At 51.2% G+C, this 58,327-nt stretch overlaps 2 protein-coding genes across 2 annotated transcripts; one reads left to right on the top strand and one right to left on the bottom strand.

Annotated features, from left to right (window-relative positions):
• The first annotated feature begins 28,409 nt into the window (after window positions 1-28,409).
• Window positions 28,410-32,272, top strand: PDX1 (pancreatic and duodenal homeobox 1). The gene is made up of 2 exons (XM_075050410.1): window positions 28,410-28,800; window positions 31,884-32,272. The coding sequence occupies exons 1-2, from the start codon at window positions 28,410-28,412 to the stop codon at window positions 32,270-32,272; spliced, it is 780 nt and encodes a 259-aa protein (XP_074906511.1).
• A 21,337-nt stretch (window positions 32,273-53,609) lies between these two features.
• Window positions 53,610-57,315, bottom strand: CDX2 (caudal type homeobox 2). Its single transcript, XM_075050408.1, has 3 exons — window positions 56,799-57,315; window positions 54,682-54,827; window positions 53,610-53,777 (listed from the first exon to the last, which is right to left on the bottom strand). The coding sequence occupies exons 1-3, from the start codon at window positions 57,313-57,315 to the stop codon at window positions 53,610-53,612; spliced, it is 831 nt and encodes a 276-aa protein (XP_074906509.1).
• Between the last annotated feature and the right edge of the window lie 1,012 nt (window positions 57,316-58,327).

Raw genomic sequence — 58,327 nt, 5'->3', positions numbered from 1 at the left:
TTTCTTTTTCCCCCCGTCCTCTCACTGAAAGATGCAGAATAGAAAGAGGAGAAGGCATGAAGCAGGGCTGCCTTGAAAGGGCTGCGAGAGGCGCGTTGGCGAGCCCCGGCTCGGACAGGCATGGGTCAGCGGCTCGGGAGGCGATTGTGAAGAGGCATCCACTCACGAAATGCATCTCGACAGTGTGCGGTGATCGATCGTGACCTTGTACCCGCAACATTTATCAGCCCCGGAGCCGTGAACTTCAGTTTGCTCTTTTTTTTTTTTTTTTTTTTTTTTTTCCTTGAACGTGGTACCCCTTTCTCCAGCACGGAGGTGCCGAGCCCCCCCCCCGGGGCTGCCCCGGCCGTCGGGGCGGTGCGTCCCGTCGGGCTCCGCCGCTTCTCCGGGTGCGGACGCCTTCGTATCTCTCCCAAACACCCACCCACTCGCTCCTCTCCGGTAATATCGGAGAGAAAAGTTCATTTGGCTAATTTAACCCCCCCCCTCCTCTTTTTTTCTTTTTTTTCCCCCCTTTTTTCCATCATTAAATCTGCACCTGCAATGTCAGGGGGTCAGCAGATAATAAAATGTGGCACCTTTGAAACTGCTCAGCCACGTGAAAACCGCTGTAATTGATCAGATTAATTCCATGAAGCACAAATTATAGGCACAACTGGGTGGGGGCCGAGGGGGGGGACCGAGGCAGGCCGGGGGGCGAGGGCAGAGGAAGGCTCTGCTCTGGGAAGCTGCAACCGATCTGAGGGCTTTATTTATTTATTTGTGGGCCTGATTTTTTTGGCTGGGGGGGGGGGTGTGTACTCCTGGCCCAGCCCTAAGCAAGCGTTTATATCAGACACCCGCGCACACACACGGAGCCTCCAGCCATTGTGAGCTTTTTTTTGACCTGATAAATGCGCTTGGCTGGCATCAAATAGTCCAGCTTTGACCGTTCCCATTTAAATATGTGAATTAGTCATGAAGCATGACACAGCTTGGTGAACTTGCTAAATTGCTGGACTCTATAGGAGCAAGGGCGGAGGAGGGAAGGGGGGGGGGGGACGGGACGGCAGAGAAAACCATTCAGCCTCCTGCCTTAGGGCATGGCCGGGGCTGGAGACCGGCTCCCACCCTGACCCCCGGAGCCCTTCCCCAACCCCAGGGCTGTCCCCGGCCCCTGTGTGTGTCGTCCCCCCCCGTGCCTCGACGGCAGCGTGGCCCGAGAACTGGTGGGTCTGTGCCCCCGGGAGCGCCCGGGCTTGGGCACGGTCCGCCCTGCCCGTCTCAGGGGCTGTCCCGTCGGGGAAGGTTTCGGATGTGTTCCCCCCTCCTTTGGGGGTCCTTAGGCAGGGCTAAGGGTGCTGTGACCCCCCTCCCCGGGCAGGACAGAGACGTGACACCCAGCTCCGAAAGGAAAATGAGCACAGAAGTGGAGAAGGCGGAGGAAAGAGACCCAGCGCGGCGATGGTGGGGCTGCCGGGATCGGGCCCTTTCCCCACCAGCCTCGCCACTGCCTCCCCAGCAGATGTGTGTCGTTCTCCCCCAGCCCCTCAAAGGCTGTGGAACACCACAAACCCCCCCACCGGACCGCGGTCCCCCCCCACCCCAAGCCCGGTCCGCCCCGTCGGGCGGCGGCCCCGCACCGCGCCGCCAACCGTGGGGCCGCAGCTCCCTCTGGCGGCGGCGAAAGGGGGATGCGGGGGTCGGGGGGGGGTGTCTGTGTTTGTGGGGGGGTGTCTCTGTCCCCCAGCCGAGCCGCAGTTGGCAGGTGACAAGAAATTGTAAAAATATCCCACCGTTCTCCTTCCGGAGGCTCCTCCGAAGTGAAGTGCCGTGATTTGAAACGCGATGCTTTTCCTTCTGAAAGGTTCCCCGCAACGTCGCTCAAAATTTGTCCCTGGGGTTTAGGTATGAAGAGGCTGGTGCCGGTAATAACGCTTTTTACGCAAGATGGTTCAGAACTGCCCCCTTTCCCTCAGGTCCAGGTGCTTTTTCACCAGAAGGATGCGTTAAACCTGTGAGCTTGGACTAATGCAGAAGGCAAACTTCTTGTGGCAGGGCAGAAATGGCTAGGGGAGGGTTAAGGGCTAGCTGTCAGGCAGGCAGCTCAGTAGGGCTGGAAGAGACAGGATCATCCCTCCAGGGCTCATGAAGGTCTCGGTGACAATGGCCGGTCAGAGAGGGCTGCTCTGTTCTGTTTTCTCTCGAATTTTGACCCTGCATGAACCTAGAACAGTCTCTGGGAAGACCAAAAGCTCCCTGGGCCAGCTGGCAGCCTGGAAGGAGCAGTTACTCCTCCTTTCTTCTGTGTGCACAGGAAAGGTCTCTGGAGCACTTAAGCTTTACTACTTAAATCCCGCTGAAATCGGGGTTAAACATGACCATGAAGACAGCCCTAAATAATGGTACCCTAAGGCAAGGCATGATGTTGCAGCTGGGTGCTGCTAACTGCTGCTGAACCACCATCCCTCTTATCCTTAAAACCAGTAACACTCCAGGGCCGGGTACCTGATCTCATATAAGAAGACACATTAAAGAGCTATCTAGAGCTCTGTTAAAGACTTGTAAACTACTGACAAAACTTGGAAGGATGTTAAGGGACAATGGGAGCTGGGGTGATTAATCCTGGAGTAAGAAAGGTGTGAACATGAGCACACATAATGACTCTGGATAAGGAAACCACACACCTGTATGCCCATAAAGGGATGGTGATTCAAGAGAGCTAGACTATCAATATCAATCTGACATTAAGTTTTCAAAGATAAAACAACTTCAGGATGGTGCGCATGACTTTCAGACATGCTCAGCGCTGGCCTCACTTGACTTTCAGCAGAATGAACAAGAAGTGCGCTGCTTTCTATAGTAGCTGGTTGAAAATAAGGCTGGAAAAGGTGGGACAACACTTTTTTAATGGTAGAGCTTAAATCAAAACCAAACTAATATGCTGCAAACTCATTGCTTTTGTTGTTCCAAAGTTGTTTAGCCTGTTTAAACTCAGCTAAAAAAAATGGGCCAATATCCAGACAAACATACTTGGAAATGAAATGTCTGTAAAAAGTTCAAATTTAGGTTGGGGAAAGGGGACATATTAAATTATTTTCTGAACATGACTGGATTTTGACAACTAGAAGGGTGTTTGGGGCACACTTAGGACCAAGGTTATTTTTCCCTTCTTCTACTGCTGCAGACTTTCGAAAACCCCCAAAATGAGCTAAAAAGTGACCCAGCTGAAGGCTCGCTATGACGGATTCACAAAAGCTTTGGCTGATCCCAGTGGAAGTTTCCCCTCCGGACTCCAGCTAACCTAGTGGGAGCAACAGGAAGGTTTCCCTTATTCCAAGTGCTTGCTTATTTCAGAAAACAGCACATCCTAATTTCCCATGCCTTGTTTTGTACTGTTGCCACATGCTCTGGGCTGTGTCCCTGTGTGGGATGACCTTTGCCAACTGGCAGATGGCACGTAACCCCTTTTGGGCACGCAGCGTGCAGAAGAAGGGATGATCTGCCCCTCCTTGCCTTGCAGAGTCTGCGCCATGCCGAGACGAGGGTTTCCGAGGCTCCGTGCTCACAGCACCCCATGACTGTACAGGCACTGCAGGAGGTTCCCCAGTCTGCTCCGGAGCTTTGCCCTCTTTCTTCACAAAGCAGCCCTCAGGAACTGTCCCAGCGGTTGAGCACATCTTGGACTTGCTGCATCTCTTGCCTCTGCCACAACCAAAGCCATCTCTGGTGCAGTGTGGGAAGAGCTGACTAGAGCTGTGGTTCTTGGAGCTGGGATCTCTCTGGAGGTACCGGAGAAGACCACTACCTTCTCTCAAGCTGCTACTTCATGTGTTCAGAATTTCCTCCTCGGAAACTTGGGCATTCCTTTAAAAACAAACAAAAAAAAGGAACTCCCTCTCCCTGAAATTCCAGTGAGATGACCTGAATTGGAGTCACAGGTCACAGCACGGACCGGGCTGTGACCCTGTAGCCCTTGTCAAAGCCCCAGGGTTAACATGTCCCCTGTGCAGCACCATCTTTTAGCCCAGTGGTCTCCAAACCTTTTCGATTCCACAGCCTTACCAATAAAAAATTTTTGAGCCTGTACTCCCAATCTATGTATATTTAGTTAGAAATTATGTACATGTGCTGCTGTACTAATATACTATGAACATTATAAAACATAAAAAATAGAAATTAAAAAGGATGAAATAAAGATGAAATTAACACTATTCTTCAAAAAATATGTTTTAATTATTTTATTTTATTTATTAATGGTACAAAAAATATCTTCTTCCCACATCCCAACGGCTTGTCTTGCACACACCTCACTTTGGGGACACTGCTTTAGCCTGTTGTAAGTCACTTACAGCAACACCAGTGACCTTGGCGGTCATAGCAGAATGTAGGTTTGGTGTTTATGTGGCAGGAAGAGCCATCAGTCCCGTGTCCCTTTAGGTATGTTTTCCTGAGAGAACTTGCAGCCAGTCAACTCAATTCAGATTCAGTGGATCATAGCACAAAGCATGATCCCTGTTTATGGCAGTGGGAATTTATGTATACGTCAGTGAGGGGACAGATTCCCAGTCTCTCTTCCTCCAGTATCAGATGTCCTAGCATACGTCTGCAAAACCACAGATGATCACAGAGTTATCTTGAGGTGACTAACTCTGCCTGTGTCAAGAACCGAAAAATCAGGTGCCCAATCCATCAGTAAGACCTCTGCTGCCAGGGATGGCCACCTAAGCTCAGGAAATGGCAGTGTTTGTAATTTGGACAGCTAATTCTCTCTCTGAGCCCATCTAGTCTCTATTATTTCCCATCCGGTGACTCACAGAAAATGACATCAAAGTAATGAAGCACCAGTTGGCTCCAGAGGTGGGCAATACTATGTATTTAGCCCATTTAAATTAGGAAATGGCAACACTGGCACAGGAGTTGTCATTTCTCATTGTGTTACTGAAGAGGATACAAAACCAAGAATGCTTCTCTGTTGTGAGGACAGATGGAAATTTACAGAGATATCAAGGCATTGCAAAGACCAAGCAAAAATAAACCAGCGCAACTTGCTATTGGGATGGAGGAGGTTGCTCTGGTGGTGGGAGGGTGATGGAGGGCACATCTCTGATGCATGAACAGTGAAACAGGGTACCAGACCTCTACAGGGTCCTGCCACCCTGTAACGCTGTTTCCAGCTGAAAAGGAGGGAAGAAGGAAAAGAAAGTAAATGAATTCTCTGATTTTTTTTTCCACAGGAAAAGAAAAAAGTAAGGGAATAGCAGTCTTAGCCATGAGCCCTTCTGGCCAGCACAGGTAGGAGGTTCCAGCCTCTCCCGTTCTGTTTCTTTGGGGCAAAAATCTCTGTTACATGCTTCTGTGTTCAGCCAGCAGTGCCACCCACAACCCCTCCTCCTTACTTACCTTACACTTGGCTCCAGTAGCCTTTTCCTCACTCAGAAATGTCCTTATTGAAAATGTAGCTATGACGTCTGGTCTCTTCTTCACTGATGCAGCTGTTGCAAGCTGATTTTCAGACTGTGCCGTGAAGCAAAAGCTTCTACCCTTTCTCTGGGTCTTTTGAGCTTTCACAAAACCATTCTTGTGCTGTAGCCACGTTGGCATGGATATACTGTACAGCCCTTGAGTTCACTCCCGTCTCTAGAAAACTGTAAACCCTGTGTACAGCAATTAGCTCATCCCATAGCGTACGTGAATATGTTGCTTCAGGCTGAGTTCTGCATCATGCACATAAACTTCATCCTTACCTCTTATTCTTCACCGTATTCATAACTCCTGTTCTTGGTTCATTCTTCACCTCCACGATTTTTGTGCTGCAGTCTCAGAGATGGGTGGGAATGGCTCTGACATTGGAGTGCATGCTTTGCCAGCAAACGTGCTGGGAAGTTTCTGAGAGCAGTGGTCTCCTTGTGTTGTCACCTCCCAATGGATTTGCATGTCACCATAATAAGAATGAACGATAAGCTGCTGCTTGTTATTAAAAATGTCCTGGGCTCATCCCTGGAGGGAAGATTTGGAAGCAGACAACCTTGGCATTTTTAACTTCTGCTTTGAACAGGACAGTAAGACAGTTGTCAAAAGACATAGAACTGGTACAATCCAAAGATTTATAATTAAATAAGCAGTGAATCTCTCATACAGATAGGCGTTGGAAAAGCTTGACATAAAAGATCTGTTACAAAACTGTGTTGAGGGAAGGGAACCATAAGGAAGTTGCAAGAGATGTGTGTATTTAAAAAATAGAAGTTGTATACTTTACTCTGTACTCTGGCCGTGGCTCTGTTTATGTTGCAGTTAACCTAGGTTTCTGTGCTCAGATTAGTCCCACCTGATGCAAGAGTGTTTATTCGCTGCACATCCCACAACATTACTATGTCTTCTTTTTGCATATGCCAGCTGGTGTCCCTGCAAGGGCATAGCTCACCATTCTCTGCATTGGGACACTCTGAGACTGGCAAAATCAACCAAACCATCTGAGAAATATTAATCTGCTTCTGGGATGAACTGTAGCAAGAGCGTGGAATGTCTCCCAGCTCTTGAGTGAACCAGCCTGCACTCGTGCTGTGGAGCAGGTGGCTCCGGGCACATTAGCACAAGGGTTTTCATCACTGCAGTCAAGTAAAAAGACTGATACTGTCATGGCAAAGAGCTCTGAGGGGCTGATCCATAGCTTCTTGTAAATCTTGACTCAGCAGCATGATATAAATTGCCAAATGCAGGCTAGGGAGAGCCTGGGCACTGGACCCCTGCTTGGGCACGTTGTTTAGGTGTTCCCTCCCTCCCTGTTGCTGTTATGGATAGACCTCTCCACCCAGCTCCCTGCAAAGGGAAAGGTTAACGCACGGCAGGGTCAGCAATGAGTCATGTTTTTACCTGGCATCATTCCTTGGCCCTTTTTTATTAAGCACTACAAATAGGGTCTTAATGACCCTCACTGATGGCTACTGCCCTACAGCCCTCACTGTGCGTCCTCCCTCGGCTGGAGGACGCACTGACGTGGTGGATGAGAGTTTGCTCCTGAACCTCAGATGTTCCAGTTCCCCCCTTCATATACAAGTGTAAACACTCTCTGAGGTTGGGTTTCCATTTGCATTACGGTCTGTGGAAGCAATGATGAAGTCAAAACGATGCCCCAGAGGACTGCCCATGCTGCCATACAGTGTATCGGCCTCATCTTCCAGGCTGTGTTAAACCACTCACTGCAAAACATGCCCCCTCTTCCATCTTGCCCAAGGCAAGGGCAGTGATGCGTGACCTAAATTATCCCCAAATGCAGACCCCTGTCCTGCAGTCACCTGCGCCGTTTAAGGGTGCAGCATACTCCCTGGCAGAGTTTTATCCCATGCCAGCTAGCCTGGACATGGTTCAGGAGTAGCACAGAGCTGTTCCCAGTAGGTGCTATAGATGAACCACCCGCTCTGGGATGGAAAAGCGTTTAGTTGTATGGATGTGAGCAGCAGCCTGGTACTTACCCCCAGTATCTGTTCTCTGACCCGTTTGATTTACTGGTATAGATGTCATCTACAGGTCCTGATTAACCATGAAAGATTCAGAGGACTTCTGTTGAGACTGTGGTAAAACATGATTACAAATGAATAGAGCAATTCTTTATGTTTAAGCCATCTAAGAATGGAGGCTTGTCCCACCTCAGTGTGTTTCTCCTCCCAGCTCTGTTCTCCATCCCCTATAAGTAAGGAAACTTATTAATAATGCTATGGATACTGAGCTAACGCACTCCAACAGAAGTCAGCAGAAATGTTCACATATTACTGAGCAGGAGTGAAGGCTGCAGAAGCCAGCTCAGTAGAAGAAAATAAATGGGACCACCCAGCACACATCTCACCAAAGATTTCAGATGTGGGTTGTGCACCAAAAAAGACATCCGAGACTATATTCAATACAGATCAAATAACAAAACCTTAAATGCCTTTTGTTGGTTGAATCCACCTGGCCTGGTAAATATGCTCTCTGATGTATGCAGTATCACCTGGGCACCAAATGATTTATTGTCCCTTGGTTTTCGTTTATAAAACTGACAAAGTCTGAGCTGATAAATGCTGATATATGTTAAATTCAGCCAGCTTATGATAAAAGTTGCTTGCCAAGTGGCGACAGCTGGCCGCCTCAGTAAACACGCCATGTAGCTAACTTCACCCCTGAGGAATGTTAATTGCTATTTGATATAATAAAGCATGTTTAAGGTCCAAAGGAAAGAGGCAAGAAGGTTAAACGCAACAGATACATAATGCTACCAGCCATAATGCCTATCACTTAAAATTTACTACCGAGTAGGAAAACAGCTAATACCAGCTTCAGCCAAGCTTGCCAGGGCAGTGATAACGGTTGTGAATAGATGCGAGACAATTACAATCATGGTGCTTCCAGATTTACTGTACAACATTGCTGAAGTGTCATCCAGATGGCTATGGAAGGAAAAAATATCTCACGGGGTGGTGAGGTCAGTACTGCATTGTACCATTAAGTTTGTCTGGATGTGTCTACACTGGCAGGCAGAGCGGTGGCCAAAGCAAAGCCTGGAGCCTGGTTTGAACTGTGGTTCACAGGCAGTGCATCCCCATCCCTGGTCCTCGGCATGCTCACCCAATCCAGGCACTGAATGACTCCATCAGCCCTCGGTGCTCTTGAGGTTGGACCATGTTGCAGGCACAAGTACTCTTAGGTCCGTGCCGAGAGGTGGCATGAATTTGAGCTTTCTCCTTGTCTTACTCTACATCTCACCCCAAATTTGTGCCTGACACAGGCTTTACTCCAAACAGGTTGAGCTTGGGGCAAGCTGGAGCTTGTGAGCGGACTTGGGTCCGTACTCAAGTGCCAAAGGAGCAATGGCAAGCATTGTGACTGGGAAAATGCAAAGAGCTTGGGGGCACCAAAAGCCATTTCAAACCTGGTACAGAAGTGTGAAGAAGGGCTCGTGTTCAGGAAAGCCTGTCCACTTCTTCCCAAGGTTTCCACTGGGCTAATGAAAGATATTGCTTCTCCCACAAAATTTGCCCCATGTACAATATTGAACCTTTGGGCTTATCCAGCACTAAGAGCAACAAGACACTGGAAATCTTCACTGTAATATAAATTATAAAATAGTAACATATAAAAACCTAATGTTGGCATTTCCAGCTCTGGAAAAGGTTCATAGTATGATTTACGATCCTTCCTTCCATGGAATCACAGCTATTTTATGAATCAGTAGTTCTGTCAGAGCTCTAATACGAGGGCTGTCATTGATTTAAAACAAGCCTTTGCATTACCACCCCATGGCAATCTGGTTGCTGTGAGCAACCTGGATGTTTTCATGGGACTCATGCTTCACTTGAATGCTTTTTACTGGGCTGCAGGAAGGACAAAGAACTGTAGACTGGACTAATGTATAAACATCTTTATAAGAACAGGACAAAACAACCAAAGTATTTCAGAGGCAGTAGGGAAGACACTTAGCTGCCTACATCTTAATTCTCAGGGCCATCTTAGATGTCTAAGATATCCAAGACATCCACACATGGCTCACGCAGATAACATAGGTCCTGTCAGAGACTGCTCCATCGCAAAGCAGCAACTGGAGACCAAACACTATGTCCCAGAGTAGCTCACACAGCACCTACATTTGAGCATCTGAATCTCAGACAGCTTATTTTGTGTTCGCAAGTGTTGCCTTGTTCTTGTCCATGCAGCCACAGGCAGGTCCCCCCTCCAAAGAGCTGCTCCCATCCCCTTGCGAGGATGCAGTTGAAGCTGGAGTCCTGGCAGCCTGGAGAGATTCAGCAGGGGCTGGGTGTGGGAAGGGCTGTTCAGCCAGGAGACAGATTGTGTCACTGAAAAAGTCTTCCAGAGCACAGTAGCCTGGCTCAAGAGTGCTCATTTGCCCTCTGGAGCGGTCCTGTCCACCATTTGTTTAATAAAAGATTCTTGCGTGGTTTTCTTCTAGTGATGCTATGTGGAGGGTAAATGTGTTCCACACATGCAGAAAAGGACAAACCTGTGTTAGACCCTCCTGGGCTTTACTGGAGAAATGATATTGAATCCTGGGAACAGATATCATATCCCTTCTCCATAGCCAAACTTCAGGACCAAGAAATTCTGCTTAATGTTTGCTGTTGTTTCCCTGGCAGGGTCACCATGTTACGATGCTTCAAACCTGTAGTACTTTAGAGGAGAAGCAGCTGCAAACTTTTTGGGACCGCTGGTGTTGTTCTGGGTATCTGGCATAGCAGGAGTAACCAACAGTCTAATGGTTTCACTACCCTGAACCCTCTTCCCTCAAAATCACTCTGAACACGAGACAGCTCTGAACACGAGACACTCTGCTGTGCCCCTTTGCACAGCACAAAAGAGCCGTGGGGAGCCAAGCAGAGCAGTGTCCCCGTTCAGTCTCTGAAAGTTCATGTACATAAAGCTCCTGGGATGCTCAGCTAGAAGCAGTCACTATACAAGAACAGCAGGGAGAACTGGGAGCTCATATCTTTATTAATTTTCCATAGACATAGATGAGTTGGCAACCACATAAATTCAGGGATGACTTGGAGTTTGGAATAGGCAGTGTCAAACGTGACCTATTGGTATTGGAGAATTCTGTGATTAATATGCCATCATCTAATCAAACCATGAACTTGAGTCATGTGAACGAGGATCAGAGTGACGGCAAAACCCAGCATCCAGGCAATCTTGAAGAGCTAACGGTTATCTCGTCAGTTCTCTTAGGAGAGCACCTGATATCTTTTGGTGGGGACATTTCTTCTGGAGCAAAATAAAACAGAAAGCGCTCACTTCATAATGTGGTATTTGCGTTGGAAAGATGCAAATACTCAGTCATCCCACAGCAGGACCTATTTAACGTGAATGCTGGGAGATGGGTGACCATTATGGCTTGAGCTGTGCTTCACGACAGGCCAAACTTTCAAATCACAGCGGATGTTTTGAGACCTTGCCCTGTTTGCTGGGAGCCCTTGGCCTGCTGCTGCAGAGCCCTGCAACCCTCCAGCTGAGGTCATGCCCTGGCGTCGTGCCCCCTTATGTCATTGCTGCCTTTTCTTCTGCCCTGGAAACGCTCGTTGACGTCACGGGGCTGCGCCGTACAATGCTACGTAACGAGTCAGCCTGGGGAGGAGATCCCCATGGAGAGAGGTCCGGCAGAAATGTGTCTTCATTAAACATCTAGCCACAACCCTGTGCAGCTACACGTTAGGTGGCTTTTGCACGGATGAAGGCCTCTACCTTTTCAGTAGGAGCCACCACCTTGTCAGCGCTTTCGACCTAATGTGTTACGAAGCGACCTCATGCAGAGAAGAGGTCTGAGCTGGCAGGAGCACCGAGGCACCCATACACACCACTCCCAGTGCCAAAGCCACCCAGCACCCTGGTGGTTTTTTGCTACAGGATGAGAAAAGCACCACGTGCCTCCAATATAGACAGTTAAGGGGCTGATGAACGGCCACCACCCCACATGTATTCATCTGGAAATGTAGGTCCAGGATCTTCATCTCGGGAAATCATTTTGAGCCCCTGGCCTGCTTCTCTTTGCACAGCTGTCAGAAATAGTTCTCAGCTTTATCAGAAAAAACAACAAAGATAAATCAAACAAATCCCACAGTAGGAAACAGTGGGGGGTTCATATCATGTTACTGCAGGTGTCTACAGGATCTGAGCTAGGTGCCCCAGGCTCTTGGGACAACGGCATTCATCTGAAAATGTTGGGAACTGCATCTCTTGTGGCTATTTCTCTCTGTTGACTTCGAAGAAAGCGTGGGAAGACTGGACTGTGGACAACTTCTGGCCAGATAAATCTCAAAAGATTTATCTAGGTAGCATGTATCATACCTACTTTCTGGGACCTACAGCAGCAGATGGATGGGCTGTTAGGTGGATAGGTAGACAGATAAGTGCTTCAAAATGCTATTTACCTGTGCTACTGTTTATTTTCAAAATGTATACATATACACATACACACAAATATATACATACCAGTGACGTGATTATCTGTTAAACAAATACATGTTGCTAGTATAATTCATTCCTATTTTTCATCAGTTGTGTCATGGAATAAGTGAACTGGTTGGTAGAACTAGTGCCTTAATTTTTTCCATAGATGTCATTTCCTATAAGAGGGAATTCTTTAGATTTCATACTAGCAAAATGCATGGACTGAGCTTTGAATGGCAAATTCCACAAATTTCTAGAGTGCAGAATAATGCCCAGAGGCCTCTCAGATGACTTCTGGCAAATCTGTCTGGGGAGACTGACACCCTCTGCTCTGTCCTTCTGGCAAAAATGCTGGAGAAACACGTCCATAAAATACTCCCATCAGTCAGTGAACAGCTGATGACAGCGGAGTTGTAGTAACGGTGGCCACCGAGGTCACACTCCCTTCTTGCCACAATTGCTGAAGATGAGAGGCCAAGAGGACTTGTGGAGACAGCTGACAAGGGGTGCTAGCTCAGCAACTCACGGCTGCTCTGAACATCTGAGTGAAAGCCCTCAACACACCCAACACCAACCTGAAGGGTTTTTTTGCTACAGCTGACCCAGGCATGCGGCTCACTCCCTGGGAATGCTGCAGAAGACAGCTCAAGGTGTCTGGGAGGAAGGAAAGCTCATTCCCACTTGTTTCTGGCTTGTGGTTTGGCACTCACCTGCAAGTAAGGACATAGGAGTTGGTTCCCTTTCCTGTAGTCCAAGTCTCCAGCACCCTTGGGAAGTGCTGCAACCAGCCACCCCTCTTCAAAGACTGCATGGTGTACTGAATTCCACTTCAAACACCGAGAACGTGACCGCGCCAACATATCTCCCTGCTATTCCTTCATGGCATGGCCCAAGCAGCTTCTCACTCCATGGATGTGAGCAGTTGCCTGTTCCTCTGAGCTAGCAAGACTCCCTGACGTTTCTGAACAGACCCAGGCAGCTCATTAAGAATCATCCTTGAGCATCTTTCTCCCTCCCTCCATTGACTGTATAGGAAGCTTATGCACTCAGAATGACTATTCTGGGGCCAAAACATCTTCTGAAGCGGTACTGAAGACATAAAAGGCCTGCAGTGACCTATGTCCACCGGAGAGTTTCTTCTCTTCCACTGTTGCCTAAATGCACAGCACAGATCAGAATCCTGCCCACTAGAGATGCAGAGATTCAAATGATTGAGAAACCACTAAGTCCCAATGCTTTCTCTGATGAGTTTGAACTCAAACACTGCAGGTTTTTGCCTAGATTTCACTACCTCTTTTGCTGTTTCAAAGCTTCCCTACATGACATTTCCAAAGCACAAAGAACACCTCCATCTTCAGAGCCGTAGGTGTTGTCTTTTGGGGAGAAACATAATGATATTTTTTAGGAGGAAACATTTTCAAAGTGATAGGAGAACAGAAGCAACCCAACATATACAGCCCAACACACCTCAGCGAAGACAGAGAGGGAAACCAACCTGTCAGCGTCTCTCACTGCCTTGCAAATCCACCACTGGCAAAACCCAGGACCTAGCAGCACAGTTAGTCCTGCCCAAAATGGAAAGAAAGAATGCAGTTTTAATAGACTTGACATGTCAGAAGCAACAGTCAAAGGGAAAAAATCAAACGTGTGTGTCCTTCTGTGTTACAATAGTATCTGCAGGTAACTGGGACGCAGGTTACAGAAGATGTCATTTTGTCATGACTAGAGAAAGAAGTTTTCTGGCATCTAAATTTTCAGCTTAGTTTTCTTTTCCCTCCAAAGTTTCAAAGGAAAATTACTGCTGTGCACTAATATATATGTTACTGATACTATTGTTCAGAATGGTGCCAGTGGGGTCGAAGCACAGTGTAAGGCAACTCATGGTAAATACTCAAGGATGGGGTTGATTACCGTGATCAGCTCACAAAGGCTTGCACAAAATGCTCTGGCAAAATAGGTTTTCAATTGAAAATGGGGCTCTAGTTAAATATTTTTTTTGAGAATGTGTTTGCCTCTCTATTTTGGGGAAAGCAATTCCTCTTCCAATAGATGTTTTCGGGTTTTGCTATAAAAATGAGAAACCTGAAGCCAACGGTTCTCGATTGAAGACCTGAGAGTTTGAAGGTTACTTTTTAATGAAAAGAAATAAACATTTTTTAAAAGAATAACCACCTTCAAATTCTGTGTTCAGGGCTATGGTCTGATCTGATCATCTCATCAGGCTGTTATGAGTTAAAAATCCTGATCTACAGCTTTATGAAGTCTGTGGGATTTGCAAAAGTGTACCATTTAGCATGTAACAGCACCTAGAAAGATTCTTGCACCTGAAATGAGGTGATCCAGGACTTCAGCTTTATTGGAGATGTTTCCATTGTAACGAGCTCTGTATTGTCACCTGTTGAAATGGCTCTCCTCAAATGTCTTTAACTGAAAAATCACAGACAGTACATCATTTGCTTGCCTGTCAGCATCTGGCAGTATAAACATTGCTAATAAGCCAACAAGCATTTTTATTCTTCACTGTTCTTTTGGTTAGTAATAAGCCAGTCCGGATCATGATTGTGTAGAGAAGGCCTCAAGGCTCCAAATCCCTAAACTGAAATGATGGTCACAGAGTTTGCAAGACTGACAGATGAGAGAGAAAGGTATAAAAGAAATAAAAGGATAATATTTGCTTTCTGCTTGGAATATTTATAATTGTCATTCACCTAATTTCAAGAAGCTGCCCTAATTCTTGTCTAGTCCAGGTCTATCCCCTTGCCGTCTTCCCATCTCATGTCACCTAACCATAAACCTGAGCTTCTGTACATGAAGAAGAGGTGTTGCCCATACCTGAGGAAGGGCTAGCAAGCGCACTTCTCGGGGCTTTGTATGTGGGAAGATGCTTACATGACCTACTGCCTGCATCCCTTTCTGGAGGAAAGCTGCATCCTGCACGAGGACACGTAACCGTCTGCACCTCCCGGTGTGGACCAGCCCTGGGCACCTAAACGAGGTGTTCTGCTGTTAGGGTGAGACCCACCTCTTTTGCTTCTCGCTGGCAATAAGGCAGATGTCTCTGGCTGTGCTGGTCACTCTCAGCTCTCCTCGCTCTCAGTGGGAGACACCACCTCCTACCACGCGTCTGTTTGTCCTGTTTGGGACATTGGCTTCACCAGGAGACAACTGAAACCTAATGTCCCTGTCTACCCTTTATAAAGTGGGTTAGGACAACTAGCTCAGATGGGGAAGTGCATACTGGAAATGTTGGGGAACATGAGGACATAGAAACAACTATTCTATTCATAGAAACAATCTTCAGCACAAATGAGGCTGAAGATCCCTCCTGTTGGGTATCCACTACCCAGCCATGGCCAGGGAATGCCTAGGGAAAAGGAGATGGGCAGGATAACCACCTAGGGATACCCCAGGACACTTTCCCTGGTGTGGGGAATTCCTCAGCTGCACTGAGATGCTTCTTCACTAGACTGTTTGTCCTGGGGAGACCCACAGTCAGGTAAGAGAAATGCCACCCTAAATTACTTCTGTTTCTGAAAACATTTGTGCAACAGGCAAAGCACCAGCTGCGGACCTGGGCCAGCCCCTTCTCAGGCAGTGGGGGTTTTGAGTCAGCAATCCCACTTATCCAGAGAGAATTTTATCTCCAGCCCTGCTCCGGTGGCAGGTGGGTTTTGTGTTCCAAAACAGGCTTTGGGTCAGCTGTTATTTTTGTACAAACAATACCTCCTTTTTCAGCCTTGTTCTTCATTTAGAGTTAAAATAAAAAATCTCTAGCCCTTCTTTGAGATTTTTATCTCCCTACTGTCACTGAATGCTTTACAGACTATTTGCCTATAACACCTCCAGGGTGACCTTTCTGTCACCTTCAAACAGGTTCCCACTCAGTCACACCTTCTGTCCCCACCAGTGACAGCTTCAGCTCAGGCAGCCCTGGTGTGCTCAGCCTAATGGCCTGAACTGAGATTTCTGACCCACTTATCAGCCGCAGCCCTGACCCCCACCATGTCTAACATCAGAAACTTCTTTAAAAGGTGTCGCTGAATTCACACATCCAGGTACAGGCGTTGCTCTTTTGTACTCACTGACCACTTTGCAAAGCATATCTGTAATCACTGATCACGCTTGTACGCAATTTGCAAAACTTGTTTTTATATGTGGAGAAAGAAAAAAGCCTGCAAAAAAAAAGAAAAAAAGTCTGCAAAATTAAATTTGCCAAGCCTTATAGCAAACACCTTTACTTTGCCCATCGATGTGAGGTTAATCTTGCTGTCCCAGCCAAGGAAAGCTCTAGGGCGGCAGGGTGAATTTGAGCACGGAGATGTGCATCCAAGTAATTCCCAGCATCGCTGCTGATTCAGGCAACCAGGGACCACCGTCCTAGTGCTCACTAACCCCAGCCCTGCTAGAAGCCCTAAGGATATGGCTCTGGTAGTCCCTGTCAAACAGGACCCTACTCACTGGTGATTTTAAAGGGCTGCCTTCCTACCTGTGACGGTGGAGAGTTGCTCGCTGATGCACTAAGTTAGCAAGGGGACTGCTAAAAATCAGCCGCCTACTTACACATGATACCTGCCCCTCCGAGGGGGCTGCCATAACAGGGCTTCTTCCCAGCACACCGTGCCAAATCTCCACTAGGAAAGCAGGTGGAGAAGAGAGGAGGATCTGGCTGGCTCCGGGAGCATCTTGGACACACCACTCTCTGCTGGGAGCAGCCTGGATATTTCATCCAGCTCTGACATCCATCCCAGGCTGAGGCAGCCCCTGCCCTGGGCAGCGCTGAGGCTGGGGGGCTGCACACCACTACGAGGGGCAGAGGCTGCCAGCAGCGCGGTCCCACCGTGCACTGGGGAATCAGACCGTGCTACGCCTGAGCGAGAGCACGAGAGCGTTCTGCTTTCTGCCTACTGTGTGGGTGCAAGGAAACACCTGTAGGTGAGAAGTAAAGGCTCAGACCGCTCTTCAGCCCAAGGCCTTGGGTTGATAGTGCGTCCCAGAGGCAACAAGTACAGGACCTGACCTGGCTGATCACAGCAGGTTCCTGGCCCGGGCTCTTTTTCTCCTTAGGAAAAAACCCACCCAACCACCACCACTACCAAAAAAAAACCCTCTTCAGAGAAGTCCAGGAGCAAAGGGTGATGGATCAACTTTCTCCAAGGACATCTTCCCACTGCAGAATGGACTTGTGCCTGGTCCTTGTGCATGCCAGCCAGTGTTTCTCATGCCCAAGCAGAGGAGCTGCAGGGAAGTCTGTGGAAGGAGACCTGCTCCTCTGTGCCTAGCCACACAGATACTGCAGGTGCCAGGGTTGGAAAAATGGTCTTTGGGAGAAGCCCAGGTTCCTTGGTGACCTGACTGACTCTAGACAACCTGTGAACTTCTGTGTTGTTTCCTGAGGCAGGAAACAGCTCTGTCTTCCCCAGCCCTGTAGACAGAAATGCTCTTTGCCTTCCTCTGTAGCTGAGACACCCGTAAGGCTGCATGTCGATCACATCCACCCTTTTCTGCCAGGGCCACAGGAGTGAGCCGGTGCTTTGAGACGTGCAGTGGCTGGTGGCTGCCTGGCTGTTGCAGAAGGACGTAGGCGAGGTCTAGGAGGAGGCACAAGGCATGTCATCCCTGATTTCTGTCATCCCGTAAGGCAGCAGCACTCCCAGAGGGAGTTCACTCCTGGCACAATGGGGACACCCATTGCACATGGTAGTTCCTGTGCATTGCCCAGCTGCGGACAGATGTTTGGGTGCCAGATGGGTAGTGCAGACAGGGGATTGCGTTATTCGGAAGCATCCTGGAGCATGGGAAGAGCTCTCCACACAGCTGGTGACAGAAATCAAAGTAGCTGAGAAGTTGCTATCAGCTGAGCGCTGGCTGTCCCAGGTTGCCCCGGATCAATAGCTACCCAGTGCGATATTAGCTGTGAGCTCTGAGGACAGGCATGTTTGCCATGTAACAAATAGAGTGGTTTACTCAGGGGCAGTGACCTAAGTGAGGGTCTAAAAGAGCAGCTGGTTTTCAGGCTGCGCAGGCATCTCCTGTAGCACGCAAACACATCCCCTGCAAAGGGGATCCTTCTCCAAGCCTCAGTGGGTCACGAACGGAAGGTTGTGGCAAAGTTTTGGGACAGCCACGTGTTGCAGGGAACTTGTCTGACCTTATGCCAAGCACATAAATGTTCTCAAAGGATAGCTGAGCTCAGCCTCCGTAGGCTGGATGCATGAGAGTGATACCCCGACCACAGAGCAGCTGACAAAGTGACCTTTGGTGGGGGTTGAATATATACTAATGGCAAGATGGTAGGACCTTAGGCCAGTGGGTGCGAGGAGGACGCTGTGCTTTGATGGCAGAGAGGCTAGCGCTGGCTGGCTGGGCACGGCGTGACCTCTGTAAGAAGCAGGCAGGAGTTTTGCTCCGTTCCCCCAAGAACATGCCAACCAGCCGGCATGGCTCAGGCACCAGGCACGGTCCTGAGTGTCTGTGGGCTGGAAAGCAGGCGAGCGAGGGACGTGAGAGCAGCCTGATAGACCTACGTACGCACCTCACGCAGGTGTGCAGAGCAGGAAAAGGGAGAACACGCACCGTGCACGTCACGCTCGTATCAGGCTATTGCTGCGATAATGGCAGTGTTTAGAAATGGATTAAGGGCTTTGGGCACAACTTCCCCTCTCTTCCATCTCTCCAAGCACCGAAGCACAAGCGTGCTGTCCGTGCCTCTTTATGAGCAGATAATACAACGTTAAAACAACAAGACACGTAGGCAGGATCTGGCTCGCATAACTACAGATGTCCAAGCCAGTGTAAGCTGGTCCGTTCGTGATGGGTGAAGACTCGTGCGCTGAACACATTGCGTCCATCTGCCTGCTGCCCACGTTGAGCCAGCGTTTAGCAGAGGCCCTTTGCCTTTCCTGAGCACGGCTCGGATGTTGTCTCCAAAGGGCTTTGCTGGCTGCCTGGTCCTGCCCAACAGGGAAAAACTTGCGGAAAAAACAAGCGGCTTTGCAGCCAGCACCCCCCAGACCCCAGCCTTGCTGCTCCCACCAAGGAGGGATTAAAACCTTTGCAGCTGTACGCGGGGTGCTGGCCCCGCACATCGCGGCTCCAGAGGGGAAGGAAATCCTTGGAGCTGTTTCCACATCCACCCAGAGCTAATGCTTTGTCTTGGGAAAAGTATTAAATCCATCTAGGCTTTGAAAACACAGCGGTATCAAATCTGAATTTAAAACAATTTATGCATAGACCATCACAACATTTTAATGGGGAAAAAAATACACAGTCGTTTCAAGCTTGAAGAGTCTAAGTAGTATGGTTTTGTATAAATGGCTGATACATTATTTGTTTATTGGGCAATCTACTTTTTTATATTGTTTGCCAGGCTGTATAGTTTTAGGTGAAAGCTTTTTAGTATGCTGCGCCTGCCAGAAGAACTTCCTTTATATACAGGTTTCTGCTCCAATGTGCATAGAAAATAGACCACTAATTGCCTTCTTACTCCCTCTTGCACTGTTAACCAGAACCTGGCTACTCCATAAATTAGACAACCGTATTAACGGTGCTGCTGCACAAATGAGTTGACCACTGAAATAGTTGATTTCATTTGAGGTTCACAAGAGGATCATTTATTTTAAGAGGCTGACTTTGGCAACTGCAGCACGCATTTATTTGATTGGAGGTTTCCTAACCACAGTGGCGGGGGAGGCAGCGATCTCTTCATAGGACACCAGCCAAGGGTGGGAGACCTGGAGTCTTTCGCTGGGGTTATTTCTTGGGGCAGGGGCCTTCCTTGCCCTGAGCCTCTGTCTGCCTTGGACTGCTCTGGGTCTTTGGACTGTGTGTTACTCCAAGAGGAGGTCATCTCCTAGGTTGAGCTGATGTTGAGACCACATGGCTGCGTGACTTCTGAAAGCTTCTTTACTAAAACATGATGTCTCACTTCCTTCAGTTGCTCTGATGAAATTACTCTCACCAAGGTTTCTGCAACCCATGTGGATTTTACAGACTGTGAAAACCCTTGTAGATGCAATATAGGGGACCAGCCTTAAATCAAAAGATCGAGTGGTCATGCCTGGGTAGAAACCCGGTGGCTAGGTGTTGCTCTTTTGAAGCCCACCAAGAGGCATTTTAAAGTTTAAAACCCAGCAGAGCCTCTCACCGCTGGCTGAAGCGTTAATCTGTTCCTTGGCAGTGCAGAGACCACCAGTGTCAAGAGTCAGCACGGGACAGCCCAGGGCTTTTACAAATCCAAATGAACTGAGAGTAACCAGACTGGAATTTCTTCTTCCCTCTGTCTTTCCATATTAACTCCAGCTCGACTGTCTTACAATCCCCCCGCAAGCCCTTCTGCGTTCACTGGGCACCCTTGGGCTCCATATTCCCTTGCTGAGTCCAGAGGTGCCCTTCCAAGGACCAAATGCCCGATGCATTCCTTACCGGCCGGGAGAGACTCTTCCCATTCGACTCTCCATCAATGGACAAAACCAATCAGTCTCCTAAATAACACCAAGTGTTTTCTGACTGCTGCTTTTTAAAGCCTCTTATTCTTAGGGCTTGGACCAAATGCTGAGTTAATGATTACTGGGTGGAGTTTCCCTGGTTATTTTGAGGAGACAGCCTTTTCCAGCCTTCTGGACACCTGAGGCAGGACATTTAATCAATGTCTTTGTCCTTGTCAGCTGATGCATTAAATCAGGTGCTGTTTAGGTACATAAAATCATTTCAAGCTCTGACAATGTGCTTTCCAGTCTGCAGGTAAGGAGCAATAAAACCTACATGCACCGTTAAGAGAATGAAAATCTAGTCGAGCTTTCAGTTAAATGTGGAAATTTATACCCGTTATGTGTGTACAGTTCATCACCGCTCCATGAAGGTACTGATTTTTTTTTCTGGTGTGCTATGTAATTATGGGTTTAAATCACAACTTTTCAAACTTGAGCTAGACTTGACTTGCAAGTGTTATACAGATATAAATACTGAACAGAAATAGGATACAAAAACAAGGAAATAAATATATAAATAAGGGACAGCAAAATACTAGATGGAAATATAATTAAGAAGATAATGATGGAGAAAGAGAAAGTGAAAGAGAAAGCAAGTGAAAGAGAAAGTGAGGGAAGGGAAAGCAAGTGCAAGGCAAGGAGCAAGAAAGGCAAGCAGAGGAGTGTTGCAGATAAGTGGAGATATTTGAGGCTACATGGATCCTTAGCATGACTAAATAGCACTTGAAACATTATATTATGAAGAAATAAGCAAGCTAATAGATGTTACACTGCACAATAGCTGTTTGGATTATTTTCTATACACAAGGAAAACAGTGGTCACTGCAGCTGAGCAAATGAGCAATCCATATTATTTAATTAGTTGTGCTTACTTTCGTGTTTTTGAATTATCTGTGAGAAAATGCTGTTTTCTTTTCCTTCATTTTTTAAAACCCGAGAGGTCCTAAAAAGTTTTCAGACGGCAGTTGCCTCTTAATTAAAAAAATAGATATTTATTTAAATATTTAGAATTCAATCGGTGTTAATAAGTGATTGGACATGTAAAGTGTAGATAAATTTCTCCTCCCTTGTTGAATGAACATAAGAATTAGGCTCATTGCAGCGTGTTACACAGGCAAGGAAATCTGAGCAAGGAAGTAGACTGAACAGCTTCAACTGATGCTGCCGTCTATACGCTCTGTGAGATGGCATTTTGCCTCCTGCCCTCCTCCTATTCCTACTGAGGACTCTTCTCTTACAACATGTTATAGACAAAGCCCAGTTAAATCAATTCTGCATTTGTTCTACTTTCCCTCCTGAGGTCCTTGAGTCCAAGATGTACTCACTGCGGGTTTTATTACACCCATGCTCGGAGGACAGGGAGGTGGGTTTCCTCCTGGGCTCCTTCCTCCCTCTGTGGGCTCTGAGAGGTTGATGGAGGGGAAAATGAAATCCGGTGCCCTGATTTTTCAGATGGATGTCAATCATTGCATAACCATGTAAATACCTTCTGAAATCCACCTTAGATCAAGTGGGATTAAGTTAAAAAGTCTCCACTAATTCTTAGTGCCTAGTCGAAGTGCTCAGAAGTGCTACTGGACCCACCAGCTCAGAAGAAGCCCACGTGGACAGCACTGGAGGGGGTCAAGACACTTCCAGAGCCCAGTTCTCACGGCATTGGGTGTTCACAACCAGACTCCCCAAAACCTTCCCATTCTCCTGGGTGTACCTCAAGCTGCTGCAGACCAGTCACCCAGAAAAACAAGGCGTTTGCAGCTGAAAACCCTTTCTGGGAAGTTCAACCCAAGAGATTCATTAAGGTTAACACTATCTCCCCTTTGGTCAGAACTGGTGGAGCACCCAGCAGCGCAGCCCAGGTCCTGCTTCCCACCGGGGCCGAGAGCTGGTGAGAGCAAACCCTCCTTCTCTCCTGGCTCCTACACCCGTATTTATCCCTGTGGGCAGGGGAGGGGAAAAAGGTCAGGCTGGTGTATTCCTGGATCTCACCCAGCGCTGAGCTGGGAGCACACCCAAACCTAGACCTTCAAACCCTTTCTTCTGAAGGGTGAGCGTCTCATGTGTCCTCTGCATAAATCACCTTCCTCCTCCACGCTGCCCAGGGCTGGAGGACGGAATGTTGGGAACATCTCCCAGCTTTTTAGTTCCTGGGATCGATACCACGAGTGCAACACAGTGAGCTCTCATTCAGTCCTGAGGCCCAGGGCAGGGATCTGCTCACTGTAGAAAGAAGTTGTAAAGGGTTTAACTGCTAAGTTTTAAGACATATCTGTGGAGCCTGCATGATGTGCAGCAGTCCAGAGTTTGACTAAATGTAGGCAGCTTTGCACAGAGACATTGGTCTGGAGGGACATTACTGTGGGATGACATCCCAGCAGGACTTCTAACATACTTAAATCTGGCGAACAAGCACAGCAGCAAAGAAAAGAGGGCAGGAAAATTCTGTGCGGGGTTGCTGTCTCCAGATGTCAGCTATTCCAGTCCTCTACTCCAGTTTGGGATCAGCCATACATCCGTTGCTTTTGTTTTCAGAGACTTGCAAAGCCAGCGGCTCCGCACCCTCCCCACGCAGCCAGCTCCAGTGCGTCGCCATTTCCCAGCTTCGCTTCCATATCGCCCAAACAATTTTAAGGAAAGTTTCCCCACGTGTTTGGTGAGAGACAGAGATACAGAATGGAAAATTTCAGCCCAAATGGTTCAAGTCCGGCAAAGTTAAAAGGGACAAACAAAAGGGGAGGGCTATGGTGAGAACTGCCAGGTGCTACCTGCGCAGCCAGGCTCCGGCTGAGCCGAAACCTGCCCTGTCCCAAAGAGCCGGGGCTCTAGGGGAAAGATCAAGCAGGCAAGGGATGTGAGGAAGAGTTCTGTCTGGGTTATAGTTCTGCCCTGAATTCGTCTATCTGTAACTATCTAAATATATATATTTTTTTCTACTCTTGTCTGGTATAATAAACATGAAGTAGAAAATAGAAAGTTGTGTGGGGCAGACACAACATGAAATCGCTTTGTTTTCAGTGGAAAGGTTCACAGGATTTTAAAGTAATTCCTCAAGTCTTCTTACAAGGCAATGAAATTGTGCTTGCCTGGTGATAGGCAATATTCCTACCAGGAGATGAAATTATGAATGTCAGGGGGGTAGGAAGAAAATTAAAAGGTGTAAAAGAGAAAGTGTAAAAAGAGACTACGCATATAAAGTCCTCTTCTACTCTCAGCCTTTCCCAAGGCAACTTTCCTACATATTTCCTGGACGAGGTCTTACTCAAAACAGCTTATGTAAACGTGTCTTCCTACAGCTCAAGATGTGGCTCACGCCTACGGTGTGAAGAAGCTGACGCGTGGTGGGAAGAGCAAACTGAAGCTGCCGTGTGCGAAGGCAGAATCGCTCAGAGACCAGAAAAAATCTTCTTGCCAAAAAAAAAGCTGATGAACCAGTGTTACTTTAAGGCAGGTGGAATAGTTCGTGCTCTCGTTTTTATCGTTAGTGCTAAAAGGGAAAGACAGCTTTGTTTTCCCATGGTTATTGATTATTAACCAGCTTTGTGAAAGGTTACCTTTCTGCTAGATACAGCCATGGGGGGGGGGGGTTAAAAATCAATCCCTGGGAAAGCTCTGTTTCCCAGTCAACTTCTCCTTCTCCCACTGCCAGCCCTTGCCATGGATACAGTTTCCCTGTTGGTTTGAGAACAGATGGGAGAGAAAAAGAGATTGTTTTGAATATGTTCCACTCACCTTCAGTACCTCTTTTCTGTCTAAATCTGGATTGCAGGAAAGCAGTTCACCACTCAGAAGTCCTTAAATACTATGCAGATATAGAAAATCAAACCAGATTACTATAAGGAATTGTGACTGAACTGTACTCCTTACTATTTTATAGTCTAGTTCGACAGCCAGGGAGGTGGGAGGAATGATGAAACTACCATCGGTCATAGCGGGAAAGGGAACTAATTGAGTAGGGGTTCACAAATTATTTGCATTGAAAGGCAAACAAAATGTTCCTGCCACCTATCCTAGGGAAAAAAAAAAAAATACTGTGTCCAGATGGTTTTACATTTCACTGATCTCAGCAGCCTGCAGTGATGTCTGTCAGACACTACTGGGGAAGAAGTGGACAAGACTGTCAAAGTACAGTGACTCACGTTAAGCTCCTAAATTAACCATTTAAAGGTAAGATAATTGAAAATGCCATTGAATTTCAGGAGGCATGTTGTATATGTTGGCATACATTTTAAAACTGCATAGATATGACATTAGGTATGTGGCTTGGCTTTCCAAACCCGTGGGCACTCAGACATATTCGGATTATATTGTAAAGTTTTAGGCTTCATAGAATATGGAATAAGGGTTAACTGTGCAGACAACTTCTTCTCTGTCAGGCAGACACCAAGCTAAAGGAATACGATCAGGTCTTAACAAGTCCTTAAAACACACTTGAATCTAATATGGTAATTCAAGTACTGCAGGGTGGTTATTGTGTGATCTTACCGTAGGACGGCAACAGCTGAGTACTTGAAACATTTGTTACTGGTGCTCGAATATTTGAATTCCTCCGCTTGTGGTGAGGATAATTACAACCCGCCTGTTCTACTTAACACTGCTTCTATCACCATCATCCTTCAGTTACTGATACAGACTTAAGGACGCATTTTTGTTTAATCTCTTGGAATAACAAATTTACTATAAGGATTTACCTTCTAAGTAGATTCTCACTGCAACTTTAATGAGACCATTGAGTTGTCCAGAAAAATAATCTCAAAGGAGCAAAGTGCTGTTAGAGGAAACAACCTGGACCTACTGGGGTTGTTCCCAGCATGGGCTATGACTGGATTAATGGTTGTGGGACCATGCTCACGAATCAGACGCAATGCAGAGCTGGAAGTGTGAGCTTTCCAGCTCCGTGGACGAAACTGGGTGATCTAAATGTGGCAGCCATAAATATCCCCGAGATCTTTGGGGGCTTCCGTAAAAACTTCCTACCGCAGGTAAAGTACAGTACCTCCACCTGAACTGCAGCATATACCCAGCCAGGCTGTAAGGTGAGGGAGAGTCTGCTCGACCCGTTGTTAATTTGTTCTAGTGTGCAACATGTCCCTTACTTTTCTTTTCTCTTTTTTCATTGGTTAAAACTCTGTTGTATGTTTATCAGTGGGAATAAACATGTTTGTCTCAGCCGCCTCTTCTTTGCACAGTTACCTATGGACTGAGTGTGGCCAAGTTTCTTGTCACTCTACACGTGCCAAAACCACAGACTTGAGGAGTCAGGGCAGGGTAAGTTCGTCACCAGGAGATGACAGTTTGTGTGCAGCAGTCCCTGGGCTCGCTCTTCAAAGTGTTCAGGTGCTGCTGGCCTCACAGGATCCATGTACGAGCTAAAGAGGCAACGCCACACCTTTTAATTTCTTACACGGAGCCATCTCAAGGGTTTTCTAGTTGGCGAATTAGGACTGATTAAAGGCAGGCAGGGGCAAGGTCAGCAAAGGGTGGCAGAGCCTCACGCAGCGGCAGTTCATCTGGGGAACACTTTGCCACAGGGTGGTGGGAGGCAAAAGTTTAAGTAAGGTTTCAGTCATCTCCCGACTTAAGATGTGGAAGAATCAACTGAGGACTATAACATCCACGTGGCTTAGGAAATCCCCGGAGCAGAAAACTCTGGGAGTTTGGTGAAGATCTGGCTGTGGTATCTCACGCGCACACCTGAGGCGATGTGTATGGACGTCATTTAGGGAGAGGGTATGGGGTGACTGGACTTCTGAGTCAGCACAGCGGTGTCTGCAGAGCCCGGTGCTGGGGCGAGCGGGGCCGTTCCCATCGCTCCCACCTGCCTCCTCCAGCACCCATTTCCCACAGCAAGTGGGCACTGGGGTGGGACCCACTCAGAGCTCAGAGGCTTTACCTGGGAAGATCTTCAGCCAGATCTCAGTGACCGCATCCCAGGAGGAGGACACAGGCAGCAGTGATCCTTGGGCTCAGCTCCCCACCCTGTGGACCTCTGGCCGGGGTCCCCAGTGCCAGGACACCCAGCGGGGCCCTTTTCCTGCACTGCAGCTCACCGTCTTGTTGTTAGCACGGCAAAGCATGCCCTTATCACCTGCTCACGCAGGCAGAATGAAAGAGAATTAGCTGTAAATTATACGAAATTCATTTACTTTGGAGGGGGGAAGTGTTTGCTCTATTTAGAAATGTTCGTTATAGAGAGAGGACCGCATTAAGACACCGAGTAATGGTCCTCCCTGGAGATGAATCAATTTGCTCTGGGTTTTATGGCCTCGCATTTGTTTGTCCGTGCCTGTTCCCCGTGGAAAACCCAGGGCTGTAAATGTTCCGGGGCGCAGCTCGCTGGGGAAGGGGCTGGGGGTGCTGGCCTGGGGTCGGTGCACAAAAAGTCACCGGACCAAAGGACACCCGCGCCTGCAAAAGACCTCAGGGGAGACGTCGTGGGTGCTAGGCTGGGGTGGACACCCCACCTCTAAGGGAGCTGGCCTGGCCTAGCGCATCCCCCCCAGCCGCACACCGGCTGCGAGCCCCGGGGAAGGGCTCGTACCTCACCCGGCATGCCAGGGGATGGAGAGGGAGGGCACCGGGAGGGGGGCGAGCCTGAGCAGCAGCCATGTCTATCGGTAATTCCCGCTAATAAAATACTTTTTCACTATCCGTGCTATAATTGGTTTACAGCCTTTTTTGTTTATTTATCCATAAGAGCTGCTGTTAAATGGCTTGGGAAAGCAATCGCTTAATGGCTCAATATTGAATCAAAGGCTCGGTGTGCTTTCTCAGAGACGAGGGACCCGCGTGGGTTCGGAGCGGAAACTCATTTTAAGAGTAATGGACTGGGCGGGTTTATCCTCCCACGGAACCAGGGGCAGGAGCCAGGTACCGGCAGCCTCCTGCCCCGCCAGCTCAGGGGATGTATCGCCATCGGATGAGCCAAGCCGGGCTTAGCCGAGCCGAACCAAGCCAGGCTGGGCTTACCCGAGCTGAGCCGAGCCACGCGGGCCCGTCGAGCTGCTCCCCACGGAGCGTTGGGTGCGCACCCCGACGGGCGGGCCGAAAGCAGGGAAATGATCTTTGTCCCTTTCGGTAGCTCTCCGCCTCCTCATAACCTCGTCACCAAGTCAACCGGCACCAGCTCGGAGCAGATTATCTCCGAGGGTCAACACATTGCAGCCCAAGCCGTGGGGAAGGCTCCCAAATTTACCCCTTGGGCAAACAATCCGCTGCCTATCGCTCGCTCCGGTGATAGCATTGTGGTCCCCACCGGCCTCATCCCCCCCCCCCCCGAGGAAGAGGAGGGAGAGGGGGTCAGCAGGCAGCGAAACTGTCTTTGCCTACTCCCAGGGCTCCAGCACACGGGTCCCCACGAGGGAATGACACCCCCTCGCCCCGGGAGCACCCACACACCCGCATCCCTGACCAAGATGCCCCCGCAGCCAAAAGCGCCCTGCTGCCAACCCCCTCCAGGAGCCGTGTCTCCCCCCCATCACCACCCCCAAGGGTTTTCCAGAGCCTGGGGGTCCGGGGGGGGTGGGCTGGGGGATGACCAACCCTTGGGCAAGCGAAGCGGGGAAGAAAAAGGTGGGTTTAGGGGCAATCCCCTGACCCCCTCCCCATTCCCGCAAGCCCCCACCGTGGGATTCCTGGCCCCAAAGCAAGGAGCGGCACCCCGCGGCTGGGTCGGAGCGGGGTTTTTTTTTGGGGGGGGGGTGGGATGTCCCTGGTCCTGCCCTTGTTAAAGGGAAGGGGGTTGCGGGACAGGACCCACCCCGGGTGGCCTCTTATGGGTCGCGCCCCGCCCCGGAGAGCTGCGGGAAAACTCACGTGGGGGGGAGCGGCGCCTATGGGGAGGCGGGCAGGGGCGGTGGGACCCGGCGGGGAGGCGAGCTGTCAAAGAGGCATCCCGGGCACCGGGAGCCGGAGCAGCCCCTATGTGTCCCTAAGCTGCGAGAAAACACCCCCCCCACCCACCCACCCACACCCACCCACACCCCCCGCCGCCGCCCCACGCCGCGGCCCCGGCTCGCCATGAACGCGGAGGAGCAGTATTACGCCTCGGCTCAGCTCTACAAGGAGTCGTGCGCGTTTCAGAGAGCCCAAACGCAGGATTTTACCCCCAGCCCCCCCGCCTGCCTGTACGTGGGCAGGCAGCAGGCTCCTTACCCCAGCGCCTTAGGGGCTCTCGAACAAGGCAGCCCGCCGGACGTTTCGCCTTACGAGGTGCCCCCCATCGCAGAAGATGCCGGGGTCTCCCACCTCCATCACCATCACCACCACCTTCATCTTCCTCCTCCCCACCAGGACGCGCTGCCTTTCGCAGACGGGGCGGACGCGGGGCCGGTGGAGGAGCCCCGGGGGCAGGTGCCTTTCGCCTGGATGAAATCCACCAAATCGCACTCCTGGAGGGGACAGTGGACCGGTAAGCTCCGTCGCCTCCTTCTACCTCGATCCCTCTCGGTGGGCTGGAAACCCTCCCCCAGCACCTCTCCTGTTCCCACCGCTCCGAGGGTCGTTTTCCCGGGATGTTCCTTCCCCCCCCCGCCCCAGCCCCTCAAGCCGCACCGCTGGGGGGGCTGCTACCGTCGGGTAGGACCCCCGGGGTGGGAGCCGGTTCTCCGCTCTGCCCAAGCCCTGAGCAATAATTAATTCTTTTTCACCGAGGAACCCATCGGGGAGGAAGGGGGGGGTGGTCGGGGGTGCGGCCGCTCCGCGGGCGCGGTGGGTTCCGCGGGGGGACGGAGGGTCGGGGGGCGCGGAGACACCCCCGAGGTGGAACGGGAGGGGAAGGGGCAGGCAGGGCTCCAACTAACCCCCCCCGAAACCCCCGGGGCAGCCGCCTTGCTCTTCTCCGCTGCCTCTCGGGTCTCCCCGGTGCCCGGGGGGGGGCAGAGCCCGTCTCCCCTCCCGACCCCCCCCCCCCCTCCTGCTTGTCGGTGGGTTTTAGCCATAATCGCACTTTTCCAGGTGAAAAACCCCAGGGCAGGGGAAACAATACACAAACGAACCCGAGCTGCCAGCGAGGGGAAGAAACTCTATCTAGGCAGAAAGTTCCGCTGCCCAACAATATTTCTGTCTCTGCCTGCACAATGTTATCGTGTCCCGCGCCTTTGTCACGCCTCTACGGCAAATATTATATTAATGGCTTATGTTCAAATAGACAGTTGGAAAAAAAAAAAAGGACTGGAGTATTAAAATCGCCACGAAATAGTTTGGGAATTGCGTGGGGCGGACCGAGGGGGGGAGAGGCGGTTCCGCTGGGAAGGGGAGAGGAACTCGGCGGCAGATATTGTGCCGGGGCTGGGGGGGGGGGGATGTGAAGACAAAATCAGATCGTTTTCCTTGGGTTGAATGAAGTTCGGGAATAAAAAAAAAAAAAAAAAGGAAAAAAAATATAAAACCAAACTCTCGAACTACCCCTTTTTTTTCTCTGTCTGCTGTCCCCGAGGAATGCCAAAACGAGCAGCAAAACGAAACTTTGCCGGTAAAAGCGGAAAACTCTTCCCTCTCCTTCCCACTTTTCCCGGGAGGTCCAGGCAAGGGCTGTGCTGCACCGTTCCACGTTGCACGCGGGGTGTGTGCACGCACACGCAGGAACCGGGACACGGGGCACGGGGCACGCCCGGACAGCAAAAAGGGCACAGGGCTATGCCACCCTCGTAGCCAATCCCCGGGATGTTTTATAGGGTATATTTTACAAACTGTATAGCCTAAGGATTTATTTTTTTTTAATGCAAACCCGTGGGGTTTGGGCGTCCGCGGATTCTGCGGGGCTTTGTCTTTTTAGTGCCAGGGAAAGGCACCGAGAGAAGCCGCCGAGATCCCCCGTGTTCACCTTCCCGGTAGCACCAGTTTAATTTACCGTAACAGAACAAGGGTTTTTTTTCAGCTCCATACACACGCATCGTGTGTGTCCAGAGGTTTGTATTTACAAACACTTTTATGCTTAAACGTTTATTTTAATACATATTTTAATGTATATACACGTAGGTGTATATACATAGGTTTGTATTTACAAACATTTTTATGTATATACATGTCTTTTTAATACATATATTTAAATATATATAGACGCACATAAGTTTGCATACGTAGGTTTATATTTCTAACCATTATATGTATAAAATCGTGGGAGCAGGAAGGTGAGAGGCGGGGGAGCCGGCGTAGCTCTTTTGCAACGGCTATTTCCATCTGCCGGTTTAAACCACCGTTCCCTGCAGGTGATATCCCCACCGAAAACCGTACCCAGCCCTCGGCAGCAGCGGCCGGGAGTTTCTGTGCCCACCCGCGGCCCCTCTCGCTGCCGCCGCCGGCCCAGAGCCCACGCAGGACGGCGGCGGCAGCGTGGGGAATGGCGATCCCGCTCCTGTCGCTCTTTCCGGGAAGGAGAAATCCAAGGGTTCACTAACCGGGTGAAAAGGAGGGGTTGCGGTCCCGCTCCCCACCCGGGTCCCGCTCCCCACCCGGCAGCCCACCCCCGTTGCCTCCCGCGGGGGGGCCCGGCGGCCGGGAAGGAGCGAAACCTCCGCGGGCCCAGGGCTGCTCCGTGGCGATATCCTCGGAGAACGCTGCCCCCCGCCCAAAATTCCCGTTCCCTGAGATTTCCCCCCCCTCCCTTTTTGCGGCCTGTGCCGCCGGGTGCCCGCAGCGAGACCCCGCCGGGTTCCCCGCCGCCTCCCCGGGACCCCGCCGCCACCGGCCGGCGCCTTCTCCGCCCGGTCGTTTGCTGGAGAGGTGACATTTATCCTTTTTTTTTTTTAATTATGTTTCGTTCGGTTGCTTGTGCGTGTGTGGTACACAGGAAAGTATTATTATCATTATTATTATTATTATCATCATCATTATCATTATCATTATTACTGCTTTGGTTGGGGGTATTGGTTGGCTTTGTTTGTTTGGGGTTTTTTCCGTTTTGTTTTGGTTTTGGGGGGGAACAACTTATTTTTCTTTTTCTTTTCCTTTTTCTTTTCCTTTTTCTTTTCCTTTATTTTTTTCATTTTCTTTTTTCTTTTCTTTTTTTCTTTTTCTTTTTCTTTTTCTTTTTCTTTTTCTTTTTTCTTTTTCTTTTTCTTTTCCTTTTCTTTTTCCTTTCCCTTTCCCTTTCCTTTCCCCTTTCCCTTTCCCTTTTCCTTTTTCTTTTCCCTTTCCCTTTTCCTTTCCCTTTTCTTTTCCCTTTCCCTTTCCCGCGAGTCTGAGCAATTGCCAGGCCCTGGATCCAGGAGCCCTTCGCAGCTTTCAGGGACACACCAACAGTGACGGTTGAGCCCTCCCGGCTTGAGGAACAGCACTTCCCTGAAAACTTCAACCAAATTCTTATAAGGACAAAAAAATTAAATTAGGATAAACTAAACCACCAGCACTCGCACCTGCCGCCACCACCCCCCGCCTCGCTGCGCCCCGCGTATCCTCCGCGCCGCGTAGGGCTGCGGGGACGTGTCCCCCCCTCCAGCCCCAACCCGAGGGGGCGGCCGGGGGGGCCGGGGCTGACTCTGCCCTTCTCTCCAGGGGGATCCTACGTGGTGGAGCCGGAGGAGAACAAGCGGACGAGGACGGCGTACACCCGGGCGCAGCTGCTGGAGCTGGAGAAGGAGTTTCTCTTCAACAAGTACATCTCCAGGCCGCGGCGGGTGGAGCTGGCTGTCATGTTGAACTTGACCGAGAGGCACATCAAGATCTGGTTCCAGAACCGACGGATGAAGTGGAAGAAAGAAGAGGACAAAAAACGAGGCGCGGGCAACAGCAACGACCTCGAGCAGGACTGTGCGGTGTCCCCCGGGGAGCTCCGAGGTAAGGAGGATCTGCAGCCCTGCCCACCCGCGAACCTGCCCTCGGGGGGCTCCAGGGACCTGCTGCCCCCCAGCCTCACCCCCAGAAGGCAGCAGGACTCTCGGTGAGCCGCGGGGAACCCCACGGCCCGGGCCGAGGAAGAGGATGGCCGTGCCGTAACCTTGGCCGACCACTCGCCCTCCTTCCCCCGGGAAAAAAACCTCCGCGCCTCCACTCCGAAACTCCAAAAATGAAACGAAAGGTGTCGGGCTGTAGCAAAAGAGAAGCCGGAGGAGGTCGCAGCCCGGCCAGCCCCGCTTTCCCCGGGTACCCCCCGCCGCAGCGGACCCTCCGGGGCAGCTTCCCCGGGGGAAGGTGGGTCTCGGGCGGCGGATGCGGAGCCCAGCAGCCCGGACCTTCCCGGGACTGGCACCCCACCGCCCCCGTCCCCTTCCAGAGGCCCCGGGCCATCGGTTCGACCGAGGAGACCCCCCAGGACTATTATTGGCTTCTTTGGAAACTGGTACCCGGTTTGTTTCGTTTTCTTTTGCCTTTGGGAAAAAAAGAAAAAAAAAAGAAAGAAAGAAAAAAAAAAGAAATAAAGAAAAACAAAAGCCCGAGTGTCCTGCGGGCAGGATTTCTCTCCCCCGATGACCGGCACAGGTAGCCAGACCCTCCTCCGGGCTCCACCGGCGGCTGCGGGAGACGCTGCGGCTCCCCGGCCGTCGGGGCTCCGCGGTGGGAGATGGGGAGCTCCGCGGTGGGAGATGGTGAGCTCCCCGGGGGGCGTGGGGGTGCTCCACGGCTCCCAGGGCTGAGTTCACCTCCCCGAGAGGTGGGTGCAAGCCCAGAGATGCGGCAGAAAATCCCCGGGTGATCTCCGGGCAGCGAGCAGAGGCAGATGGAGCTGCCAGATGAGAGCGGGACTTGGCTGGGCCGGGGGGTAGGGTTGGCCCCAGGGATTTTTTTCCTTTTGGGGAAAAGCTCCTGCCTCTCTTCCACCTCTCCTGGAGGTGGGGAGGAGCGGGGAAGGAGGGCGGCAGAGCGCTTCCCTGCGGGGATCCCCCCCGGGCAGCGATGCTCCGCAGCCGGGCACCCCCGGCCCGACCTGCCTGCTCTTCGGCTGCTGCCCCGTTGTCACTAGAAACATCTTTTTGGTCGGGACAGCGGCGGGAAAAAGCATTTTGTACAAGCGAAACGAGCTATTCCAGCCACCACCTCAAAGACCCTCGGAAATTCAATCAAACGGGGGGGGGGGAAATCCCACCCAAACTAGAAACAGAAAAAATCGGCTGGAAGGAAGCGGGAGCTGCCCGGGTTTGCCGTGGGTCAGGCGGATCTTCATCCTCTCCTCGACGGGGAGGCTTCAGACATGTCCCCCCCCGGCAGCAGGAACCCCTGGAGCATCCCTCGGGGACCGCCACGGTCCCTCCCTGCGGGTCCGGGAGTGCCACGGGACGAGGAGGAGGAGGAGGAGGAGGAGGAGGAAGGCCTGTCTCACCCTGGCCAGAGGATGTTCTCAATCCTTCGGCCGAAAGCGAGGGGGAGAGGACGTAGTTTGCCACAGGTCTTCGGGTTTTTTTCCGTCTTTCATGAGACTTTTAGTAATAAGGTGGAGACTTGAGCTGAAGGTGTAATTCGTCTGTTGCTTTTCTTTCCTTTGGGGGCATTAAGATGTGTGTGCAAACAGGGACGTTTCTGGTCATTTTTCCTGCAAGTTGCCTGAGAAATTTGTCATCTGAGCCTGTGTATCCTTATTCATCAAAACGCAGTCAATGAGTGAGAACTTTACTAATGATTATATGAGCAAAATTCAAATAAAGCTGTTCTGCTTAAAAAGCAAGGCACTGTACTAATTAAACTAACATTTCCCAAACTGTTGGGGGTCATAAAGCCATTTTTAAACCTCAGTACCTCTCATCACTTTTTATTGGCATCATCCTGTCACTAGTAACACACAGTGGAACAATTTCCACGTACCTTTTACAATGTCTGGCACTGAAATTGCAATTTGGGAACCACTATAAAAATAGATCTAGCTGCGCAAAGGATGCCTCTCTCACAAAATACCACGATTTTCTGCTCGGATTCGTACAGCGCATTGCCCTCGGTAAACTGCATACACGGTGGCTGAAATTTCGCCTGTCCTTTCTCTAGTATAACACATTCAATTTCGATTTTCTCCGTGCACTGCTGTAAAAATGGACAAGTTGCAGAACTGATATGAATTCTTTGATCACGGTGCCAAACTATTTTATGAGTGGAAGTAGAATCGGACCTGCATGATTTAGTTTTAATGAGTAAAGTCTTTTTCTTCAAAGAATTGACACAGTTTATGGGTTTAGCACTTTTTAAAAAATACATAATTATCCTTTTTACAATTGCATCAATGGAAGAATTAGCATTAATTGAATCAAGACAGCTCTGGGACCGTGTAGAGGTGAAGGTTCGCGGTAACCTTCCGCTGGCAGAGCAGTCAGCCCTGCACCCTGCTGGGGAAAGGCTGACATGGAGAGTTATAAGGCTGCTGGAGTTCTTGTGCCAGGTCATCTCACCAAAAACCGTTGTCCAGACATATCCATTTTTCCTAGGAGACACCCCCCGCCCTTATTAAATAGTTCATAATTTATATTATGAAATAATTCATAATTTATATTTAATCGCCTTTCACCCTAGGATAGGGTTTCCACAAGACATTCTAAAAATCCTAACTTTCAAAATTAGGCAAAAGATGAAAATTGTGAGATGTCTTTTGATTTCCTTCTCGGGCAATACTCAAGTCCTTTAGGCATGTGGGGGAGAGGTACGTCCCCAAGAATCAGCTGTATTCAGTGTTAATCATTTTAAAGAAAAGTTGATCAAGATTCAGGGTGATTTTCCTCTCCCCAGGCATCCACAGCACCAGGAACTAAGGAGACATCAGTTCTACCTACAGCTCCAGGGGAAGAATACTCTGAGGCTGCAGGTCTCGATGCAGCTTTGTATAGGCAACCCCTTTACTGCTCCTGCTTTGCTCAGATACATCCCCCAATACTACAGCGAAAGCTTTCTCCTCGGCTTCTGTGCTACCGAGATACTGTTATTCCATGAAGAACGACAAGGCAGGGATTATTTAATGCCCTCTTCTTTCTCCAAGCAGGGCTGAGCATCTAATATGAGCGGCACACGGCTAGGCAAACCCCGGCCGGGAGCTGGGGGCTGCTGTCACACACAGGGGCCAGATCCTGCCACAAAGTGGTTGTTGCTTTGCTGCCGTCTGAGAAGCTGCGTCCAGCAGCTCCTGTCGGGGCCGTGCTACCACCGTGCTTGGGCTGGGGAAGGGAAACAGGAGCTCACGCGCTCCCCACGCGAACCCCTGCTTACCTCCCGCTTACAGGGCCATGTCCCAGCATCCCGCCGCGTGAAAGGTAGGATTGGGAGACCGTGTTTGCCTCCTCCATTACAAACCCATACATTTGCCTGAAAAATCCCTCTGTGTATGAATAATTATGCCCATAAATCAATTCTGAAAGCGGTGATTTAACCTAAGTCTTTCCCGTCCAACACTGAAGCTTGCTACCTCCCACGCTGCGGTTGCTGCTGCTGCCATCACCGCGGCTGAGGAGAGATCTTGCAGGCTGAGAGAAGAAACATTGCTCAGGAGGACTTCGGTGCTTTTAACTGCAACCAGGGACGCGATGCCAGCCCTGCAACGACCACCAAAGCAGGCTTTGTGGGGCTGGGCAACGCAGCTTACCATCTGGCATGGGGCAGAGTTGGCTGGGAGTTAAAAGTTGCATTTCAAGGCTTACTTTGGGAGCAGAAAGAAATGTCACTGGGCTCCCTTCACTCCTGATGGCTTATAGGGTTGTTCTTTTGGGAGGTTCTTACATGAGCGTAGGTAACCCATACACACACACACGGCTCCCAATAAACTGTGACTTAGAAAGGCTGTTCCTTCCCTGCTTTTTTCTGACCTGGACGGGGCTAAGAATGACCAGATCTCCAAGGATATTTTTACAGCAGTCAGGAACGTGTGTAGTTTAGCATTTAGGGAGGACAACGAAATGTGGAAACACTGCAGTGCTGATGTTAGTATTGCACATGACCTACTTCTATTCATCCACTGCTTACTTTCATTTATCATTCATCCTCATTGCTCCTGTCCCACTGGAGCTGGTGTTCCAGCACCCTTTACAATATCTTTCCGTGCACCTTGCCAGCACCGATGTGCCCCAGCAGCGCTTTAGCTGTGAGCATAAAGAATGGTGGGGCAAAGGGGAAAGCGCATGGAGACAAGGCTTCTTCTAGTCTCTGCCTTTCTCCATCTCCTCTCCTCCCACCACTTGCTGTCCTGGTAGGCAGCTCCTCCGTTCCCCAGTGCTTCTGGGATCGCAACATATGCAGGGACAAATAAAATGCAGGGGAAATGAGCTGGGTCCCTCTCTCTCCCCAGCGTGCCTCGTTGATGAGTCAGACCTGGCCAGCCTCATTCATGGAGTAGGAAACTCAAACACATGGTTCCTCTACTATTAAGCCTCACGTGCTTGCTGCCTCATATCAGGGCTTGTTCCAGGACCCATTTTCTTCCAGCAGCAGCACCACTGGAAGGAGGAGAGGCTGCAGTTGCGCTGCCTCTGACCGAGGTGCCTTTAGGAGGGACCCCATGTTCACAGGAGCCCTGATGCCTGGCTCCATCTACCAGGATTGTCCTGGTTTCAGCTGGGATAGAGTTAATTTTCTTTCTAGTAGCTGGTATAGTGTTATGTTTTGGATTCAGTATGAGAAGATGTTTTCAGTTGTTGCTAAGCAGTGTTTAGACTAAGTCAAGGTTTTTCCAGCTTCTCCTGCCCAGCCAGCAAGAAGGCTGGAGGGGCACAAGAAGTTGGGAGGGGACACAGCCAGGGCAGCTGACCCAAACTGGCCAAAGGGATAATCCATACCATGTGATGTCATGTCCAGTATATAAACTGGGGGAGTTGGCCTGGGGGGCAGATTGCTGCTCGGGAACTAACTGGGCATTGGTCAGCAAGGGGTGAGCAATTGCATTGTGCATCACTTGTTTTGTATATTCCAATCCTTTTATTAGTATTGTCATTTTATTTTTGTTATTATTATCATTATTATTTTCTTCCTTTCTGTTCTATTAAACTGTTCTTATCTCAACCCACAATTTTTACATTTTTCCTTCCGATTCTCTCCCCCATCCCACTGGGTGTGGGGGGGGGGGTGAGTGAGTGGCTGCGTGGTGCTTAGTTGCTGGCTGGGGTTAAACCACGACAAGGATCCACTGGGCGCAAGGGGCAGGTGCTTTGGCAAACAGGCGTGCTCTTCACAGACGACCCCAAAATACATTGGGAGGGAAGAAACTTGAGAGATGAGGGTGAGCTGGACCAACAGACCAAGAACAGAAGCATCTCAAAGCAGGTGTGGAGCACCCCACTTTGAACCATTGGCAAAGAGGGGATTGCTGGGCTTCATTTCATGACAGAGCTGGTCTTAGTACGATGAGTTGGTGCCAGTGGCAGCTTCGTGTCTTCACTGTCCCAGGGGGAGAAAAGCATCTGCTCAGAGAAGCCTTGTCACAGTGTGCTTAAGATTCAAGAGTAAAACCCATTTAACAGGCGGGGAAAGCAGAGGGTATGATGGTTTGGGTCTCCGCTTGCAGGGCTAGACTTGATAGTGGATAGTGGAAAAGAGTTGTCTCCATAAGCGACTGGTAGCACACTGGTGTTTTGTTTGAGCAGAGGCAGTGTGTGCCGTTATGTATTTAGCTGCGCCTGTTTTGGACATGCCCTGCAGTCCCCAAAGCACTGAGCAGAGGCAGGCAGGGATTAGGGAGCTCCCTTCGGAGGGAACGGAGGGCACCTGCCAGCCTGTGCCGGGACACCAAACTCTCCGGAGACCAAGGTGGAGCTACGGGAGGGATACCAGGTCCTGGGCTGTGTGGAGACCTGTGTTTGAACACCACTTCCCTGGGCCCAAACCCTTCTCCAGAGAAAAGCAAACAGTTACCCGCTGGGAGCCTTAGCTGGGTGCGGCATCGTAGGGCTCCAGAGTCGTGTTTGGAACGCAAGCCCTGCTGGAGAGGAGGCTGTACCTCTCTGTAGCAAGCGGTAGAGAAGCAGCCCCCTTGCATCTTGGCTTTAACTACACTTGAGCACAACTGCTCAGCTCCCTCTGATTCAAAATACGTGTGCGTCTCACTCCCTGCCAAGCTTCCAGCAGTGAGAGCTGATCTGTCATCTGGTATGCCCTCTCTCCTTTTCCACTGCTAACCCCTTGTTGGTGAGTCAGTATTTGGCTAAGGGTGAGACTGCGTGAGGTGACATTGCTCAAGATAAGCTGGCAGAATAGCAAGTCCTGGGTTTTTTTAGTCCACAGTGTAAGCTGAATTTTTATCCCAGGAACGAAAATTCCCAAAAAGGAGGGATGAGGAGGAATCCCCTCTACTTCAAAGGCATCAAATCCTTTACCCTGGAATGAATGTGGTAAAAGCAGTTGTTCAAGTCACAGCTTGTTCCCGGAGATGTGATTGGAAACCTGCTCACAGCTTCACCCTCTGCTGCCACATCATCGATGGTTTGGTTATATTCCTCCCATATACCTTTGTGAGATAGTTTCACTTCAAATAGAAAGAGGTACATCTGACGGCAGGTGTGCAGGACAGCATTTTGAGCTGTGTGTGAGATTAGGTGGAGGTATAGGCAGAGAAAATGACCATAATGTGTAGAGCTGCATGACCCTTACATGGGAATGAAGGGGATTCCTTAGGAGCATCCCCAAAGGAGCAAAAAGAGAACTGAAACTGGAACCACTGAGGTTTCTAGTCTATCCTTCTGCCCAAAGCAGGATCATTCCAGACCTGTTGCTGAACTCCTTCTGTTCCAGTGCATCATTATTCCCACCATGAGGGCATTTTCTTAACACCCAACCAGTCTTATCTGTTGCAGTTATAGCCCAAGGTTTCTTGTCCTGTGAGCAAGGGGAAGACAGTATATTCCCCTTCTCTTTAAAACAGCCTCACAAGAAGCCAAAGGACAAGATTTTGAGAAGAAAATGAATTTTCTAAGCATCGGCAAGAGCAGTTTCCCTGGAGCTAAAAAGGCAGGAGCTGGAGAGGGTGGGCCTATGAGGCAAGAGGAGGAAAAATATGCCAAGAAGTGATGGGAGGCAACGACGACTCAATGAGTGGACAGGCAGAAGGATGAGCGGGCACTGAAAGCAGGAGGGGTCAGAAGAGAGGCAAGGGGGGGCTGAAGCGGTTTGGTTTGTTATGGGGAGAAACCAGAGGGAGGCATTAATGGAGAAGGGTGAAGAAAAAGGTAACTGATGTAGTGCCAAGACCTCCACAGCTACAGGATTATGATGCCAATGAGCTCATTAGCTGGGAATGCCGTTCTGCTTGTAGGGAACAAGTCATGATACAGAAACCAGGTGCTTTGTGTGTTTTACTTAGCTGTTAATTGCAGCTTGCACCTTTCCTGTGGAAGCTTAATTCCCCCTTGTGATGTGATGGAGTTTCCACATTCCTCCTGGTCCATACACTAAGGGAAAGTGTGGGGATTACAGCAGAGATTTCCATTTCTTGCAGATTCTCTGCAGGAGTGTTTATTCACTGTTAGATGTGGGGTTTGTTCCAACTGTCCCTGGTCATTCCAGATCAGGTACACGCAGCCCAGCTTGCCCAGGGCTCTAAATAAAGCTATTTTTGGCAAAACATCTCATAGAGCTGCCTCACAGTTCCTGGGAAAAATCATCCCAATTGGTTTAGATGCAGGCACTGGAAATTGTCAGGAAAACTGCAGAGATGTGGGAGATAAAAATCCATTTGGGATGGCAGATTTATGTCCTGCTCCAGCAAAGTCCCATTTGCTCCTATGCCTGTTTTATGCCATCCTCTCAACTTGGCCCTGAGAAGTGAGGTAAGCCACACACCGGCACTGCTTATGGAAGATCTGAAAAATCCTGCCCTCTCAGTGGAGTCCCATCTGGATTAGATGACAGAGGGCTGGGAGCAGCGATAGCTGGTTGGAAAATCTTAGTGTCCGGGCTTCTTCTCCAGATGTGGTCACTAGATACGTCAGGGCTTCATTCTTCACTAGCTGAAGGAAGAGACAAGCTGGCACCTGCAGGCCATGCCAGCATCAAGTTGGGGAAGTCAGACCGAAGGAGATGCGGTGGTTTTTCTGCACGCTGGTGTGATGCCAGCCTGGCTTTGTGCCTGGTTACGGAACCTGGAGTGGGAGATGGAGGAGGATGCAGCAGAAGCTAAAAGCCAGCCAGGGAGAGAGCAACTGAAGAGACAGCGCTTCCCTCCATGGCACAGAGAAGGAGCTGGGGCTGGGAGCCAGGAGAGTGGCAGAGAAGGGGCAGAATTTGCTGACAAGCCCCCTCCCTCCTTCAGGGCTACATGGAATAAAGCACGGGGCAGAAAGCAACGATGCAGATGGAATAAGTGTCAGGCAAGGGCAGAGCTGGGGAGTGCCAATGGATGGGAAGGAGCCAGAAAGCCATCACATCCCAGTCTGAGGGTGCAGTGGTATGTGATGTGTTGTGCTTTAACCTGGCAGGCAGCTGAACATCAGACAGCCGTTCGCTTGCTCCCCCCACGCCCAGTGGGATGGGGGTGAGAACTGGGAAAAAGGTAAAACTCCTGGGTTGAGATGAAGGTGGCTTAATAGGACAGAAAAGGAAGGGAAAATAATAATGATGATAAAAGAATGTACAAAACAAGTGATGTACAATGCAATTGCTCACCACCTGCTGACCGATGCCCAGCCGGTCCCCAAGAAGCAGACCGCCACCCCCTGGCCAAGTCCCCCCAATTTTATTGTTCAGCATGACATCATATGGTATGGTCTGGGATATCCCTTGGGTCAGTTGGGGTCAGCTATCCCAGCTGTGTCCCCTCCCAACTTCTTGTGCGCCCCCCAGCCTCCTCACTGGCAGGGAAGTACAAGAAGCTGAAAAGTCCTTGACTTAGTGTAAGCACTACTCAGCAATAACTAAAACATCAGTGTGTTATCAACATTCTTCTCATCCTAAATCCCAAACACAGCACTATACCAGCTACTAGGAAGAAAATTAACTCTATCCCAGCCAAAGTGAGGACAGCATGTCACATTAATCCAAAGTGCTAGTGCTCCCTCTCTGCCTGAAGTTTCTGTAGCAAACAGAAGCAGCTGGATGAGACGGCTCAGCTCACCGATCCCACAAAATACTCAGCGTCCTGCAAAAAGTGCCATCTCTTTCGTTTTCAGAAACAACTCACCCTGCACTTGTGTCTGCACTAGCTTTGGCACAAAGCAGGCGCTGGGTGCTCCTACAGGATCTGGGGGCCGGGAAGAGGCAGGCGGGGGGGCAGAGGAGAGTGACCCTTGGGGCCATGGATGCAGCAAAGCCACTGGAAGAGTGGGGAGAGGGAGTAAGACCTCGGGGAGGGGTGGTGGTGTGATTTTACCCAACAGCTTGTGGAGGGCACTTCTGTTCCTCTAACACTTCCTAGCTCTTCTGCTGGATGCTAGTCATGCTTCTGGCCCACAGAAGAGAGAATAAGAGATAGGTGAAAGCCTCAGATGCCTTCAGAGCTCTCAGTGGAAAGTGAGACCAGGGAAGGGGGATGTCCACTGTGCAGCCTTGAGTTTCCTCCACTGCTGCAGTCTCTGCACGGGGATCCTGAGGGAGGGAAAAGTCACAACTGCAGCACTCAGGAGTGGGTCTCAAGCCCATGTGTATAAGAAGAAACTGAAGGTTGCTCAGACAAGTTCAATCCTTGCGAGTCCTGTTTTCCAACCATTTGTGTATATAACCATGATGCTGCACTTCTGACACTTCTTTTTTATATTTTTATATTCAGCTTTAAAAAGAATGATAGGGCTTATCCTGTATTGCAGACTGCTGTGAAAAAAAAACCCAAAGGCATTTCTCTGAGGAGTTTATATTTAAGTTTGGCCATAAGAGCAGCCTGAGAAAAAATACACTAAGTGTTAGAAACAAGGACACAGCTGCAAAGAGGAGAGGAGAGAGCTGTCCTGTGCCTGTTGTGGGAGAGCTGCAAAGACAAGAAGAAATGTGGATGGAGCAGATGCCTTGGGACCCTTCCTTACAGTGAGGAACAGTGAGAAGAGCCAGAAGAAATTGCCTGGAGAGGCTGTAAGAGTCTCCCCACTAGACAGCTTGAGAAGCAGGTTAGGTGCAGCCCTGTCAGCAATGCCACGGCTACAGTCAGCGTAACCAAGGAAAAGGAGACTGGACGAGGTGAGCCCTTGAAGATGCTCCAGGTCTGTTTTTGAGGGGTCCCTTTGCCATCATCTTCACCTCCCCCCACCAGTACCTTCCTGTTTGAAACTGGGCTAATACATTCATTTACTCAGGGCGTGTACCACTCCGACGCTCTCCTCACTGTCAGCCTCCTGCCTTGTTGTGCTGAAGAACTTCCTTGCCTTGCTGAAGTTCCCTTTTGAGGCCCAATACATCTTGGCTGTTGGCCACCTTTATTTCCCTGCTGACATTCCAGGAGATACACCCCTTTGCCAATAATCTCCCCACCTTCTGCCATCTCTTAGACGGTGCCTGCTCCATCCCAATATGCTCTCCAAAGCCATCACTTTCCCAGTGTAGAGAGGCATCCTGAATGAAATGGGACTAAGGGAAAGTGGACGAAAGAGAGCCTTCAGGCAGGCACAGATTGCTCCAAGCGAGGGGCACGGAAGAGGCGTAAAGCCAAGAGCCAGCAAAGGACTCTAGGCCATGGTCCAAAGCTAACTGCAGCCAACAGGGCTGATTTGAATGGGCTTCGGACCAGACTCTTGGAGAGCAGCTGTGGAGGAGGATACCAGGGGTATGATGCGTGCGGCGATCTGAGGCTGGAGAAGTGAGGAGGAGGGATTTGTTCGGCCATTCAAGCATGGTTCATGTAGGACATACAGCGGCTTTCTTTGGCACCGCCGGGGCTCTCCAGATGGTGCCACGGACATTTGCGGGTTCTACTCCACGGGGTCGTGTTTTACACGCCCGCAACGCCCGACGCCTCGTACCGCAGCAGCACCGAGCCTTTGAAGAAAGGAAAAAAAAAACCCCCAACCTGCCGGTGGAGGAGGACAAGCGGAACTGATTGTCCTCGGTGCTGGTGTGCCGCTCGGAGACCCGGGGGGTCAGGGTCGGTGCGGAGGGAGGGCGGCGGGGCCGGTCGGGGACCGCGGCCCCAGCTCCGCCGCCGCCCCCCGGCGCCTCCCGCGGCGACGCTGCCACCTGCCGGCCGCCGCGCCGCAGCGCAGCCCCGGCACCGGGCGGGGCGGGGCGGGGCGGGGCGGGGCGGGGCGGGGCGGGGCCCGGCGGGGGGAGGGCAGCGCTGCCCCGCTGGTAACGGGCGAGCCCGGTGGCCTTCTCGGGCTGTCGGTCTGTCCTTCTACCTCTCTTTCTCTCTTTTTCTCTTTTTCTTTTTTTTTCTTTTCTCTTTTCTCTTTTATTTTATTTTGTTTCTCTTCTCTTCTCTTCTCTTCTCTTCTCTTCTCTTCTCTTTTCTTTTTTCTTTTTTCTTTTCTTCTCTTATCTTTTTCTTTTCTTCTCTCTTCTCTCTTTTCTTTTCTTTTCTTTTCTTTTCTTTCCTTTTCTTTTCTTTTCTTTTCTTTTTTCTCTTTTCATTTCTTTCTTTTGTTTTCCTTTTTCTTACTCTCCTTTCTTTCTCTAGATAGCTCTCTATCTCCTTTTCTTTCTTTTCTTTTCTTTTTTCTTTCTTTTTCTTTCTCTCTTTCTCTCTTCCTTCCTTCCTTCCTTTCTTTCTCTAGATACCTCTCTTTCTCTCTTTCTTTTCTCTTCCTGCTTTCCTTTCTCTTTCTCTCTTTCTTTATATATGTCTCTTTCTTTTTTTCTGTCTTTCTTTTTCTTCTCTTTCTCTCTTGCTCTCTCTCTCTTTATGTCTCTTCCTTTCTTTCCTTCCTCTCTCTTTTGCTCTCTTTGTTCTTTCTCTCTTTCCTTCCTTCCTCTCTCTTTTTCTTTCTTTCTATCTTCTTTCTTTCTTTCTTTCTTTCTTTCTTTCTTTCTTTCTTTCTTTCTTTCCCTCTTTTTTCTCTCCCTCTTTCCCTCTTTCTTTCTTTCTTTCTTTCTTTCTCCCTCTCTCTCTTACTTTCTTTCACTCACATACCCTTGACTCCCACCCAGAATCCACCCGCCAGGCAGTTGCAGAGCAGTAGTGTCTCTGCAGAGGGAGAAGTGAAGGGGGCAGGGAAGTGGCAAAGCAGAGGAGGGCTGGGCGATGCAGGCAGCAAGCAGAAGGTACTTGCTGAGCAGTTGAGCACCACAGGGACAACAGCTGGACTCTGCTGCAGATTGGAAGTGACCAGCTGTGGTCCCAGACCTTCCTGATGCAAAAAGCACGTGCTCCTGGAGCATGTTCCTGAGCCCATTTCAGCCCCACAGCACAGAGATGCTGCAATGAAAACAGTTTTGGCTCTGAAGAAACAGGTAGCAATTCCCTGCTGGAAGCCGAAGACTCAGGTTGCTCTTGGTCAGCGTGCCAGGAGGCTGGAGTTGGCCAATGGGTGTTGGCAGGTGTCCTCATCCTGCCCATTCAGCCCTACCAACTGCACAGGCTCAGTTCTGGGCAGCGTCTTGGCAATAACAGCAGAAATCATGGTAATATAATTTCAGCACAGCTGGAGCATCTACCCTGATTCTGCTGCTTTTGCCTTCCTGCTGAGGAAGTAAACAGAAAGGAGTAGAAGCCCTGGGACAACTCAGTAAGTGTGTTCACATCTCCAGGTATTCAGGACTTGTCACAAAAGCATGGGAAGGAATGCCTTTCCTGAACCAGCTTATGTGATTTCAATGTCACTTATAAATCTGAGACTACAACTACACTTGTAAGTTGGACATGTCCCAGATCACTCCTCAGCGCTGAGGCCAGCTGTCACCAAATGGCCCATATGCAGATGACTTCTCTGCTACCCTCTAGGACAGGTCGGTTGTACCCAAACCACGTCCTGGGAAGAGTCCCTTGCTTGTACTATCTCTCAAACCATGCCCAGGAGTTCCTTGGCCAAGCAATAGCTGGTCCAAGCCAAGAGTTGGCTGTGGACCATGCTAACCATTTACCAACCCAGCTGATCCAGCTGCAGTGCCCAGGAATCTTTCCTGGCACTTTTGAATTTATTAGGACAGATGTGGGAATGCAGTCTGACTGCTGAAGCTCCTGTGGCTTATCAAGTGGGCATGTTGGCAGCAGCAAGGAAGATTTTTGTCATCTAAGCAGGTTCTGGATGACTTCAAAAACTTGCCATGAGAGTGAAGAGATGCCACTACACTGCGCTTGACTTTGTGAGACGAGTACTCCGGTCCCGGGTTTTGATGCTGCAGGGTGCCAGAGCAGCGAGCAGCTGGGAGCCAGGCTGAGAACCTCTAAAAGAGGACTGACTTGAATTTGAAGAGCACTGCTGCAGGGCTCTGAGCGCGTGCCACTTTGGGAGAAAGCAGAGTCTCGTGTCTTTCGTAAAACAACGTACATAGAGTGTGATGTTCTCAAAGGAAAGATATAATGAGTCAGATTTAACGTCAGGACTGTTTCTTGAAACCTTTAAAGTCAGATAAAACCACGCTGCTGATTCCTCCGGCATGAATCATTGGTTTGTGCTGACGTGCTCCTAACAGTTCACGCCGGCCCTTGCTTTTCCCCGGGCTGTCAGGAAGGGACCCGTGGGCTGAGCAGGCTGGGTGGCCAGGGAAGGGACCGACACAGTGGCACACAGTGAGGGAGCTGGCTGGAAAGGAGCAAGTGGCTGCTGGGCTGTCATGCTTTCCCACCTTTTTTTGTGGGCTCTGCAAGCTACCAAGGCGCATTTACTTATGTCCGTCTCGGCAGGGTCTCCCTTTGCTCTGGACCTCAGAGCAGATCGCAGAGCGCTCTGCGCTTCCCAGCGACCACAGGAACCTCACGGGGCGCAGGCAGCTGCCAGGTTGGGGTGAGCAGCACTGCTGCCTGCATTAGCTGGGCTTGGGCTCCCTCTCGGCAGGGATGCAGCAGGTACTGCTGTGGAAAGGAGAGCCGAGCATCCCCCTGCCCATGGGGGCACTTGGCACTGCAGCCCCAGCCCTTCCCCTTCCTGCACTTCTTAAATCTGAAGCAGAAAAGTTCCTTCTTGCCTTTTCTTTCCCATTCTACGCTTGAATTTTGCTGTCTCATGCATACGGGGCCAGCATCAGGATACTCATGATGGCAGCTCCCAGCCCGTGGAGGATAGAGGATCACTTTCCTAGGCCAAGAGGGGAAGGAGGTGGGTTCTCAGGTGCCGTGGTAGGATGCCTGGGGTGAGATGTGCATGGGAGGATGCAGAATCCCCCCAGCCCCTGGACCACCATGGATTTTGCTGGGGCTACTGAGCCCTCACCACGTCAGCCCTGGCTGCCCCTGCTCGGGCAGCTCTTTTTGCTGGACCAGTGTCGAGGCTGTGCTTTCCTGCCCCAGTTGAGGAGCATGAGCCCACAGGCAAAGAGATAACGCAGGGCATGTTTTACCGGCAGGAGCCGTCGGCAGAGGCCAAGCCTCAGAGAATGGAAAACACCTTTGGAGCCACCATGGGAGCTTGGTGAGGGAGTGACTGAGAATGAAAGAGAGGTCCAAAGTGTTGCTCTGGTTTGGAAGAGCAGGATGTCGTTACTGGGAACAGAAAAAGGATCATGTTTCTAGACTGAAGTCCTGGAGGAAGAAATACGCTCCTGATAAGAGAAAGTCGCTTTTCCTTCTGAGTCACTACATTCCTGGGAGTAGTTGCGCAAGATGTTTTTAGAGACCCCTTTCCAGCTCACTGTGGTTACCCCAACATCTATAGATGCATATAAGCATCCTGATGAGGATCAAAGAAGATCTAAAAAATGAACATTATTGCCAGAGGAACAATATACTGCACTTAATGTACACGAAAAATGAGCAGTTTGATTTTTTTTCTATTATTGCAAATTATGATTCATAAAGCAGCACATTTTTATTTTAAACTAGAATAAAAATTCTTTGGTATTGCTAATGGGAGGTGATTCTGACCAAGAGCTAAAGTAAATTCCCTCTCGTGTTCTTAAATTTTACAAATAACAACAACAAAAAAAATCCCTAGATTAGGGGAGGACTGGAATTTCCCTAAAATGTAGTTGAAAGCTTGAGTTATCTTTAAAGACACCTCAATAGTTAACTGTTACACAGCTCTTTGTATCACTTCTGACAATCTCCATGAGAGGGATTGGCTCATTTTCAAACTGTGGTAGAAGGAAGAAAAATCTTGGCTGCTAGTGCCTCTTGACTCCTGCTTGATTTAGGAGCTTAAACGCCTTTGGAGGCTCAGAAGGTCTCTGGTGTCCATGTCTTGCCCGTCTTCCACTCGAGATGCCTAAATGCCGAATTGTGATCTTAAAAATCCTGAGACACATCTGATCGTGGAGGCTCCTGCATTATGCTCCTAGTTTCCAACATTTGAGTTTTGCAGCAAGACGTTCTCCAGGGCCTTGCTTACAAGCAAGCCCTTGTCGGAAGCCCTAACTGGCCTTTCTGCTGTCACTCAGGCAGGCAAGGGACCAAGCAAGTCTTGCAGCCCTGAGAGATTTTTCTGTTTGCACGGTCAGACCATGGCATAGAAAAACTAGACCACAAGCGATCTCGGTTTCCAGGGCTGAAAACTTGTCTCGTTCACTTGCAGAGGAAGGGACATTCTGCAGCAAGGACCATCCATTTCCAAAGAATGCCAGAGATAAGGCAGCTTTTCTCTCACAAAGGTCTTTGGCTCTATGCAAGTTATCTGAAGGACAGGCTGTGACTCCGTGGAAGGCAACAAGGCATGTCGGGGGAGCAGGATCTGACTCAAAAGCAAAACTACATGAGCTTGCGACAGCTGCCAAAAAATACCTGGCTGACTAAGGGAAGAAGAATGCTGAGAGCAGGGAAGGTCCATGTGCTCTGTGTGGCTTCTTGTCTTCTCTGGAAGAGCACTGTAAGAACTGCTTTCTTTCCGATAGCGCCTGTTACAGCTGGGTGCAGGGGCAGGAGGAGGCAAATAATCAGTCCAGTTGTTATCTTTGGCATCTGTCTAGTTGTCGGCAGTCCAGCTCAAGCGCTAGGGACCAGCAGGTTGGAAATGAGCAGTTAGAAGTTTAAACTAAAGGAGAGTAGATTTAGACTAGATATAAGGAAGAAATTTTTTATGTTGAGGGTGGTGAGGCATTGGCACAGGTTGCCCAGATAGATGGTCGATGCCCCATCCCTGGAAATATTCAAGGTCACGTTGGACGGGGCTCTGAGCAACCTGATCAAGCTGAAGATGTCCCTGCTCATTGCAGGGGGGTTGGACTAGATGCCTTTAAATGTCCCTTCCGACCCAAACCATTCTGTGATTCTACGAAGGACACAAGACCTTTAAGAAAGGGAATGATGCACTTTTATTAATTTGAGGGATTGAATCAAAACCTCTACCCTTGACCAATAGGTTAGACAGTACATTAGATAGGCTATCTATTATAGATAGATTATGTTAGATATTTCATTAGGTTAGATATTATTATAATTGGAGGAAATTAGGAACAAGAGGAAAATTGTTCCTGTTACCAGCCATCTTTCTAATCAATGGTTAATTGGACTGGGGCCTGCTGAATGCCACAGATCTGTATCTAGACATCCACGTGAACATGAAATGAGAGTAATCTGTGAGTTTTCATCCTCTCTTTTCCCATACTTCCCATACTTTGAAAGCATCTGCAGGGGGATCCAGTGGGTGTCGTCCCCAAATAGATGATACTTCAATTTAGAAATACAGGGCTAGAAAGGGATTCCCGGGTCTCTGACTCCAGTCTCCTGGCAACAAACTATTTGTTTTAGTGAATAGCTCAAATTTTTCCTGTCCCTTTGCAACTTAGTGTCTGTCCCCCTCTTTCAAGGAAGGTAAGTTTGACTTCTGAAACTGCCAAAAGCTGAGAACGGAATTGGGGGCAATGCAGAAGCTGGGGCATTAATTAGAAGAAACTGCCTGTGTTCACCTGAGTCACAGCACGGCAGAACAGGCAGGTGGGGAAGAAGCAGCTCCTCCTTATCAGCGAGGAGAGGGGGAACGTCCTGCTCCACCGAGGAGCTCAGCTGGAGGAAAGCCCAGAGGGCTGCTAAGGCTTTAGGAGAGTTTGGCCCCAGCTGTCCCCAGAGGTTCCTGACATTTCTCTGCCATGGCTTTCCACCAGTAACCAGAGCTGTTTTGCTAGGGAGCTTCCTAGCACGCACTTCCCTGGCACTTGTCCTCTGCTGCATCAGGCCACCCATCCCATGCCCTCTCATGCCAAGGTGGCCTTGTTTTCTTGCCAGGCTACCTGTGCAGCCGGGCGAGCCTTCGGCAGACTCATGTCCTGCTGACTTTCCTCACCATTTATGAGCTGTTTGCTCCTGGAAGGCCTCCAGCGCTGCTCCTCTGGCATCAACTCAACTTTTGCTTTCAGCTGTAACTGCTCTAAACTTCGGCACATAGCTCCATTACCCAGGTGGGACCAAAGGAAAGTATCTGGTTATGAATTCTGGCTATGAAACATTGCGCTCAGCAGAGCTGTGCCAACAGAATTGTAATCTCCATGATTTCCTCTTCCATTTCAGCCACTGATGGAGAGGCAAAGACAAACCTATGGCCTCACGCAGCCCTCTGGAGCCAGGATTTTAAGTCACCCATAGCAAACCCCGCTCAGTTTCTGAAGGACAGGCTCTGCCCTCTTATGTGGCTGGGATGTGGGCTTCTAGCCACTGCTTCACCCACGGATGGAAACAGCCTGCCTCACCGAAGCCACTCATGTGGGCAAAAAGTACGGGACATCCCTGAAGCTGTTGCTTACTGCTGATATAAGGTTGTGGGGTTTTTTTTACTTTTTAGAAAGCTTACTCTCTGCATACTGCAGATCCAGAGTGCTCAGCTATCAGGCTGAGGATACCTAACGTGCCCCTAGAAGATACTCAAGATCGGAGGAAGCAGACATTTGCTTTAGATGCCATCCAAGTCCTCTGTCTAGGGACCTTACTGTTCTCCCCATGGTGGGCTATGACACGTATGGTCATTTCTTGCCCCCAAATCAAAGATCTTTCTTGAGAAACTCTTATACTTGGCTGAGAGCTAAGCCAAGAGAAGGAGTCCTAGGTGCTTTCTTACTGTACGGTGATAGGAGCAGGAAAATCTGTCAAGAGAGGGAGAGCAGGGGATTGCCATCCTGCAATTTTGGGGCCAAACCTTCTGATTTCCTGGATTTTACCCCGCCTGGGCAGAGGCTCTCCAAGGACACCCGCTCCAGCCCCTGCCAGGCAGGCAAGGTGCAGCAGCTCTGCCCTTTGTGCCCCATCGGTCCGGCTTGGCTCGCTGCTGCAGGACAGTGGGGAGCTCTGCGAGGGGTGAAAACACCCGTGGGTTGGGTGGGGGGTCACCCCAACCAGCTCACCTCTCCCAAACAGTGCTTCTGGTTCGATGTCATCGTCCAGCCACTGGACTGCTCCGAGTGCCTGTAAATACCCCCCCAAATAAACTAGATACCCAGTTTGTGCCTTTTACACTCTTTTATGGTTCACAAGGAATATAAAGGAAGCCGGAAGGTTGGTGGTTTATTTGTCTGGGGATGGGAGAGGGGAAATGTTTGGAATTGGGTGTGGATATAATTTGCTCTGTCGGTTCCTTTTTACACCGGGAAATTTGAGTTCTGCATTGCCATCGTCAAGAATTTGAGGAGAGCTCAGAAAATTAACGTTTGCTAGCAAAGAGGGGAAGAGATCTGGAATGGAGATGTTTAAAACATGTTGGGCTTGTTTATATGTTTCTAATGAACTTTTTGGAGACATGAAACTTTCGTGGACATCAAGCAGTTCTCCTCAAAGGGGGCAACTCTCTTTCTCAAAAGTCCTACAAGCAAGAAAGAGAAATGTTGATACTTTCAGCATTAAAACCAACAGGAGCACACAGCTGAAGGGTTACAGGAACTGTCCCAAATGTTGCCAGGACCGGGCTGGTGCCAGGACAGGCTGCGTGCCACCATCGCAGTGAGGAGCCCTGGGCTCTGCCAGCCCCATGCCACCCCAGCCCGACAGGCATGGAGAAATGCCAGCAAAACCACGCCAAGCAGCTCCTCTTACACCCCCAGATCCTTTGTGATTAATTTACTTATTGATGGCCATTCATAACTCCGTGGTCATCTTTTTTCGCGCTGCCATTAATTATTCCTGGAAGCAAATAAAAGGGCCCACCGATATCTCTCCCTCCCTCTCGCCGCAGCCAGCTTTTCCTTAGGGAGAAAAAACTTGTGCTCGTTTGCAGTGGGACAATGCCGACTTTTGAACCTCTAACCACTAAACAAACAAACCTTGCGCTCTGCTCCACAATCCAAACAGGGTTTATTGACAGGCGTATCGCAGCAACGCGTAGCAACTCGGGCAGCAGCCGGGCCGGGGATCGATGCTGCGGGGGTGGCCCCGGGTGCCAGAGGGCATCCTCGAAGGGACGGCACCGCCCGGGGTTGCCCGCATCCCGGCTGCCCTCCCCGAGAGCCCTCGTGCCTTCTCGGGGAAAGCACAGAGGAAGGAGTGGGTCATGGTGCCTGCGAAGCTCTTTTAACTTGGCCATCCCTGGTGCAACTGCTGTCGGCTGGTGTTAAGGCTGGTGCTGCAAAGCCAAGCCCCTCCGTTTGGGTGCTGCTCAGCTTTAGGTGTCCCTAGGGAAGCAGCTCCTCCAGAAAGATCCGAGGACCCTTTAGAGGCAAAGAAGGATGGATCTGGCTGCTGCCTCCCTCTGGTCCAGAGCGAACCATGGACATTGGACCCAGCAGGACGCGATGTGCGTCAAGCCCACATGCAATGAGCATAACTGCCTGGGTGCTGCACCCATGTCTCCCGGCCAGACCCGCTTCGGAGATGACGCACAAGGCAGAAAATCAAGCAGGTTCCCTGCACTGGAGGTGCTGCCTCCCACCGTGGTCTTCCCCCAGGAGCAAGAGCCCTGGATCGCGTTTGCACGGCCACACGGCCGCTGTCAGCCCGGCACCCAGCCCCTGGCCCAGCTAGCCATGGAGCTACACGTGGCCAAAACGCGGTGCGGAGTCTTTGGGGTTGGTGCTTACCATTTCCCCAAGCTCTCCTAGGCAGAGAGAGCTACCTTGTCCACAGGGCCAGACCTTGGCAAACCAATCCTCCCCGTGCAGTCCCGCAGATCCTGCTGGCATTTGGCTTTCAGCAAAAAGACGAGAAAAGGGTCAGCAAGGAAAAAAGAAAACGCAAGTGCCCCGAAGAAGGCAAATGGAATATCTTAAATAAATTGGATGAGAAAACCAGAACAACACGGGGCCAAACGCTGGCAAAGGCAGAAACCCACGTAACGTGTTTGGGGCTGGACAGTGGTCCCATCCCTGCCGGGGTCCAGGCCCACACAAGCTGGTCCCAACACCCAGCCCCAGCCTGGCTGCACGGTCTCGCTTCTCAGTGGAGTTTCTCTTGGCTGTAAGTAAGAAGTACACGTGGAAAACAGCCAGGGCGATTTGGTCAAATCAGCTGGAATTTTCTTGTTTTCATCTCTGGCTACACAAGTCGTTTGGCATCTCTATCCTGGTCCCCACCATTTAGCCAGAATGTGGAAACGGGCCGCAGCCTGTGCAAGGTGGGCTCTGGTACAGCCCAGGGCTCTTCCGAGGATTTCTGTGCCTGGTGGGGCTGCGGTGAAGCCTACGTAAAGCTGATAAAACCAAGGAGACTTTGGAAAACTAACTGGACCCCCCCCCCCCTCCAAACAAGGCAAAAATTGTAAGGAGGTGAGAAACGGCACACAATTCAACCGACGGGACATTGCGCACGCAAGCAAGGCTCCTCACTCCAGCGTGACAGGACACCTTTTTCACAGGAGACTTCATTCTTCCAGTTTCTCTGCACTGTGGCTAATAAATCTGGCTGGATGACTATCAGCACCGGATTTATGGGCTCTTTTACAAGTGCCTAACATTAAGCAATTCACTTCTGAACGTTTAAACAGTGCCTTATCTTGTCTGCTCTGGCCCTTAGGGCAGGATGAACGTTTTGCATATTCACGGTTATAAGAAGAAAATAAAATAAGATATAAAATAAAAAAATGTGCTTTAATTTTTTCTTTTTCCTGTTAAAATTCATCGTTAGCCCAACAACATTTCTAAGGTCTTTCTGACCGATCCCTGAGATTCACCGGGGGGTTGACCGACAGGCAGTGCCCCCCTTTTACCTAACAAAACTCCAGGGTAAAAAACAAAACAAAAAAAAAAACAAACAAAAAAACAAACCCACCCAAACATAATAATAATAATATTAATAAAGCCATGGCCACGCTTCCCCCGGGACGACGAGACACATACACTGTACATCTGTACACACACGGCGGGGCCGTGTAGTGCATAGGGGGGCTGCTCCCACCGTGCCCCCCCCGGCCCGGCCCCGCCGCGGCCATGCCCCCCAACAGTCTCCCCCCCCCCCCGCCGTGGCCGTTGTCACTGGGGGGCGGCGGGACCCAGCCCGGCGGGGGCCCCCCCCGCCGCGGGACCCTGCAACGGGGCGCCGGGGCTGAGGGGCTCCGCGCCCCCGGGCTGCGCCTGCTGCAGCTTCTTCTTGTTGATCTTTCTTTCCTTCGCTCGTCTGTTCTGGAACCAGATTTTCACCTGCCGGGGAGGGAGGGGGGGAGAGGGGAGTGAGGGGGGTTTCGCGGGGATGACCCACTACGGGAGTGGGGAGGGGTGCAGCGGGAGAGCATCCCTGCCCCTGCGCATCCCTATCCCCACGCATCCCTGTCTCCCCGCATCCCTCTCTCCCCGCATCCCTGTCTCCCCGCATCCCTGTCCCCACGTATCCCGGGCCCTGCGCATCCCAGCCCCTGCGCATCCCTGGTCCCACGCATCCCTGTCCCCACGCATCCCGGCCCCGCGCATCCCTGTCCCCACGCATCCCAGCCCCACACATTCCTGTCCCCACGCATCCCTGGTCCCACGCATCCCTGTCCCCATGCATCCCTTTCCCCACGCATCCCTTTCCCCACGCATCCCGGCCCCCTGCGCATCCCTCCCTCCGCGCATTCCTGCCTCCACGCATCCCTGTCCCTACACGTCCCTGTCCCCACGCGTCCCTGTCCCCACGCATCCCAGCCCCGTGCATCCCTGTCCCCACGCATCCCGGCCCCCTGCACATCCCTGTCCCCACGTATCCCTGTCCCCACGCGTCCCTGTCCCCATGTGTCCCTGTCCCCACGCGTCCCTGGCCCCACGCGTCCCGGCCCCCACGCGTCCCGGCCCCCACACGTCCCGGCCCCCACGCGTCCCGGCCCTGCACATCCCTGTCCCCACACATCCCAGCCCCCTGCGCATCCCAGCTCCCTGCGCATCCCAGCCTCCGCACATCCCTGTCCCCACGCATCCCTGCCCCGCGAATCCCTGCCCCGCGCAACCCTGCCCCGCGCAACCCTGCCCCGCGCAACCCTGCCCCGCGCATCCCACCCCCCTGCGCATCCCCCCCACACACACATCCCGGCCACACGTGGCGGGCGTGGGGAGGGTCACGGGTGGGACAGACCTGCCTCTCCGACAACCCCAAGTTGGAGGCCAGCTCCGCTTTCCTCCTGATGGTGATGTAGCGGCTGTAGTGAAACTCCTTCTCCAGCTCCAGGCGCTGGTGGTCGGTGTACACGACGCGGTACTTGTCTTTCGTCCTGGTTTTAACTGCGGGGAACAAAGCCGGGCTTGGGAAAGGCAGAGCCCAAGGGGCTGCGTGGAGCGCGGCTTTCCCCTCCGAAGGTGCGGGGCGAGCAGGATCAGGCCTCCCCGGCTTTCTGCGAGCCTCTGCCTGCCCGGGGCTTCACTGGGGGACGTGGGACAGAACCCCGCGGTGTGTCAGCTGTGGGGACAAGCCCAGAGCTGGCTCTTGGCCCCCGTTCCAGCCTCCGCGTTGCGCTTGGGACACCTTTCTTGTGCACTTGTTGGCTTTCGGTTTTGTTTTGCCTTCCGTACCCAGAACAAACTTATTTTTACAAAGAGAAAGGTAAAGGGAAAAGCAAGAAAAGGCCCCGTTCAGGGCCCGGCGGCTTCGTTTCTAGCCGAGAAACAGCGAGTTAAGCGCCGAGAACCAGGAGCGGCCGTCGGGGGCCCCTGGGGGCCCGGCTCCCCCCGCTTCTCCCCCGGCCCCGGGCCAGCGGCTACAGCGACTTCTCGGTGACCCTGGAAGCTCGACGTGCAATTTTAGCCCTCACCCCCCCCACCGCCCTCCCCGAAAAACCCAAACCCGAGGAAATCCGAAGGCGAGCGGCAGCCGGCTGCCGCTGGCCGCCTTTCTCCCGAGGGTTTCTTGTTTAACTGGTTGTGTCCCAGTCCCTCCCGTTCCCCTGGGAGCCCAGGCGGGGAGTCTCTGCCCCCAAGGTGCTTAATGGCTGGCAGGCTAACTTTGTTCAGGTAAACTCTCTGCAAACCACAACAAAAGCACCCTGTAAAGATACAAGCCTGATCAGAGAAAACTCCCCAGAGCCAGTGAATAGGGAACACAATCCCAAACAATGCAGGACAAGGAGATCTTATCAAAGAAAAACCCTTCTCAAAGCCTTAATGACAGCCACATTCTGTTTGAATTACCACTACTGAACAAATGGCGGCAGGCGCTTTCATCCCCCCAGCCTTGCACATTAACATAAACACTGGCTCCAAAGGCAGAATTTGAATGGAGACAAGGGACCGGCCACCACCGCACAAGCCCAAACTGTGGGAACACCACGGGCTGCTGTGGGAAGAGCGACGGGCCTGGGAGAGCTCCACCGCCATCGCCACCCGGGGCGTCACTGGTGCCAGCGACCGGTACCGGGGCACCGGGGCTTCCCCACGAGGGGACACGGTCGTGGGAGTGGCCGGGACCCCCCCCCACCCGCCCGTGGAGCCCCCACCGGCCCCGCCGGCCGTCGCTCAAGGCAGGGGATGAGAGAGAAATGCCAGCAGTCGTCATTTATTACGAGCCGCCACCCTTTTTTTTCGGCCCCGAGATATAAATATTAAAAAAAAAAGACCAAAAAAGACTAAAAAAAAAAAAAAGGGGGAGACAACAGTCGTGGAAGGCGTGTAGCAAAGCGGGGGGACACTCATCTCCCCTGGCAGATGCGGGGGGGGGAAATAAAAGAGAGGGTCTGCGGGGTATTAACATCACAAGGGAGCGCGGCGCCGGCCACGGCCTGACCCGTCCTGCCCCCCCGCCGGCGGCGGACCCGGGCTGGGGGGGTGTCGGGGGGGGCACGCCTTCGCACCTCCCGGCCCCACCGGACGACACAGCCCGGAGGGGTCGGTGGGCAACGGCAAGGGGAGGCCCGGTCGCACGGCAGCCCTTAATAAAGGGTAGGCGCCCAGTGACTCAGAAACGAATGCGGAGCGACACCGGCCGATGATTTATATGACTATAATTGGTTATAAAAATCTTCGAAGTGGCTATAAGCGGAGGAGCGGAGCAGCGGGAGGGAGAGCGAGCTTTTTCCTCGGGATCCCCGGCCCATTCCACCCCGCTCCTCCCGGGCAAGGGCCCACCGGGACCGGCTGCCCCCCCCCATCCCCGGCTTCTTCCGAGGAGCGGGCTGGTTTCGGGGCTCCTTCCCCCCCACCGACGGCGCGTCCCGGCGGAGCAGCCCCCCCAAACCCCGACCTCCCCGACCCCCTTCTTACCCTGACTGCTGAGCGGGGGCTGCGCCGGCTTCCTCATCCACTCGCAGAGCCCGCGGCGTTGCCCACCGGGGGAGAGCGGCTCGGGGGCGGCGTTGGCGGCGGCGAGGGGCTGCGAGACCCCGGCGGAGCAGTGGGGAGCGGGACCGGCGTGGGGAGGGTGGTGGTGGTGGTGGTGGTGGTGGTGGTGGGCGTGCGGGTGGTGGTGGGGGGGGTATTCGGCGGGGCTGTAGGCCACGGCGGAGGCGGGGGAGCCGCCGTTAAGGCCGTGGACGGAGGGGGCTGCCGGCGGTGCCCCTTGGCCGTAAGCCCCCCAGTCGTCGCGGAGAGGGGCGGCGTAAGGCGCCGGCCAAGCCGGCCCGGGGGACTGGGTTCCGTCGAGGTTCACATGGTAGCCGCCGTAGTCGGCGTATTGCGGGGCGCCCACGAAGTTCTGCGCCGTCAGGTTGAGCCCCCCCGAATGTCGCACCGGGCCGGGGTACATGGGCCCGTCTTTCTCCAGGAGGTAGCTCACGTACATGCTGGCGGAGCCCCGGCGGTGGCTCTCGGCATGTTGCTCGGGGCTCTGGCAGCGACCCGCCCGCTGCCTGGGGACGGGCTGCCCGGGGCGGGGAGCGGGGAGCGGGGAGAGGGGCGGGGGGGGGGGACGGACCGCGGCCCCGAGCTGCGCTCCGCGCTCCCGGTCCCAATGCAATGGGCCGGCAGCACTTACATGATTAACGATTGTTTACAAGGCTCTATTAGGGAATGGCCCAGACACACCAAAGGCAGGTGACGTGGAGAGGCGCTGGGTATATAGCTACTACCCCTAAAAGACGATTTGCATTTAAAAAGATAAGGAGAGGGCAGCGACCTGATCACAGCTAAATATTCAAGCCTTTATTGTTTAAGAGCTTCCTCCTTCCATTGCAACCTGGTGCACTTTAACCTCCAATCACAGGTTCAAAGGATGAAATCAAGAGACTTGCAAAAGACAGGGAGGGAGATCTAAGGGCGAGGGTGGGAATATGGGAGCCGGGGATGGCGGCCGATCTGCAGGCAGCACTTTAACCAGCTCTTCTCCGTGCTTGGGGCTGGGGGGGGGGGGGGGGGAAGGGGCGGAGGAGGAGGGAGTTTTTGATTAAAAATCCACAAAGCCATTTTGTCGCCGTTGTTTTAAGCAACAAACCCCACCGCGACGGCCTACTGCTTTTTCTAACGCGCTTCCCACCCGCTCCCACTCGGTCACGGGCGATGAAGGAGAGGTAAGAGGAGAAATCCCCCCACCCCCCCCACCCCTCCTAGGGTGCTGCCTCCTTCCCCCCCGAGTGGGCGCCTGCAGAACTTCGAAGGCAGGCGCTGCCCACCCCCCCCCATTTCCCCAGACTCCCGAGGGCCCCGGTACCGGGGGCACCTTCGCTTAAAACACCCGCTGCCCTCGGGACCCACTGCTCGAGGGATGCCCGAGCATCCCTCCGTCCGCAGGGGCTTGGGTACCGAGCCAGGGGACCACCCGCCTCTGCCCCGGAGCCCACCACCCCGCGGGGCCATTC

Source organism: Buteo buteo, chromosome 18, assembly GCF_964188355.1.
Source record: "Buteo buteo chromosome 18, bButBut1.hap1.1, whole genome shotgun sequence".
Lineage (NCBI taxonomy): Eukaryota > Metazoa > Chordata > Aves > Accipitriformes > Accipitridae > Buteo > Buteo buteo.
The sequence above is the reverse complement of the archived record's forward strand: the minus strand, read 5'-3'. Positions and strand labels throughout refer to the sequence as shown.

Bases quoted from the DNA above. Each gene is read 5' to 3' on its own strand.
- PDX1 (XM_075050410.1), top strand. From the start codon at position 28,410: ATGAACGCGGAGGAGCAGTATTACGCCTCGGCTCAGCTCTACAAGGAG. The intron at 28,801-31,883 runs GTAAGCTCCGTC...CCTTCTCTCCAG, and splicing joins CTGGAGGGGACAGTGGACCG to GGGGATCCTACGTGGTGGAG.
- CDX2 (XM_075050408.1), bottom strand. From the start codon at position 57,315: ATGTACGTGAGCTACCTCCTGGAGAAAGACGGGCCCATGTACCCCGGC. The intron at 54,828-56,798 runs GTAAGAAGGGGG...TGTTCCCCGCAG, and splicing joins GCCCCCGCTCAGCAGTCAGG to TTAAAACCAGGACGAAAGAC. The intron at 53,778-54,681 runs GTCTGTCCCACC...CCTCCCCGGCAG, and splicing joins TGGGGTTGTCGGAGAGGCAG to GTGAAAATCTGGTTCCAGAA.